The sequence below is a fragment of the Peromyscus leucopus genome, chromosome 1 (genome assembly GCF_004664715.2).
Source record: "Peromyscus leucopus breed LL Stock chromosome 1, UCI_PerLeu_2.1, whole genome shotgun sequence".
NCBI lineage: Eukaryota > Metazoa > Chordata > Mammalia > Rodentia > Cricetidae > Peromyscus > Peromyscus leucopus.
Genome location: NC_051063.1, coordinates 144,521,402 through 144,593,490, shown reverse-complemented (window position 1 = coordinate 144,593,490; position 72,089 = coordinate 144,521,402). Strand labels below are relative to the sequence as shown.

The following is a 72,089-nucleotide window of genomic DNA, read 5'->3' as shown; positions in this document are numbered from 1 at the left end:
AAAATTTCCGGTATTAAGAACTGTGTTATCTCAATGTTCACCTGTTAGGAGGAGAGAGAGCTTGGGTTAAATGTCTTTATCAGTTAGTGAGCTTGGCTAGATGCTCAAGGTCCAAGTGGAACTGTGACTGAAGGATTAGAGACATAAACAGCCTCTAGGGGGCCTGTGGATGGTCCTAGGAGAAGGGGCCCAGGTATGGTTACATTTGCATCCACATGAATTTGCTTAATGGCTTCTCTACCACAGAAAGAAGATGTCAGCTAGGAGGGGACAAGGACTCTCCTACACCTAGTGGATGTAAACCAGTGTTTCCTAGCCAAGCCAACGTTTGCTCAGTGATTACCTCGAGTCGCTGCAGCAGACAAGACAGAGGCTAGGCCTGGACTCAACAAGCTTTCCTTTCTCGTCAGATTGCTTGGTTATTGTCAGCCTTGCTCAGTATACACTTGGAAGGAACAACAAAGCCCAACTCTTCCTCTGGTTCTACACCAGGGAAGAATGAGTTGGCTACGTGCTGATGGCTACATTAAGCTCAGTTTATGCCTGGATCCAGGACAGGGAGTAGAAGCGTCTCTCACTGGGAAACGCAGTTGTATAATTGCTGCTTTCTGCTCTGCAGGCTGAGGATCCTGCTGGCCTGAGCACCTGCAATGGTTAGTGTTAATTATCGAGTTGACAGAATCTAGAATTGCCTGAGAGACAGGTCTCTGGGCATGCCTGTTGGGGATGATCTTGATTTCCTTAATTGAGAGGGAAGACCCATCCAGTGTGGGTAGTGCCATCATTCCATGCCTGGGGTGGAGAAAGGGAGCCAAGCACAAGCATTCACCCCTCTCTGCTTCCTGATTGTGGTCAGCTGCCTCAAGACCCTACCACCTGGACTTCCCCGCCATGATGGACTGTTCCCTTGAATAGTGAGCTAAAATAATAATTTGTTCCTGAAGTTTCTTTCACCAAAGCAACAGGAAAAGAAGCCAAGACAACATCCAAGGGATCTGTGCCTCTGCCAGGGAGCACAAGAATGGACATTGACTAAAAGATTAACTTCAGTCCTTTGAAGAAACAGGTGGAGGAAGGAGGTATAGTGTTTCCTGGGGTGCTTGACCCCTTGGTTTCCTCTATCCCTGTGGAATCTTTATTCTGACATCACTCCTGACATCATGTGTTTGGATTTTCTACAATTCTCCAATTTACCACCAGTGGAGTTTCCAACAATTCAATGATATTCTGGCACCATCTAGAGTTATTGGAGACTCCAGATGTGGTCTCAGTCTTTCCCATCTGAATATCCCTACCTCTGATGCCAGTCACACATTCCATGCTTAGGTTCAAAGGTTCTCACACCTCCTGTGAGTCCCCATACTTCTCTTGAATAAGTCCTAAAGCCCAGGTTCTGTGTTCAGATTTGGGCTGTCTCTTGGAAAGTTGGCTTTATTCATGACGAGGTGGTTTTGAACTTAGGACTTTCAAGTTTGGTAAGAAGAGTATGTGTTGAGGGAGGGACACTGATGTTGAACTCCAGGAGACAAATGCTAGAATTTCTGTCCACCCAACATCTGCGTATTCTTTCCATGTGACTCAAGAGGTAACAAACCAGCCACCTGCAGAAACCAAAGACAGCTTCCCTGGCTGTCTTTCCAGAATGGTGATCCCTGGTATGTGACCCTGGGTCTGCCCATTTGATCCAGGGTGGAAGAGATTCTGGAATGAGACCTGTAAGAGAGAGGAGGACTTCTTAGAATTTAATCTAGTAAGAATAGTAACTGCTGCAGTAGCTGAAACAGCTTCCAGAAGCCACAAAACCCCACATTCGCCTCTGAAGTGTCCTCAGAGGCAGGGTATCCAGTTCTGAAGGAGAGCTGCTCTATGCTTCTACATTACTTCTTGCTGTGTAGACCCTTATCATGGCTCCTGAGCCACTTACAATCTTTTGTTAGACTTTCCTATATGTTGCTTAAAGCAGAATATGAGTTTTGATACTCATGCCCCAAATTTTCTCCACTCCCCAAAGTCCACGGACTACCTGACAACGAAGTGTCTTCCTGTGGGAACACCTGGACCTCTGCTTCCTTGATGTCCCCTTGACCTCTTCTACACAGGAAACACTAGATGTCTGTGCTGGGTAGGCAGGAGGGCTGGTGGCCATTAACTGAGCCAGGGGAACAGCTCCTGATCTATGTAAGCTCTTTCTTTTCCAGTCCCCAGAGGTTGGATGGGTCTAATCAAAAGCCTGAGCTGAGCCTGTGACCTCAGCTCAAGAGTGTCTCCAACATATGTTTGTCCATGGGCAGAGATATTTAACATTAAGAGCACGAGTGAGCACTTCGAGCCCCTTAGCACTGTCAGGAAATTCTGAGCTTAGCATGACATCCTGCCTATATAAAGGGGATCTGAAGGAAGAATAATCTAAAGGATGAGAGCCCCCAAGAAAGAACAAGTATGCCAGAGACAGTTCGTCGGGTGGGTTGCTTCAAGATGAGGGTCTAGGGGAAACATTCCCAGGAATTCAATGGGCAGCACAGTATTTTGGCCATTGATGACATTGGTGACAGAGACATGATTTCTCCTCATTTCCATCTTTACATTGCTGACAACGCCCTTCATTGTCTTAAGCATGAATTGCCAGAGTCAATTAAGTATGTGAAGGGAACAGTGTATATTTTGGAGAAAGGTAATGATTGTTACACCTTAGAGTAGCTTAATGAATACATTAATAAGTGATCCTTTGCTATGGTTTTCTCTTAATAGCCATCAAAATCTTTATAAACCTACAGCATAATATATAACATCTCGTTATGAGATTTGCTATTTTTTAAAAAATCAATGCATACCTAAGTTATTTGTGTCAAAACTCATTTATTTCCACAATAACATGGACTGTCAGACCTGACATCCTGCTAATAACATCCAGCGCATTTGCATATTATTCAAATATTTCCTTTTATGAAACAGGGGATTTTACTCACACCGCTCTGCTTGCCCATGCAGCATGCATTTGCACATTAGCTCAGTTCACACCGCCAGAGAAGGGTTACCTGTGGCAACTAATTATGCCATCCTTTATGCATATTAATGAGCCTTGTGAGCAGCCATCCTCTGTTCTGCAGTGAGGAAAAACAATTCTAGCCTAAATGGGAAACCGATTGCTAGCAATGCCAGAGTTGGAGAGCAATTTTTGATAATTTCCCATTTTTAACATCCCTAGGTGTATTCATTTTTCTATTGCCTCTCTAACAAATTACTTCACACTTAGTGCCTTAAAAGAACAGACTTACTATCTTACTGTTTTGGAGGTCAAAAGTCCTGACTGAGTCTCCCTGAGTTAAAAGGAAGGTGTTGACTGAGCTGTGCTCTTTCCCCAAAACTCAAAGGAAGACCTTCTCCTCCTCCTCCTCCCCCTCCTCCTCCTCCTCCTCCTTCTCCTCCTTCTTCCCCTTCCCCTTCCTCTCCTCCTCCTCCTCCTTCTTCTCCCTCTCCCCCTCCCCCTCCCTCTCCCCCTCCTCCTCCTTTTGGTCTGGAAATTAGCTTCCTTTAGTTCCCACCCCTCCAAGCCAGGGAGGGATAATGAAGCCTTCTCCGACTGCCATGATTCACAGGTTACAGACCATAACAGTGTGCACTGTTAGGGTAACAGGGAATTAGATTAGACCTCATCTGGATAATTCCAACACCTTCCTCACTTTATGCCCCTTGGCTTTAGCCACATCTGCAGTGTTGATTTTTGCCAGCTCACATTGCCTGGATTCGGAAGGAGATGCCGGAGGAGGGGCATTATCTGACTATCACTGTAGGTCTTTTGTATCCAATTCTGCTTGAGGGGCCAGAGAAAATGTAGAGTGGGATCGTGAATTTCCTCCTGGTGCCTGCTCATCCTCTCTACTTCCTTTCATTGATCATTTGTCTGCTTTTTTTGCTACAGATTGTCTTCTTCATTCTCTTTGCTCTCCCCCACTTCTTCTTTTCCAATTTCTTTCTCTTTTTTTGTTTTGCTTTTCCTCTCCTTTTGTAGTGTGAATGTGCACCTGCAGAGGAAAACCTTGGATGTTATTTTCACCTCACACCTTATTTGAGGCAGTTTCTTTACTGGTTTGCTGGTGTAAATGCTGGGCTAGCTGGCTTTGAGAATCCCATCTCTTAGTAGGAGCTTTGGCATTACAGAGATTTGAGCTACAAATCTGGTTTTATGTTGATGCTGGAGATTCAAATTCAGGTCTGCAGGCTTGCATCGACTGAGCCATCTCCTCAGCCCCTTTTCAGTTTATTCTTATCATCTCACAACAACAACAATGATGACAACTGAGATAACAATACCTTATTTGAGCAACACCCCTCCTTGGGTGACCTCTCTGTCCCAGTTTTGTTACATGTTACTGATCGCTCCTTTATGTTTTCCTTAGGACTATCAATGGCCTAGTTTTATTTCACCCCAGCTATATTGGTTATCTTTATTTGTCCCAACAAAAGCAAAGCAAGAGGATAACCAAGAAATGGGGTAGATGCTTGGTTGTCATACTCATCTGCCTATGAAACACCCCAGTCATCTGCAGAACCTTCCATACAGTCCATGACGGCTTTGTGCACTTATTACCTTAAGAGTATCCCTGACATTGATGGAGGAGGAGTCCTTACCACTAATGAGTGTGCTAAAGGCAACCTACAGCCTACAAGGGACAAAAGTTTGTGAATGGCTTACTGACCTCAGTTTCCCTACAGCTCATTGAGAAACAGTTCAGGCATCCATCTACACTGACTAGATGGAGTAGTCTGAGCGCTAGTTGCCTGCTGAGGTCATCTACTCTTCTAGATTCCATGCCCTACTCCTCAGATCCTTCATAGAGTTTCTAGGCTCAGTTGCTAAAAGAGCATTTGCTCCCTCTCTCAGGGTCTAGATAATAATAGTTAATTTCGTGTGCCAACTTGCCTGGGTTGGGATGCTCAGACAGCTGGAGAATATTATTTCTGCATGTGTCTGGGAGAATGTTTCTGGAAAAGATTCGTAGTATCTGAATCAGACCAAATGGAAATATAGCCTGTAGGAGTTGGGGAGATATCTCCGTGGAGAAAGTGCTTGATGTGCAAGCATAGAACCTGAGTTCGGATCCCCAGCACCTCTGTGAGAGCTCAGTGCATGAATGTGCATCTGTAACTGCTGAGGAGTGGAGATGGGCAGATCTTGGGGGCCCACTGGCCAGACAACCTAGTCAAAACATTGAGGTCCAGGTCCCAGTGAAAGACCTCATCTCAACAATAAACTAAAGAATGATGGCAGATAACAGCTGCCAACCTCCAGTTCTACACTCATGAATAGATCTGTAACTCATGGGTGTACACAGGCATAACCCCTCCCTAAATCATATGAAGAGGGGAAAAAAGGGACAATACGTGAATAAATACAAATCCACCCTGTGTTATGTTTGAGCTAGACATTCACCTTCTCCCTCTCTTGGATGCTGACCTTCTGAGTCTCTTCGGACTCTGGGATTTATACCAGTGGCATTTGGCCTTGGTTTAAATTACATGTCCGGCTTTACTATGTCTCCAGCTTGCAAATGGGTTTATAGCTCTTCTTGGTCTCTATAATTACATGGTGTAGCTCTCAATGCACCGCCAACCATGGTCTTTTCTATCCTACTGGTGAACCAGAGTGATACAGTCTGCACTGGAGAGAACACCAAATCCAGAAGAAGCCCCGATTCCTGTACTGGAAAGATCCATGGACAAGAGGATGGGGTGGTATGCCCAGCATTGCAGGACCTGATCAGGGAAGGCTCTAATCAAATCTAATCAAAAGCTCTTTCCTGGCTCCTCTATCCCCTTTAGCAAAGCCTTTGTTATTTTATTTTAAACTGCATTTTAAAATTACTTGTATAGAAATGGCTGTCCTGCATGCAAAAGCCAGAAGCCCCTGCTTCCTGTCTCAAGAGGAGAGAAGAGGTGAGGAGGGCTTGGTAATAACAGGTCTAATTCTCATAGCAGAAGGAAGAGATGGACTGGCAGGAAGGACTCAGCATGCTTATTGGAAAACCAGGGACAAGTATCCATGGTCAAAATTCTTTACCCACGCATCTGTAACATTCAGCCCATTTTCTCTTGGGGCTAGTTTCAGTGGCCTTGCCCCAGGTACAGATTCTAGCCATGACACTGACTCCCTGACCCAGTGGAAGAAATCCAAACTCCTTTTCATCCCCTGGAGATATAGTCCTGAGCTCTGTTGTGCAAGCCCAAGAGACATATACTTACAGAAAGGAGCCTTCACTGTAGGGAACCACAGCTGCCTGTGAAGTAACCATTGTTACAGCAAATTGGAAAGCTAATCTGATTTTTAAAGTGTGGACAAATATCTGCTTAAACATTTCTCAAACTTGTCAGGGACTGGAATCTACAATTATTTCAAACCAAGGAAGCAATAAGTACCCATTCTCCATTCTCATCGGCCCACCTAAGTTGACTGGATTACAGGAGTGGTCATCTTGCTTTACAGGGAGACACAGGTAGGTCACTGTAGATAGGTCACTGAGAGGAGTTGAAGATTAGAGGAAGAGACGAAAAATGAGCCCATTCAAGTAGAATGAAACCTGTTCAGCCCACTGCTGCTGTCTGAATTCTCTCTTGGTTTCTGGGACCAGACAAAAGCTAGACAGTGTCTTTAAATAGTCACAGGCAGGAAGATTGGCACAGGTATTCTCCACAGTGGTGGTGGTATGTGGGAGCACGTATGTGGGAGTACAGTGTGGGAAATAAGTTCAGAATTAGGTTATTTGAAACATCAATGCAAATTTGAGTGTCTCAGTTGGTGGGCTATGTAGGGCAGTTCAGGCTCTTGGGCTTGGGGTACTGAAATTTTCTGTTTATTACAAGCGACAAGGATTTAAGAAAGAGATTGTAGACACCATTGGGGATGGGGAAAAAGGGAAGGTCATTATGTTGTCATATAAGTTCCGAAGTTAGAAATGAGAAGTGAGTGGAAAGGAGATGCTTTTAGGAAAAGCAGACAGTGGAATGAGCCTGGGCAAGCTGAGAATGAAACCCTTGAAGACTTGGCATAGGAAAGAGTCCCACCACCTGCTACTCTACTCCTGAGGACTTGTGAGAAGGGGTTCTGTGCTTAGGGTTAGGCTACAGATGGGGTGTGGAAGCCGTTTTATTCATAAGTATTTAGCTATCATAAATTCATTCAACCAATCCATAGAGGCGAATCTAGTGACCCAGACATTGTACTTGGCCCAGGGACTATGCTGATCAACTCACCCATTCACTGACAGTAGAAACACCACGCTCTAGGGAATCATAAAGCTGGAGAAGGTGGTGGGCAAACTGAAGCTTGGTAGAAGGTATAAAGTGGCGAGAGGGATTTCATGCCAAGTGAAGATCTTGTAAAAGTTTAGGCAAGAAGGAACATGGAACACTGAGCAATCACAGTGTGGCTTTGGCTAATAGTGTGACTTTGGCTCAGAACAAGGACAGCAGCAGGAGGTGGGCTGGGAGATAAGCAGAGCCTCATAGGCTGTGCTTAGCACTGTAAGCTTGCTTTTTTTAAGGCAGCAAGAGCCCCCAGGCAGAGAAGTGATGTGCTAACAACCACTAACATACGCTGAGTGCTTGCTACCTGCCAAGTTCATTGTGCTACTCATATTATGATCTGACCTGTCCTTAAAGCTACACAGTTGGGACAGGCAGTTTGGAGGACAGAAGATTCATTTCCTTTGGGTTGTAACAGTTATTATTTATGTTTTACAGATAATGAAACTGGACTGAAGGAAGTCACATGATTTGCTCACGCACATATAGTAGAGACAAACTTGGTCACAGCTTTGTTTGTCTGGCTGGGAAAGCTCTCATTTCTGTGCTTCCTGGACTATCATCCTCTTTGAAAGGATTACACCTCAGAGAAATGGAACAAATGGGAAGCAAAGAGAGCCAGTGAGGGTTTGCACATCAGTCCTTCAAAAAATATTGGCCATGGCCAGCCAGATCAGCAGGCAAGGAAGAAATGTCTATTGGAATCAGAAAGAATAAGAGAGTGAAGTATTTGGGGAATATAGGTGCTTACTGACACTTTCACATCTTGCTTCCTCTGTGTCTGGCTGGTGACTCCTGACTCAGACTTCCTCTCCCCAGAATTCCCCTCTCTGCTTGTCCCACCTATACTTTCTGCCTGGTTACTGGCCAATCAGCACTTTATTTATTAATCAATCAGAGCAACACATTCATAGCATACAGAGTGATATCCAGAGCAATACAGCTGTACCCATATGCATATACATTGTTCTGCTGATGGGCAGCTAACTTGTTTGGTATCTTGTTTTTGGTTGTGAGTCTAGCCTTTAATAGCTGAGCCATCTCTTCAACCCTTGTTTTGGTATTTTAAAGTATTCTCACCGGGTAGTGGTGGCACACACCTTTAATCCCAGCACTTGGGATGCAGAGCCAGGTGGATCTCTGTGAGTTCAAGGCCAGCCTGGTCTACAGAGCGAGATCCAGGACAGGCACCAAAACTACACAGAGAAACCCTGCCTTGAAAAATCAAAATAAGTAAATAAATAAAGTATACTCTATGGATAACAAAAATAGGCCCCCAATCTACATTTTTCTTCATTTTCATCATAGAATTATGCTCACTTATGTAGATTTTAATGTCTAAAGATAAGAGGTTACTTATCACTAATCTTATAGATTACTCTGTTTTGAGATTTGCTAATTGTTAAGTATCTTTTCTTATAGAACCACTTCTCCATTGGTAAAATTGAGTTTTTACCCCATTGAAGTTTCCATTTGTGATTATAGGAATGCATAGATGATGGAAATACATGGTCAAAACTATTTTAATAACTCATTGAAGAAAAGGTATGAAATTTGGAGTTGCGAAAAGTCCAGGCAAAGGAAACAGACTAACAACAACTTCCCGGACAGACAAGAGATACCCATCTTCAGGTTTTTGGTCAGGGCTTTCCAAGGGACCCCCAACTCCAAACAATGTAGGTAATAGCAATTGCTCTTTGCTACCTGCCAGGACTTGAAGGTGAAGCCTTATTGTTAAAGACACCACATATTTTAGTCACAGGACTTGGAGACGTCAACTTGGTACTGACGTAGAAGCCTACTCTGTCAGCCCTGGGTCTTCATAGTATTGGAAGGTGTTATTCAAACTGCCAAGGGAGACAAGTTAGCAACAGTCTGACCCTGATGTGAAGCCTATTCATCACAAAGATGACCAACCCAACTGATATCCCCGGTGATGCAATAGTGGTTATCATGGGGGTAGCCAACAGCTGTATAACGAGACTTAAAGCCAACTTAGTAGGAGGGAACTCATGCCTGGTACTGTAGACCGAGCCAAGCACCTGTGGCTAGAGAGGACATAAATCCTAGAAGAGGACCAATCACTACCATCTTATAAAATCATGGAGCTTCCAACTGCCTTCTGAATACTTACCTTTATACCCATAGATAAGTGTAGCTCTCATCCTTTATCAAAGAAATTTCTTTTTGCAGCAGCAGGAGACTATAGAGAGATGCACAACTAGTCAAACTGCAAGAGAGTAACTGACCATAGGGTTCTCAGCTCCAAATAGGACATGTGTGATGCCACCTCTTACATGTAAGGCTCAGGTACATCATGAAAGGTGTAGAATGGTTACAGCCAGAAGACTGGGGCAGCTGTCACAAGGTAGTGTCTTCTGGATATGACAGGGATTTTGTGTTCTTGAGATCTCAACAATATGGTTGCCTGCATAACTCCTGCATAAGACCAAACCAGTCACCATGGTAACATAGATGGGGGAAAGTTCACAAGGTCCTACCCCTAGATGAAGAGCTATAGGCAGTCAGTTGTTGTCCAGGGAGATTTTCTTCAGGCATGAGTCCCCCATGAAAGGTTGCCCAATCTGAAGGGGTCAGCACTAAACACATGTACGTAAGGCAACACTAATTGCACTCAGTAGGTTACATATATACATACATACACACATGTGTATGTACATATGTGGTGTGTGTGTGTGTGTGTTTAAAATTATAGAAGAGTATATGAATTCTAAACAAGACTTTGGTGGGACATGGGAGGAGTTGGAAGGGCAAAGGGAGGAATGAAAAGGGTATTCATGTGTGAAATTCTAAACAATCAAAATTTAAAAACAGCCAATGCTGTGCTCTAGAACCTACATTTCTTTATTCAAATTATTTTATTTTATTTTATTTTGGATTCTGTACCTGAGCACTGCGTTTTAACTGTTTTCTGTTCCTGCCTCTCTCTTTCTTCAAACCCTCTTAAGTACTCCACCTCCAAAATCATGACCCCTTCTTTATTATTATCACACATACATGTACACACACACACACACACACACACACACACACACACACACACACGAGTTTGGACACATCTATAACCCACTGAGTCCATTTAGCTTTGTTTTATATATACATCTTGGGAATGGGCAACCTATGTGGGAGCTTGTTCCTGGAGGTGAATATTATCTTAAGGTGTGTTACTTTTGTTTATGCCGCATTTGTTTAACTCCGTGAAGCTGTGTTACTGTGCCTGTCTAAAACACCTAATAGGCTAATCAAGAACTGAATGGCCAATAGTGAGGCAAGAGAGAGAGAGAGATAGGTGAGGCTGGCAGGCAGAGAGAATATATAGAAGGAGAAAAGAGAGAAAAGAGGAAGAGAAAAAGATCTAGCAGCCAGAGAAGGAGCAGGACTCCAGGGACCAGCCACTCAGCTACACAGCAAGCTACAGAGTAAGAGTAAGATTTACAGAAGTAAGAGAATGAGAAAAGCCCAGAGGCAAAAGGTAGATGGGGTAATTAAAGTTAAGTAAAGCTGGCAAGAAAGTAAGCTAAGTTAAGGCTGTGTGTTTATAATTAAGAATAAGCCTCTGTGTATGATTTATTTCGGAGCTGGGTGGTGCCCCCCCAAGAGCAAAAGAGTGAAAACAACAACAACAACAACAACAACAGAGACTGATACTCTTTCTGTGATGGCTAATCTTATGTAAACTTGGCACAAGCAAGAGTTACCTGAAGGAAGGAACCTCAACTGAGAAAAAGCCTCCATAAGATCCAGCTGTAAGACATTTTTTTTTAACTGATTGATGGGGGAGGGCCCATCCCATTGTGTGTGGTGCCATCCCTGGACTGGTAGTCCTGGGTTCTATAAGAAAGCAGGTTGAACGAGTAATGAAGCGTTTGTCTAATTATTCTTTATCAATAAAAACTCAGGAGTCAGATATTGGGGTAAGAACCTGACTGATCAGAAGGAGTAGAGAAGTGATTCTCTCTCTCTCTCTCTCTCTCTCTCTCTCTCTCTCTCTCTCTCTCTCTCTCTCTCTCTCTCTCATTCTTAGATCCCAAAGGGTCAAGACCCTCTCTACAACTCTCCTTACAACTTCCTGTGTCTATCTGTCCTCGGTCCTCCAAAACCTCTATGGTTAATTATGGTCAGCTAGTAGCTAGCTCTGCCCTCTGATTCAAAACAAACTTTACTGTCAGTCTCGGGAGCCTCAGAATGTGATCAAAATATTGCACAACAGAGCAAGCCATGAGCAGCATGCCTTCAAGGCCTCTGCATCAACTTCTGTCTCCGTATTCCTTCCCTGTTTGAGTTTCTGTCCTGGGCTTCTTTCAGTGGTGGACTACAGTGTGGAAGTGTAAGCCCAACAAACGCTTTCCTCCTCAACTTGGTTTTCGGTCATGGTGTTTTATCACAGCAACAGAAACCCCAACTAGGACACTCTCATCATCTAGGAATTGACTGCCACTCGCTCGCTCGCTCTTCATCTAGGGGTGGGAGCATGTAGAATGTCCCCTGTCCACGTTGGTGTACCCACTGGTGTCATTATGCTCATCTTGTTCAGGCAACTCTATTGCTGAGAGTTCATGGATGCAGCTTCCCTGACATGTATGGAACTATCTCACAACAGATGTCCTGCTCTTCTGGCTCTTACAGTCTTTCTCCCCCACCTTCCATGATTTTCCCTGAGCCTTAAGTGTAGGGTTGCTTCGAAGACGTATCCTTTGGGGTCTTGCACCCCACAGCCAGTTATTTTCTGCATTTTGATCGGTTGTCGATCTCCATAATAGTCTGCATCTGTTGCAAAAAGAAGCTTCTTTGATGAGGAATGAGAGCTTCACTTATCTGTATTATAAGGATAAGTATTTAGAATACAGTTAGAAATGATATTGGCTTAGGAAGGTGGCAGTAGTGGGTTCTTCTCTAGGGTCTATGACCTCAACAGACGTGTAGTTGACTAGGTTTGCAGTACCAGGCATGACTCCTCTCCCATTGAGCAGGCTTTAGTTCAATTAGACAGCTGTTGGTTGCCTCAAAGACAAAAGTGCCACAACTACATTCTTGCTAGTCCAGTCATTGTTGTGGTTCATAGGCTTTATAGCTATGTAGGATTACGTATCGATTCCTCCTCTCTCTGGGCAGCTTGCACAGCATCTTCTGATACTATCATAGCCAGTTTTCAGTAAGAGGTGTCCAGGTCAGTTCCAGCTTGATTCTTTGAAGTCTTGTGTCTACTTCAGATTGGACCTTGAAGTCCTTGTGTCTTCAGCAATCGGGTTACCTTCAAATTCCCCACCAAGATTCTTAAACTTTGGACCATAACCTCACATGGGATCCCTGCAACTAAATATGGAGTTTGCAAAAAAAAAAAAAAAATGCAGACAGTAAAAGGTTTCCGAGTCCACAATGAACAAAAATGGATCCAATCCCAACACATAATGTATTCTAGTCACACTTGCCTGTGTTGTACCTGCACTCTCACTGTAGCCTAGGTTCTGAAAACACAACGTGTGCACTTTGCACTGTGAATGTCACCATGCTGTGCAACACCAAAAAAACTCCAAAACCAAAAACCACCTGAAACACTGTTGCTTAGACTCAAGACTATTGTATTTTATGAATTACAGTGCTTTTATTGTATTGTATTACTATGGTTTAATTATGGAAAACAAAAATTTTTAATGTTACCCTGCAGTTACTCCTCAGCATGTATCAAATTAGTACATGTGATTGTGTTGTGTTAGGCAAACAAGCATATCTATCTCACTAGTGTGCCAATTTCCTTTAATATTCTATAAATAGTAAATGTATACACACACCAAAAAGTTTATTTTTTTGGTTTATTATCAGTAAATACTTACTATGTATATCTATTTTACATACCTCTATTCTTTTTTTTTGTGATTCACTTTGGGTTTTTTTTAATTAAGAAATTTTTTTCATTTTACGTACCAATCAGAGATCCCCCTCTTCCCTCCTCCCGCCCCCCAGCCTTCCCCCACAACCCACCCCCCAACCCCCTCCCCGCCCCCAACAAGAAGGCAAGGCCTCCCAGAGGGAGCCACATCCAGTAGAGGCAAGTCCAAGTCCTTCCCCCGCCTCAAGGCTGCAGGAGGTGGTCCCATCATAGGTAGTGAGCTCTAAAAAGCCCGCTCATGCACCAGGGATGGATTCTGATCCTACTGCCAGGAGGCACCCCTAAGCAAATCAAGCTACACAACTGTCTTACCATGCAGAGGGCCTAGTCTAGTCCCATGTAGGCTCCACAGCCATTGATCCATCTTTCATGAGTTTCCACTAGTTTGGTTTGGTCGTCCCTGTATGTTTCCACATCATGATCCTGATGCACTTGCTCATAGAATCCCTCTTTTCTCTCCTACTGGACTCCTAGAGCTCTGCCTGGTGTTTGGCTGTGGATCTCTGCATCTGCTTTCATCAGTTATTGGAGAAAAGCTCTGTGATGACAGGGTATTCATCGATCTGATCACTGGGGCAAGCCAGTTCAGTTCAGGCACCCTCTCCACTATTTCTAGTAGTCCAGGCTGGGGTCATCCTTGGGGATTCCTGGCAACTTCCCTAGCACTGGGCTTCTCTTTATCCCCATGATATCTTCCTCCATCATGGTATCTTTCTCATTGCTTTCCCACTCCATCCCTGTTCCTGCTTGACCATCCCATTCCCTTATGTTCTCATCCCCCATGCCTTACTCTCCATTGCTCACCCCTCACCCCCATTTTTTTTTTCATGGAGATCTCATCTATTTCCCCTTCCCAGGGCGATTCATGTATCCCTCTTTGGGTCTTCCTTGTTAGCTAGCTTCTCTGGAATTGTGGGTTGTTGTCTGGTTATCCTTTGCTTTACTTCTAGTATCCACTTATGATTGGGTACATACCATGTTTGTCCTTCTGAATCTAGGTTACCTCACTCAGGATGATATTTTCTAGTTCCACCCATCTGCCTGCAAATTTCATGGTGTCATTGTTTTTCTCTGTTGAGTATTACTCTATTGTGTATATGTACCACATTTCTTTATCCATTCTTCAGTTGAGGGGCATTTAGGTTGTTTCCAGGTTCTGGCTATACAAATAATGCTGCTATGAACATAGTTGAGCATGTGTCCCTGTGGTATGATTGAGCATTCCTTGGGTATATGCCCAAGAGTGGTATGGCTGGATCTTGATGTAGATTGATTCCCAATTTTCTGAGAAACCGCCACACTGATTTCCAAAGTGGCTGTACAAGTTTGCACTCCCACCAATAGTGGAGGAGTGTTCCTCTTGCTCCACATCCTTTCCAACATAAGCTGTCTTCAGTGCTTTTGATCTTTGCCATTCTGGCAGGTGTAAGATGTTATCTCAGAGTCATTTTGAATTACATTTCCCTGATGACTGAGCAATTCCTTAAATGTCTTTCGGCCATTTGAAATTCTTCCTTTGAGAAACCTGTTAGCTATATAGCCCATTTTTAAAAAACTGGATTGTTTATTATTTTGATATCTAGTTTCTTGAGTTCTTTATATATTTTAGATATCAGCCCTCGGTCAGATGTGGGGTTGGTGAAAATATTTTCCCATTCTGTAGGCTGTCATTTTGTCTTATTTACTGTGTCCTTACCTCTCTTCTTAATGTTTGTAAAAAAAAAATTTCAGGCCCAAAGGGGTCATAAGTAAGAAAAATTTAAGAAAGGCTTTTTAAGAGACCCGTAACTCCTAGTTGTCTCATCTTTTGTGACATATACAGCTACTGATATGTAATGTCTAGGTTTATTACCTAAGAGAAGACTGCAAAATAGTGATATTCTAAGTTTGTGACTTCTTTAACAGTTTTTAATTGGATTTCTTTGACTTGTTACTCAGTTATTAGTTAAGAAAAGTTAGAATGAATAGCAAATTCTTTCTTCGCATCTATTTTAAGATCATAAACTAATTCCTGTCAATCCCTAAAGATAATCTATCTTCAGGAATTGAAGTCATTGTAACTAATGGATATATATATATATATATATATATATATATATAACATATATATATATATATATATATATATTCTCTTTACCTCTGTCTCTTTCTGCCTCTCTGTGTCTCTTTCTCTCCAATTGTGCATGCATGTGGAGGCCAGAGGACACCCTGGGGTGTTTCTTCCAGCACATTGTAACCCCAGTCTTCCATTTAATCACTTGGTGAGGTGACTAGAGTGTTCTTATAACTTTACTTGTGCTTCGTTGATTATTCATGAGGTTCAGTACATTTTTATTTGTTTATTGTCCATTTGGGGTTGCCTGTTGTTGTACCTCTGTTTATCTACTGGCCTGACTATCTTTCTTTAGTTAGATTGGTTTATTGTACATTGTGGACACAGGCTCTCTGAATTGTAAATTTCTTTCCTTGCTTTTTATCTTCACTATGTAATGATGTCTCTTGTTGAAAAGAAGTTCTTGATTTTTATGCAGGTGAATAATAACCTTATCCTTAATGACTAGTGCCTTTTATGTATTTTAAGAAACATTTCTCTATCAAGAAGTCATTAAGATTAATTACTGTGCTGTTTTTCATATTTAAATCCATATTACATTTAGAGTATTTTGTATACGTGGTAAAGTAGGGGTCACATTACTCTCCCCTACCCATTAATATCCAATTTTCAACTTCTTAATCTAAAGAAAATTAGTAGATACCTTCTTGCTTACCTCCTTGGATCCAAGGACAAAAAAATGTAGTTCTAGATGTCGACCTACTTCTCTGGGTTTGACCCACTTCTCTGGGTTTCTATCTTGTCCCATTCCTCACTACTTTTAGCTGTCTGCTGTCTTTAAGAAGACATCTTGTATTTATCTGTTGTTCAGACATTTCTGTTTCTTCTCAGAGACAAAACAGATAAAAGTTCCATAGTCCATTACCATAAAAAGATCAAAGTTCAATGGTTTACCGGGATAAAAGTCACGCCACTTCTCACGTTTCCTAGTTGTTGCCAATAATGTCTAAAGTAAAATAATAATGCATTGGATCATCCCTTTGAGACAAACATTTCAGTCTCTGCAGAACACAGTGTACATTCTTTGCCATTTTACATGGCTACCAGGAAAAGATAAGTTGTCTGGGATCAGATGTTCTTCTACCCGAGGTTCAGGTAGTACAAATATGAACAGTGTCATATGTACATGAAGAGAGAGGGGCAGAGAATGAGAATGTTCACATTTAATTGGTTTATCATAATAATTCATTGAGAGATTTGACTCCTTTTTCTTCAAAATTGGTTGGCCCAGGAGGAGTATTATGTCAAGGAAAAATTTCAGATTATAGCTTTCCCAAGGTCAGTTTTCTTCTACTTTTACTTCTTCATTAGTCCTCATCAGTGAAGTCTTGACATCCTGTCCCTTTGCCCCCTGTTGAGAAACATTTGCCTTGTGATGTCCCTTCAAATATCATGCATGGCAGCATTCTAGCATCTTGGAGCTGAACATTTGGAGCTGAATCCTGCCCCAGGTTTAACAGCAGAAGATTAAAGAAATGCTCGGCATCGCATAAACCTACATGTACACCCAGAGACAGGCAAAGCTTAGGACAGCAGCAGCAGAGAAGGCTAGCTTGTTCCTGTGGCTGTTTGTAGATAATTACCAGTGGGATCATGAAAAAGCATCAGTAGGGAAAACAAGGGCTCAACAGAGGCCAACTAACTATAAACCTCTGCATTTGAATACAAAGGTTGAATTTGGAGGATGTGGGGGCCAGTTCAATGTGACCTTTTAAGCCAGGCAAGGGAGGCTTAAAGTCTTCCCATCATCAATGAGAAAAATTTAGAAAGATTAAACCAGTGAAATGTCAATATTTAAAAGCTCCAGCAATAGATGGAGTAGGTAAGGGTTAAAGTATCCACTGGGGAGGAGAGGTAGATAAGCTAGGGATTTATGTCTGTCACTGTGGGAAAGGACATGGTCCTGAAATCAGAAACAGTAGGTTACTAAAGAAGAATATCTTAAGGATATTGAGAAGGCAAAGATTTGAGGGTACAAGGTGATCTAAAGTCTACAGAACGTTCTTTATGAATTCTACTCTTTATTTTTGGGTGAAAATTGTTTAATTGGGAAGAGAGCTCAGAAAGTAAAAACCGTAGGTGCTCATAATAAGAATCACTGGACACACCAAGCAGTGAGTGCCAATGGTAAGCAGGTAGATGCACAGCATATGCTACAGTTCCCTTGATTTTTTTTCTTCCAGGAGGACATCCAGCTTATATCTCAGAGCAGCAAGGTCACCCACAATAACAAGCAAATGGGTGCCCCTCCCATTGTGGAGTCATCTACGACTGGTTGGGGGTCCTGCGAAGGTAAGTCTAGAGCATTGTCCCTTGGTTAGTACTCTCCCTATCTATATCAGTGGGCCTCGAACTTCAGTGCTCACTGCCTTTAATACACAGAATGTCTTTGTTAGCATGGGTGTTTGTTGCTATTAGTAGAAATTATGTGAAATGACAAGAATGAGCTGTGTCTTACAGAAAGTGACTAAAGAGTGATGCAAGTAGGCTGATGGACTTAAATCAACCCAGTAATACCCAACAGGTAAGGAACGTGAGGTTGCTGGCTATAATGAATGCTAATAAGGAGGAACTTCTTCCTTCGATCTTGATCTTTCAGTACCACTACGTCAGTTACCTAACTAAAATGTATCTTGTATCTCTGGGTTGAGAAATGGATGACTAATAAAATGCCTCATATAGGCAAACAATGACTAGGTAAGACAAACTAAAAACTAGAGAAGAAAGTTGGTTATACTATAACCCTCAAAGGACATATCAGTTTCTTTTGCAGGTGGGAGAATGAAAGTTAACATATGAGCCAGTCATGGTAATGTAAGCCTGTGGTTTCAGCATTGGGAAGGCTGAGGAAGAAGGATTACAAGTTTGAGGCTAGCCTGGGCTACAAAAAGAGACTGTCTCAAATAATGAAAGGAAAATAAATTAAGAATGAAGACAACATGTTTTGTAAAGGTTGAGCTGAATAAATGACTAAAGATTTTAATGCTTTTGACACTCATATTCATGCCGATGACGACTTCTCCAGAGGATGTACCATTAAGTCACGATTGACATCATAGCGAGAGACCCACATTTCACTTCCTGCCATCACTACCTCCTAATTACAAGTGGCTGTAAGATCTTCCTTGCCCTTCTGTTCATGTCCTTTGCCACTGTCCTGGTTCAGACTTTTTACCTGGCTATCTCAACACCTCCCTTCATCTGCCTTCTCTTCCTTTAACCCCATCTTATTCTGCTTCTGCCTTAGAAACCTTTGCCAGAGTGGACCTCCTGGAACCCAGATGAGACCACACTAGTCCACTGTATGAAATATCTTCAGCGTGTCTCATTACCCAAACTGGTGCCCTGAAGTTAGACTCTGACCTGTGGACATTTTTTATCTTCTCAGGTCAATATTCACTTGTAATATGGATCCTGGAAGATTTTATTCAGGGCAGCAACCCTAAGTTGGTTATTGTCAGCCCACTTTCTCACTCATTATTTGACTGATCCATACTAGCTCCTGAGATTGCATCCCTCACCTACTGGGAGAGAGCTCACAGTGGCTGCCTCTTCTTGCATCATTCCCTCCAGCTCCATCTGCCTACCACACTACAGAAAGCTTTTAGTTTGAGAACAGGCTGAGCTTCGGGGGCCTCCACACCTTTCCACATGATATTCACACTAAGTGAAGTGGTTTTGTTTTCACAGGGTTTCACTAGGTATCCTTGTCTGGAACTCACTGTGTAAACTAGGATGGCCTCAAAAAGCCCAGGGATCACATCCTGGGATTAAAGATGAGTGCCTCACGCTCATCTTGAAGTGTTTTTATAGCAGTGCTTACTGACTAATACAAATGTCCCATACTTCACAAAGATTTCTCTGGTCTCCCAGATTAAATGGGCTACTCTTGTCTTTAGGTCCATTAACTCAGCAGTCCACCCATCCGTTCAACAATATACTCTGCACCATTTGGGGATATCAGGTACAGAACAGGGTATTATGAACATAAAAACACCAAGACATAGATTTGTCCCAAGTTTCACCTCTCACACTCACACTCATGGTCAGGCACACTCTAGCAGAGCAGCCTGTCTGGAGTGAAGGGCATGTACATTATCATGGAGGAGGCACAACTGGAAAAATGAGTAGGCTGGAACATCTCTTCTCTGGAAACACGAAGTAGATCGGCTAGGAATCTGTGGCTGAGATTTTGGCAGCACATAGACTGAAGAGCTGAATCAAGGCAGCTGCAGTGAGGAGGGTGAGCAGAAATGGATTACAGGACTCTGCTGGGGGAGAAATGGTTGCCACACTCAGTAACTGACTGCTAGAAGTGCAGACAAGAGGAAAGCACCAGTTTTCTGGGTTGCTGACTGGAAATGCAAGTGTGGCCATGAGAAATACAAGCTGGAAGAAAGAGCCAATGGAAGAGTGATTTCTTGAATGGTTGATGTACCCTGGGGCATTCAAGTGTATTACAGGGCTGCCCTGTGGAGGGCATGCCCATCTGGGCAGTAGCTAAACTCATTTTGTAAGTATGGTAGAAAGGAAGAGGAATCCAGCTCACTCTAGGACTTTGGAGAACAGCAATAAAGGTCAAGAGAGACAAAAGAGAAACTAGAAAGCAGTAGAGTATCTCAGACCCAGATTCCATATGTGACCATAGGAAAAGCTAGTTCTGCTGACAACCCCCAACATGGCAATAATTTGTGATTTCTGTCTGCCAATATTGAACTATTTAGTTGTGTCTATCCTATAAGTTATTGGTCATAGGCTGCTAATAAGATACCACTTCCCCTCTAATACTTCTGTAATTATTTCCCCGGAGCAGGAGTCCCTAAGAGTGCTGAATTTCCTCACGAAGCCGATGTTGTTGTTTTAGCTTATAGATAGCTGTGGGAAGCTTTGAGATCATCTTCAGTCATTCATTTACATGAAGAGCATATGTTGCAACCAAAAAATTTACAAATGAAAATTTAAACTCCCCAGAAGTCCCACAGTAGCCCACCAGTGAACCCCCTGATGTATCATAGGCCAGTTTGTAGCTGAAGTTATCCTGTTCCTGTCCAGCTCCAGTGGCCCTCAGACACAAGCAAACACAGAAACTCATATCATTTACAAACTGTATGGCCTAATGGCTCAGGCTTCTTGCTAACTGTTCTTATATCTTAAATTAACCCATTTCTAGTAATCTATAAGTTGCCATGTGGCTCGTGGCTTACCTGTATCTTTACATGTTGCTTCTCATCATGGTGGCTGGCCGCCTCTCCCTCCCTCAGCCTTCCACTCCCCAGCATTTTCCTCTCTCTTTGTCCTGCCTATCCTATACTTCCTGTCTGGCTACTGGCCAATCAGCATTTAATCAATCAATCAATCAATCAATCAATCAATCAATCAGAGCAAACATTCACAGCACAGAGAACACCCCACAGCACTGGGCCATTTTTGTTTTGTTATGGAATTCTGTTTCCTTTCTTTTTTAGTCTGTACTTTCTTCAATGCACATTCAAGGAAGCTGAGCAGCCTTGCCTAGCTGCTGCTCTGTTCTTGGTGTCTGCTGTAGTGCCTAGAACACGGTATGTACTCTCCAGGCTTTGCAGAGTTCATGAGGGAGCTAAAGGCTCTTTCTGCGCTATCTCCCTCTCCAACAAGCTCTGTTCACTTCTTGTTGTATCTGGCTTGTGGTGTTATAAGGACAAAATGGTGATCTTCCATAATTTTCCTATTAAACAAGAAAATGGCAAGGGAAGGTCTCTAGGGGGTCTCTAAATGCCCACTACCGTGGGAGGAAACTTGAAGCCAGAGAGTTGTTCATGAGCACACACATTTCATCTATAAACGACACAAGTCCTGCCTGGAGCTGGATATCCATGGGGACTAATAAGTCTAAAATATATAGCCTGGAGACTTAGGGAAGAGTTGATGTTCCAGCCAATTCCTCCTACTTAGGTGAGGTTTGCCCATGGTGTAGTACCCACTCATACTTTGGAAGGTAATCCACTATACTCATAGTTCATCTCTTTGAGCATTAGTCTCATCTAAAATCTACACAGAAACACCTAGATTAATATTTGGACAAATATTGGAAAAACTAGCCCAGAAAAACTAACAAAATTAACTATCACAGTATCCAATGGTGTGGGATTCAAAGTCATAGATGTTGCCAGTTTTTGTGGGTGCTCTTATCCTCCCTACCTTGAATGTCTCCACAGTTATCGGCACTGACCTCGAGTCACACAGATGATCCCACTTTTAGCAGGGACAACTTTTAAAATTGAGTGAAGATTCTGGTGAATCTCACCCAGGCTTGTGCTCAGCAACGCAGTAGATAGTCATGGATAATCCTTTTTGGCTTCAGAATTCTTACTAGGAACATAGAATCCTTATCAGCAACTTTCAGCAGTTCTTAAGTTACCTTCCTCCTGCTTCAGCAGGAGAATAACACATAACTGTCTAGAATAAGTTTATTATTAGCAGGTAGGTCCCTACTACTCTGTATTAAGCATTGGGCTCTTTTCTGAGGGCCATTTGAAATAAGTTATGGCAGTAACAAGGATACAATCCTTGGTCCCTTTGTATTTAAGGAAATGAATGTCCCAAAGTGATGAGGATTTCCCCAATGTTCCTTGGCCTACTTATCCACTGCAGCAAAATTCATACCCAAAGCTTAGCTGTGGATGACATGTGCTGTTCTGTCAGCTCAGGAGTTTGTGGGTCAGGAATTCAGTTATTCTCTGTGCCACAACTACTGAATTCTAGCTAAGTTGGTTCACATGACTAGGGGTTGCTGAGATCAGTTGTGTAGTGGCTTAGTGCTGGCTATCTTTCGGATCCCTTGCATGTTTTTCAAGTCATGTTTACTAGGATGGGATTTCCAAGTTCACTTTCTGCACCTGCCCTTGGTTGGACCTGACATCCTCCTTTCTATCGCTTGGGCTTCCTTACAGTATGGAAGTCCAGGGTAATTGGACTTCGTCATGGAGATGGCCTCCCCCAGGATAGAGATTGCAAAAATTGACAAGACTCCTTGGGACTTGTCTTTCCAAATCGCCATGTCTGTCATGATCTATTGGTCAAGCAAATCATTTAAACCAGCCTACATTTAAAAGAAGAGAATGGATTCCATTTCTATAAAAGAGTGATAGCAAAAACTTTCAGCCATCTGTAATATGTAAGAGTCAAGACTGAGACATAGAGCTCAGACTTTTCCTTGCCTTCAAAAGCTTTGCCTTTTCTCTCTGTTCCTTGGTGTCTGGCAGTACCCGTATGCAGTGGCCACAGGGTTCATCATTATGAGCAAGGACCCTGGGTCACAATGTAAATAGATAGCCAGCTGTAAGAGGGCCATGGCTTGACAATCTGTGACATGTCTGGGCGGAACAATGAGAAGGGCCAGCACCAATATCCTTCTTGGAGGGGAATGGACATCAATGCCATTCCTCACCCTGTGGGTGGGCTAGGGCTGGAGAGAAGAACAGTATTTCAGCAATGAAGGGGAAATGCCAATGACCAGTGCTAATGAGGGACAGGAACAGGAGAGGGAGGGAATTCATTGCCAGAGAGTGGAGGATTAAGGCGAATGGGGAAGAAGTGGGGAGACCCAGCCTTCCACTGTATCCACCTCCCAGAAGGAATGAAGCCAATCTACTGTCCTCCAAACACAGGAAGCAAGAACTTCATTCTCTGGAGTCTTTCTTTGCCAATCAGACTAGCAGAAGTCAGTGAAGTCTCGGGAGAATTGAGCAAGCCTACAGCAAGGATTGTATAGGAAGAGTCAGCTTGGCAACACTGCCCTTTCTCTCTCTGGGAACAGCTTTGTGGCAGTGAGGAGAATGGAAACCAAATTTGTGCTAATCTGTCTCAAAATCCTCCTCCTCTTCTACTCCTTTATCTTTTGGATCACTGGGGTGATCTTGTTGGTTATTGGAGTCTGGGCAAAGCTTACTCTGGGCATCTACTTATCTCTTATTGCCAGGAACTCCATAGATGTCCCCACACTACTCATCGGAACTGGCACTATGATTGTTAGCTTTGGTCTATTTGGATGCTTTGCTGCATGCCGAGGAATCCTGTGGATGCTGAAGCTGTACTCCCTGCTACTGTCGCTGGTGTTCCTGGCTGAGCTTGCTGCTAGCATTTCAGCACCTCTATTTCACCGTGAGATCAAGGACAGCTTCTTGAAGATTTACACCAATGCTGTGCAGAATTATAATGGCAAAGATGAGAAGAGCAAGGCGGTGGACCAGGTGCAGCATAGTCTGATCTGCTGTGGGGTGAAGAACTACACCGACTGGAAAACAAGCCCTTACTTCCTAGACCATGGCATCCCCCACAGTTGCTGTAAGGATCAAAGTGATTGTAACCCTCAGGATCTACACAACCTGACCATAGCTGCAACCAAAGTTAACCAGAGGGGCTGCTATAATCTGATGAGGAGTTTCTTAGAGAGAAACATGGGGGTCGTTATTGGACTGCTCTTTGCAGCCACATTCTACCAGTTGATTGGCATAAGGCTGTCCTGTTGTCTGTCCCGGTACATCATAGCCCATCAGTATGAGATGATGTGAAAAGTTTTCCAATGGCGATAGAGTAAGAAGCCTGTTTCAGAGAAGAACTACTCCATCCTCTGAAAGACTTGCAAAGAACATGAGCACACAGAGCTCATCTGCCCTGCTCTTGCTGCCCTCTTCCTCAGGTCCCACACCATACAAGTTGCTGACTCTCCTACCTGATCTCTGCTCCAACTCTGAGCTCACATGAAGTGGACTGTTCATCTCGTGAAGCCCTGTTCTGTTATACAGTGTACCTGCTGGCAGCTAGTCATGGTGAACCCCACCCAGTGGCCCTGTGCATGCAAGCTCCTCCTCATGTGTTAGGTCCAAATGCAACTTATTCCGGGAGGCTGGTTATCACATCGTCACTGGCCTCCTGTGGCCCTGCATGCAGTATGAGTGACTGTGAGCCCTTCATCATGATCCATAAATGCCATGCACCTTTATAGAGATAACCAGATGGTCATTATCAGCTCTTTGGGTTTAATCTTGTTTGCTTTGGTTTTCATTTTGCTGGGGTTTTCCCTACTTTCTTTAGGCTGCCTAGGAGAGCTGAAGAGACACATTAGTAGGTATTCATGGGGAGAAGATAGCATGTGTTATGGTGGAAACTGTTGAGTGTACAAGTGGATAGATATAGGATATTAAGGTATATTATTGCATATATTAGTAAACTAATCTAGTAAAATATCAGCCTTAGATAAATTGCATTGTCATGGATTCTTGTATATTGATGCAAATGTAAACTATTTTTATATTCTTATTCCAGATAATTTGTATATTGATACAAATATAGAACCATATTTGTTGCAATGTACATATATTTCTACTCTTATTTGAAATGTTTGTATATTGATACAAATATAAAATTATACTTGTCATATTGTATGCATGTTCTGCCTCTGTTTAGGATATTTGGTATATTGATACATATTTATGATTACTGTCATATTGCATATTATACTATACATTCCTACCTCTGCTTTAGCTTTATTGTGTACTGTCACAATTTTGAAGCCATTGTCCTTTTACTGTACATTTGCTTACAGACTGTTTACCCTGTTTATGTGAAGTTTAAGTCCTTAGATAAGACTTACAGATTCATAGTCACCTATGCTTGTCATCTCTATAGTTATGTTAGTTAGGTTGTGCAGACTTACAGAAACATATGTCAGATGGATAGGTAATCTTCAAACACTTCATAGACCCAGAGGATATGGCATTTAAATGTTTTGATAACTTGCAATGTTGTTGACATGATATATGATTGCTCCTGGCAGCACCGATCTGATCCTGAGAGAATGTTGGGCTTCTGAGATATTTCCATTTGGAAGTTTGTCTTCACCTTGGCACAAAATGGCCTACTGGGCAAAGAACTGCCCTTGCCTAGACTGCTGACAGTAAAATGGTCTGACAGATACTCAAGACCTGTAGCCAATTTGAATTCACCAATGATGCTGAGAAACCTTAGGTGACTGTCCAGGCTGCCAGCTGTCTCCGTCTACTCTCTCTCAAGACTCCCGAAAGTTGTTTGCATCCTTCTCCTGTTTCTCAGGTATTATTATATTCCTTCTCAGGTCTTTGATGGGATTGAAGACTAACAGTTATAGTTACAATCTTCTTGTATCTTAGCTAGAACATATTACATATTAGAGTTAGGTTCTATAGGATAGGACACCTTTTCGAATAATCTTTGCAACATGCCATTTACCTATGTTCCAGACTTCTCTGGATTTTAGTATTTCACTGTGTGTCTCTTGTTTGATATTGTTCATGTTGGTTGTAGTTCCATCTTGTCTAGGCCATTATCCCTTATTCCTCCTGGACAATATTTGATAATCATTTCTATTGTATACAGTTTTGTATTAGGTTAGAACTTTATTTAGACAAAAGGGGCATGTAGTGGGTAGCTGAATCAGCTTTGACCTAGAACTAGTACGCCTAATGAGGCTTCCGGTAACTGCCATGCCTACCTATGACCTGCCCCTGAGGTGGGGCCAAGATAGGAGCCCTTAAGACCCAAGATCCAGATGTGCCGGCTCTCTTGGTTCCTGGTGATCCTGGATGCTGGATGGTAGACCGAGTGGAGTTCTCCAGAGAACCCAGCTGGACTGCACCTCACTTCTGAATCCTGTAACCAACCAACCCCTTTACTGACTGTAAGTTATCCCCAAATAGACCTTTTTAACTACGTGGAGTTGCCTTAATAATTCCCCCAATATGCAAGTTCTAGCTACCTAGTTCCACACTTGGGTATGTAGAGACAGCTTACTGGATGTTAGCCATGCAGTAGAAGCCTGCACAACCCTGTTCCAAGGCTGTGTTGTTTCTTCCTTTGAAGGTAATGATGCCAACTCTGGTGTTTTTTCCACCAACTAATTGCTGTTGTTTCTTTACTTTTCATTCTCTGTATTTTTTTTATTGATTGACATTATAGACTTTGAGGTCCTCAGATCAACTTGAAAATGTGTGTGAAAGGGAAATAAAAGTCAATGTTTTGAAAAGATCTTTAAAAACAATGCTTCTGGGGCCTCAGGGTTGACTCAGTTGGTAGTGTTAGCTGTGCAAACATAAGGATCCGAATTGTAGCCTCAGAACCTGGGTGAAAGCTGGCTGCAATGGCTTTCACTTACTATTCTGGTGCTGGGGAGGTAGACACAGGTGGATCTCTCACACTTACTAGCTGGCCCACACAGCCTAGTTTTTGAGTTACAGGCCAGTGAGAAACCCACCCTCAACAAACAAGATGGATAGTGTGAGGAATAACAGCCTAGCTTGACTTCTGGCCTCCACACCTCCATACATGTACACCCCCATACACATGTATACTCACTTCAAAACAACCTCCTCTGTCTAGCACTTCAACACAATGCACTGATATTATAAGCATTTGTGATGTATGCATTAATAAATAGAGCAATTATGAGTAGTCAAAACACCAGAGGTGCCTCAGGAGCTCCTGTGTAGACTGTTCTTTTCCACTTCTCTGTCTCACTGGCAATTACTGGAAGTTACCAGAGATTTGATAGTGACTTTTTTAGGTTATTGATAAAGGCTCTCAGGGAATAACCCTTCTTTGGACTGCTCTTTGTGACCTGTTAGGTCCTCCAGTGGGGCACTTAGAAATGCTTCTTTTCCAACACTAGTTTTTCATGCAGTTAGTTGCTTTGCATTTGGAATGTGACCTTTGCTTCCCATATCAAATTTTCTCCTAACACGATGATAGCCTAGAGACGAGAGAATGAAGTTTGCTGAGTATTGCACTCTGTTTACTGCCTCTTATCAGCCAATCATTCTTACTAATAGACACACATGAGTCACTGTGCCAAAGTCCAGGCATGAGTCACGGTCACTCCAGTTGTGACAATGGTGCCACATTCTTGTCCAGAGATAGGGCTGAACGTGATCCTTCCCAGCAATAGGTGATGTCATGAAAACTCAGTGAGATTCTGGGAAGAGATCTTCTTCTAAACAAATGACAACGAAAGGTTTTATTTTCCTATCTTTTTTGAGCAACATGTACTCCAGTCTCTTGTAACCGTGAGGGGAAAGGAAAAAACAAAACAAAACAAAACAAAAACCCTAAGCCATACTAAACCTAACCAAATACCCCAGGTACTTGGATTTGCAAATCAGAACGGCCCCACAGCCTGTCCTCTGTGTTTTATGTCATTCTCCAATTTTATGTTTGTTTGGGCTCCAACCACCCAGCTCTTGGAGCCTGATCTACATTTCAAATAAAGACGTGGCTTGGGAGTCTCTTGAATATGGCCTAGAGAAATCAGATACCCAAACTCCCAGCTCAGAATTCCATTCCTGGTTTATTTGAAACATGGAGGAGGTGGTGCAGAAAAGAAAGAGACAGAGACAGAGAGACATATAGGAACTGGAATAGAGAGAGGTGATGTTAGAGAAAACTCAGATTTCTAGTTTTTTCTCTTCAACTCCATGCACAGAACATAGACTTCTACATTTGGTAGAGCCATTGAAGAACTTGTGTTAAGTCAAGCACTCCTTGAAGAGACATTGACTATGATATCACACCCCCCCCCCACCATAGACTGACTATATTTGGACTGTGAGGCTCTATGGCTTTAGCAGGGGGCAGAAGGGACAGATGGTGGTAATTTCATATCCTATATTGTAATGACACTCTTGTACCCTGTTTTGGAAAAGGAATCTGTGCGTGTCTGTTATTGCCAGGTTAGCATGGACACAGGATTATTGATCTGTTTGTTCTGAGTGGATTTCCCTTTACAGCCTGGATACCCCTGGAGGGATATCAACAAGGGTGACGCCAGCAGAAATAAACTTGAATTTGGATTTCATGGACTACCCAAAGCCAGACAGCTACTGAACGAGTAAAGGAGGAGGAGGGTGACAACAAGGGACTCACAGATGTCACATGTCTCAAAAGCATGGCTGACCACTTGACCAGAGGGGGAAAGACTGAGCTTTGAACTGATTGACTCTTTTCCCGGCCCCCTCCTCCTTAGACAATCTGCAGCCTGGGGAGAGATGGAAGAGAGTTTCAGGGTGTTAATCCCCTGTCCCAGAAATGTGAAAGATCTGATTTGTGTCTCTGCTCGTGGATGTTTCTAAGTGACAGGCAGCAACTAAACTCCAGTATTCGCTTAGTTTCATGATGGAAAACCTGGCATGTTAGAGTGGTCAGCTCTAAAATACTGTTACCTGAATCCTCTCAGTTTCCTGACTATGGTGTTCTTAGGCTTATATTAACTTAACTGTGGATGTGGATGACCACCTTTTATAGTGAGCTCCATGTTCATTATAGGGCCCTGGAAGTTCTTGAAACTGCTGGGTCATCTCTTTCTGGCTCTATCACCACATTTATACTATCCCACCCCTCCCAACCCCCGGCTCCTGCATTAGTCAGAATGTGAGTGTGAGTGTGTGTGTGTGTGTGTGTGTGTGTGTGTGTGTGTGTGTGTTTTGGGTATTTGGTGATTGGTGGCCTAGCCCTGTGTCCAGAGGGCCAGATACTATTGCAACTTCCCAGCCTAGGCAGGCCCACTGACCTGGATCAGACATACCCATTTCCCAGCAGGCTTTGCGTAGCCTCCCTGTGAGGGTCCCAGACATTCTCGGCTCTTGTGTGCTCACTGGTCAGCCTGCCTGCATCCCAGAGTAATGCTTGTGCTCACCCAGTTTTTGTAGCTCCAGCTTGGGCACCCGGATGAATTTTTCCATCATCCAGGCAGTTTCCACGGCGTCTTGAATTTGGACTTTAGCCCTTCCTTGGTTCCCTGTTACACATTTACAGTTGCTCCCACGTCACTGCCTCACAGTTCTTTCTAGAAACGGTTTCCTCCTGTGCTGAAGCTATCCACCCTCTCACCGTCTTCTGATCTGTCCTGAAATCCCTGTCTCCTGACTGGAGTGATAGGTTGAGTTTCAGGGCTAAGTATCATAATGGTTTTGGTAATTGTTTTGGTTATTTTTCTCATTTCTGTTATCAAATGCCAGACCAAAAGCAACTTAACAGAGGAAAGCTTTGTTTTGGCTTACAGTTTGACAGGTTGTAAGTCTGCCCATCATGGAGGAGAGGCCATGGCAGCAGGAACAGGGGACTACATTGCATCCACAGTCAGGTCACAGAGGGTGATGAATGCTTATGCTCAGCTCACTTCAGGCTTTTTATTAGTCTTCAACTCCAGATCATGGGGTTATGATGGATTTCCCCCCTCAGTCAGTCTACTTAAGAAATCCCCTTATAGATATGCCAGAGATTTGTCCCTGGGTAATTCTAGATCCGGTTGGGTTGACAATATTTATCATCATAGGTGATGAAACTGCCAGTGTGGTCAGTCATGTGATGGGGAAGTGAAGTCCCTCTAGGGTAGGTGGAGGGTGTCCATGAGCATGTTGACTGAGATGGAGGAAGGGGCAAGAAGAACAGCTTATTGCTGCCTTGTCCAAGAGCCAATAAAGGGACTTCACAGGGTGACCCACATGGAGATCCCCATAATTCTCCTTGTCTCTTTATCCTGCCTCAAAACACAAATCCAAGGAGAACTGACTGAGAAAATGTGCCAGCAACACCTGGCCCTTCAGGAGCACTATCTAGTGCTGTCCTGATGCCCCAGGCAGATACTGTCTAAGGCACCTGTGATTAGTGCTGATAGTGACCTGCCATTTCCCACAAAGAGCCACCAAGTCTCCAGGTTCCTCCCTGTGAATGTCTTGTTGGCCACTTTCATGGATGAGTCAAGACACGGGGAAAGCCAGTGATCTACAAGCCTGGGTAAAAGACATGGGAAGACACCAGCCATACTGATACCTCAGATACATCTGCACCCCCAGAACTGTGAGACAGTAAAGTTTGGGAATAAACTATACAGTCTGTTGTGCTTCCTTTTGGCAACCATAGCCAATGAGTACTGATTCCCCTCCAAATAAAATACCTGTGCTTGTATGGTTGTCTCCTGGCCTGCTAAAATGGGAACCAAACCAAGAAGACAGCATTTCATTTGTCCTTTCAACGTCTTGGAAGGGAAGTCATTGTTGTCTGTTTCAACAGCCTAGAAAGACGAATTCCATGAAGACAACTTGAATTTGACTTTGTGACAATACCCTCATTCCTCTGGCCTCCCACTTCCTCCCCCTAGAAAGCTTGCTGGTGACCCTTGGGCTGTCTCATTTAACACTGCTTTCTGCCTCATCTGGCTCTAGAAGACCGTCGGCTGGAGGGCGACACTTTGGCTGACTTAATAAGCAAGTGGGCCTTGGTGCTGCCTCTCAGAGAGTGCATACTGACCCGAGCAGTGTCTCAGCTGGTCCCCAGGGATGTTCACGTAATGCCACATTAGGGAAGGCAGATGAGCAGAACGCATTTTAAATCCCACCATTTTATCCTTCCACTCCTGAGGGAGGCCAGAGTCCTTCAAAAGGGAACGAAGTATGTGAACTTGAAGATCTGAAAAAGATGGGGAAGAATAATGCTGGAGGAGAAGGAACTTGACCTCCCCACTTTGAAGGGATTCTGGGTACGTTGACATCCCGAGGGAAGAACTACAGTAAGCAGGTGAGGCCAAGAGGAACAGAAACAGAACACAGGGTTTGTGGGATGCTGGGGGCCTGCTGAGTATCCAACCAAGTAATGGGAATGAGTTCTTTGGGGAGCAGGCTCAGAATCCTGGCATGCTAATGTCTCTGAGCTGGGAAGATTTATTGTGGCTAAGTGGCTTGCGGTGCTTGCAGACAGATGCAGCCCTCTCTCAGCAATGCGGCCAGATCATCTGTTTTGCTTTCTTCATAAATATGTCTCCCTGAATGTCAAGAGGGAGAGATTTGGAAATAAAACAAAAAGGCATTTTCTATGGGGCACGAGAAATCTCAATTTATCACCAGCTTTTTTACCAAAGGAAAACGATTTGCTTTTTGTCTTCAAAGACTGTTGAACAAATGTTTCAAAACTGCAGTAGGTTATTGCAATTAGTGGGCCCACTTTTTAAAACCTTCCCCGCAGATAGACAGGTGCTCTGAAAATGTTTTCATACATTTGTCTCTGTGAGGTGGAAGGAAGAAGATGAGGTTGCCTGGGAAGTGTCTGTAGGCAGTTGGTCTTTTGTGTTTCCTATGCTGTTGGTTTTTTGTACATAGAGGTGTGGACTGTTCTTCAGCTGATGTAGTTGCTGGGCCTGGGGCAAGCTTCAAGGTGAGCTCTGAGAGGCTGCTGAGAAGTGCACACATTCACGGTGACCGTGTGTGATGGTGATGCTGTTGTCTACCTCATGAAGCAAAGCCCACACATTCTGTCAGGCTGCAGGGGGAAGACACTTGGCTCGGTACTGTGTATGGGGCACAGAGGGAGGGGTGAGAGAGGGCAGAGGGGAGGGGCGGAGAAGGAGAGAGTGAGAGACAGATGCAGAAACACAGAAGAGGAGACAGAGAGACAAAGAGAGAGAGACGGAGAGGAGACTTATGAATTCCATAACTCTTGCTAAACATTATGTTTCCCTTCTTTCTCTAAAAGCCTGAGTCAAGTCTGAGACTTACACTTAATGGATGTCTAACAGTTTGGGGCAAATTTTGGGTGCTAAATGTGGTTTGGGTTATTTCCTCATCTCTCTGACTTTGATTTCAAGTGAAATTTTGTCTTATGATGTGTAATCATGTACAAATTCTTTGCCTAACATGCTGGAGCAGATGCTGTGATCTGTTACCTGAATGTCTCCTCAAGATCAAGGTATTCATGGCCCAGGGTCCAGGGATGCTGCCCACTGACCATTCTAGAATGTGACTCTCCAAGAACAGTTCTGTCCTTGGGTCTTAAGGGAGTATCTCATCCATTCCAGGTCTTACGTTCTCCCTAGTGGCAGTCTGCACCTAGAGAATGTTGGATAGAGAGGTGCAAGGGTCTGGCAACCATGTCTCTAGGATAGTGGTTCTCAGCTTCCTAAGACTGTGGCTCTCTAATAGAGTTCCTCATGTTGTGGTGACCCCCACCATAAAATTATTTTGTTGCTACTTTGTAACTGTAATTATGCTGTTATGAATCGTAATATAAATAGCTGGTATGTAGGATATCTGATATATGGCCCCTGTGAAAAGGTCATTTGACCCCTAAAGGGGTGGTGACCTAAAGGCTGAGAACCACTGCTCTAGGACATGTCTTTCAGGACAGCTCAGCCTCTGAGCTCCCAGTGAGGCATCCTGAGAACGCTCACAACTCTCCCGTGACCTCTCAAAGCCCCTTCACTCTCTGTCTCCAAGTCTTTTTCTTGTCAAACTTGACCAGTAGCCATTGGTGCCAGCAGTGGGATGCCAAAGCGGATTCTGAAACAGGAATTAAAAGGGGAGGCCCACCAGTCAGCTAGTAGTTAAGCTCCCATCTCATGGCAGATGGAGCCCTGATTGCCCCAGGCATGGACAAAATGTCACAGATGGGAACTAGGCTAGCATTTCAGAGGAAGAGAGTGCTTGAAAAGAAGAGGAGAAAAGGTTGCTGGTTAGTAAACTCCAACTTAAAGCTAAGAGTAGAAACGACAGGGTTTCCCTGGCAGTTTTGAAGGGGAATTATCTGCTGCAGCCCAAAGGCAGAAAAACCCCAGGATTGCATCAGGGCCTTCATTGTGAGGGCACAGGGAGCCCTGAATGGTTTTCAGGCTTGGGCCAGCTATTTGACCAGAACCCAAGAGATTCCTGGAGGAGCTGGGTTTCCAGGAAGAAAGTCATTGAACTTGGTGATGAGTATTTCCAGTGTTACACAAGAGGGCCTATGAGTGTGTGCTCAAGAATGAAGCACTCAGGGCAGGGAAATACCTTCCTCTTTACCTAAGCACCGAGGTTCTGTGTTGCAGTCTGAAACACCTGAGACTGGGTAATGTAGATTTTAAAAAGCTCACGTAGTTTTTCGTTTTGGAGGCTGAATGTCCAAGATGGGGTAGCCTTGCCTGTTCTGTTGCTGATGAGGGTTCTCCAACTTTGTCACACAGAACTGTGAACATCTTCATGGTAAGCGTGCATGTAGGAGGGAGAGAGAATCGCATGGTGAGAGGAAGTTGGAGACTCAGGGGAAAGGGGCTACTCTTTTTATAACATGTTACCTGTAGGGGAACTAATTCCTGTGGGAACTCTGGAGACAGTGTAATGGTCCTAAATTGAGCAGTGTTCCTAAATCAACTTCCAAATGGGAGGATTTCTTTCTGGATAAAAGTAGATCACATTTAACACCTAAGAGCAGAAAGGTTGCGGCTTGATCACCTGCAAAAGGGCAGTGGCGTTGCATTCCTGACTCGTGCCTAGAGTAGCAGGCATGATGTCTGTCCAAAGCAAGAACTCCCGTGGGAGGGAGATGACAGCTAGGCAGGCACCATGAGCTGCTCTATGGGAGAGAGGTGCCAGGGAGGAGGCACCATGAGCTGCTCTAGGAACAGACCAGAACTGTTTTGCAGGAAAGGCTTTCTCTCCTTATCTGTTGTTTCCAAACTTGTTGACTCCATTTCCAATCAACACTGCTTTTCTCCCGTGTCTCATTAGTGTGATGGTAATATGCCTTAATAGCCATGATTGCATTGCTGGATTCTTATATCTTGAGCAGTCACAGTAAGTCATGTGCATGGAGGTCAGGGCCTTATCACTTCCATATCTGTTTCTATTGTAGCTGTGGTGGCTATTCTAGGTTGTCAGCTTGACTACATCGGTAGTTATCTAGACCCCAAGAAATGTGGAAGAAGGAAGCTTTTCCTTTTTTTGCCTGCTTGCCTCTTGCTCTCACTGGCCATTCCTTCAGTGGGATTATTTGGGATTCAGGCTTATCCTGAAGAACAGCTGAGACATGCAGCCTCATGGGTTGAACAACTCCTGGATTTTTGGACTTCCCATTGGTAGACAGACATTGTTGCATGAGCTGAAGTACTGCTTATAAGCCACTCTAATAGATTTCCATATATATATATATATATATATATATATATATATATGGGGAATATGTATAAAATATATAAAATCTACATATATAGATATATAATATGCATGTATGTGCATACACTTATATAGTGTATATATACATAATATACATGTATGTGCACACATTTTCACACACACACACACACACACACACACACACACACACACACACACACTTTATTCCTTTAGAGAACCCTGACTAATATAATAGCTATCACTCTAAAGGCACATATTGATGCTCTTATTGACCCTCATGCATTTGGGATATGGGGAAAGGTAGTCAAAAGTGAGCCTATCCTGCCTCTTTCTTACCTATAGTCTTATCATCTCACTGTAATGCTTTCTCTTCTCATTCCACGTTTCTACTTTCTCCAGAGCTCCTTGCTTTTCATTTAGAAGCCTTCCTCCCTTAGCTCATGTCTAGCTCCCTGACTGGATTCCTGCCATCTGGTGCTTTGTACGCTGGCTAATGCAGCAGTCTCTAGACTTGGAATCAAAGGAACACTATTCGAACCTACGGCTGCTCTGCTATGACCAAGTCATTTGGCTTCTCTGGGTCACGGGTGGAAATCAGAATGGAAGAGAAGATGTGGACTCTCTGAGATACCTCAGAATATCCCTATCTATTCATAACTATCCACAGATGCTTCTTCTTGGGGGAGTCTCTATTGCCTGCAGTCAGAAGCATTAACACAGTCTCCATGCAGCTGGCCACGTGGAAGTGCTCATTGAGTGATTACTATGACTTCGGTCCCCTCTTGTGCAGCTAAGAGCGAGTGGTACTTTCAATGGACAACACCTGGGGTTTTAAGGGGTTTTAAGGATGACCTCAGTTTTTCTCCTAGTTGTGCTGCTATGGCATACTGTAGTTCTAGGGTTAGCATCTCACTTCCTATGCTGACTATGCAATCCAGGTCATGGAACTGAACCGCAGATCACTTGGGTGGAGAGGCAAATATCTGACTGTACTGAACAAGAGACTCCTTGCCCTTGTAACTCATGATCCTTATGCTTATTTTCTTGGTACCATGCCTGACTGCAACCTGACAATTCCACGCTGTTCAACTCACCTGTGATGCACTGGATGGGCCACGTGCCACTTATCTTACCAAACAAATTCTTTGAGATAATCAACTTGTAAATCAAACAGCTTATCTGGGCTCATGGTTTCAGAGGTTCCCTCCTCTGGTTAGTTAGTTGTTCCTGTTGCTTTAGACCGGTCTGGAAGCAGCACATCACAGCAGGCACAGATAATGAGGGAACACTGTTTGCCTCGTGGCCAGAAAGCAAAGTGAAAATGAGGAAGCCAGGAGTATACAAACCCTCAAGGGTGTATCAATGACCTAAAGATCCCCAAGTGCCCTACTTGTCAAAAGTACCACCCCCTCCCAATAATACCACTCTGGGGGGACATTCTAGATCAAGCTAATAGCAAGAACCATGCCTCCTTTCCCATTGTGGTCCTCCATAACTGCTTGGGTTAGAAGCTAATAACTATAAAACACCCAGTGTCTAATTTTGGCCCCTTCTTTCCCCTGTGTACCCCTCTGAGCCTATTCTCTAACCATTTTGGGATTCAGGTGTCCCTTTCAACTCTCTTTATCCAAAATTTTAGACTCTGTGAATCTCAGTGTTAGTCCCAGTGAAATCTAAAACCACAGTAAGGCTGCTATTTCCAGAGGCAAATGTCTGCTTGATTTAAACTCTGGCTGGGTTAACATACCACCAGCTGGATGGAAATGAAAAAATAAGCTCCAAGAGGCACTGTTTCAAAATACCTACCCTTTAGATTCATTGGATGCAGCCGGCATGTGGGGTGAGTCTTCCAGATTCTGGACACTTCTGACCTTTCATTCAGGCAAAAGTCATGGTTAGGTCCCTTGTGACCCTGTCTTCTCCAGTCTCTAATTCTCTACTCACATTTTCTCAGCCCCCCATTCTCTGCCCTTTTATCACTTTTATTGCTTTTCTCTGGACCATCTCCAGGTCTTGACATCTTTCTTAGAACACAGAAGCCATAGACTGGTAAAGAATGCTAACAAGGAAAGAAACAATGTGGAGCCCATTAGGAGGATTGATTTCTAGCCCTTGCATGCGCTGCTAATTCATTCCAGCTTTTAAAGGCACAGCCAGGGGCCTCCCTGGCACTGAGAGCATGGTCTTTGGTGACCCAGGGTGACTTCACCACTGGGTTGCTCATGGGCCCATCACTCCTCAGCTTAGACCTCCTTGGTTTGGTTTTGCTTCTGGTCAGGCTGTCTTGTATTCATCTTGTTTGAGGAAGGCTCTTCTATTAACAAAGATGCTCCCAGAATTTATTATCTCTTAATCTGCAAATTTTTTTTTTTGTTTTTGTTTTTGTTTTTTTTCTGGTCAGGCTTGGCCATGGTGATACTGTAGAGAGCTGTGTGTGGTGTAGCAGTCTGAGAGGCAGTGTGTGTGTGTGTGTGTGTGTGTGTGTGTGTGTGTGTGTGTGTGTGTAGGGGGGGGGACCAGGACCGGCCTCCTCTTGTACTGTGTGGGGTGTGCTGCTATGTGGATGACCTGGTGTTGCTCCAGTGAACAGCTTCAACGGAAACATTGCTGGGTGCCTGATGTTCAATCCTGGCACCAGACCCCAGGAAGCAGCAGACCCCAGTGGTCTCCATGACCCAGTAGGGAAGTTGCTACTGAAAGGTGGCAAGGGTCACAGTTGGCTATTTCACATTCTAACAGTCAGCAAAAGCAGAAGGCATGCCTCTAAACTATGATTTAGGAGGATGAGGCAGAGGGAGAGAGAGATTGCTTTATCCAATGTGGTAAAGAGCTCTCAGCTAAGTAAACCTAAAGATACAGCCAGAGGATCCAGACAATGCTTGAGGTGAAGGATGACCTGAGTGGTTGTCTCGGGGTTGAGGAAACACTGGATGAAAGGCCCATGTTACTCACTTAAGGCTTTGAAATGGCAATATGGAGCACATAGTGTTGGAAGAAATTCTGGTCTGAGCAAATCTCCCTGTTCTTACGCTAGCTTTGGGTCTTATAGCTTTTGTGTGAGCTGGCCCAGGATTCTGTATGTGAATTTCTCAAAGATGTTGTGAGACTCAGTCATGATAGTGGATATTGTGTGGCGTTGTAACTAATGCAGAGTCTGCTGGAGGCAAAGCCCAGATACTGTTGCAAATGGGGTTTGGTAGCATGTAGGAGAACCAGACTCTAAACCAGTGGAGTTTAAACACAATGTAGACATTTCTCCCACATCCAAAAGGGCTCTGAGGCAGAAGCAGCATGTCTGTGAAGTCATCTGCTTCTCAAGTTCCTTCCAGTGCTGGTGCAAGTACCTTCCTTTTCCTGGCCCAAGGTAGCTCCCAGGGCTCCTGCCGTCATATCTGCATGTCCACTGACAGCAGGATGAAAGAGGAGTCCAGGGCAGAGGGGCTGTATGCCTTGCTGGTGAGGTAACTTCCTAGAATTTGTATAAATCACTGTTTTCAATTTGCTAACGAGGACTTAGTCACGCCGGTTTAGGGTGCCTGGAACATAATGTGTTTTCTTTCCCACTGCATTGTATCCAGCCACTCATCCGTGGCCAGTAGCTGCACAGAAAGAGGGGAGTGGGGTAGGCATTGTGAGGAAATATGGTAGTGTCCCCTCACATCATAGCCTGTCAATAAAAGTAAAAACCTAATTCGTGCCAGGTCTAGACCTTAGAGGGTGGTCTCTGCTCCATGGATCAATAGACGAGGACCCATGCTCACCGGGTTTTCTTATCTCTAAGGCAACAGTGTGCTGCTTCAAAAATATACCCTCCTCCTCTTTTGCTCATTGTTCACCTCTTCATGTGGTCATCCACATGGTGGTCTCCACCACTATGGTGCAAATCCCTCCCTACTGCCAGGGTTTGCATGACACCAGCATGATCAACTGATCACGTCAACCCATTCTTCTCCAGCTAACATTGATTTACCATAAAGATCTTGATGGTCGACTGGGTGGGATTTAGACTTGCTGCGGAAATAAATCTTTGGGCATGTCTGTTGAGGGTTTGTCTAGGTTAGTGTAGCTGAGGTAGGAAAACCCATCCTAAGCGTAGGCAGCACCATTTCATGGGCTGGACCGAACAGAGGTGAGAAGTGGAGGCTGAGCAGAGCATTCGCCTCCCTCTTTCCTGACTGTGGTGTGACGTGACCAGCCGACTCAAGCTCCTGTCTCCTGCCTTCCTTTATACATTGGACTGTGACCCTGAACACTGAGCCAGAAGGAACATTTCCTTCCTTAAATCACTTTTGCCACAACAGGCATTTTGTCACATCACAGAACACAAGGAACTAATAGGACGTCTCTCACTGGATAACTGCATATTTGTAAATTAGTTAAAGGTATTCTGTAATAATTTTGCACATGTATATGATGCCTACTGACCACTCTCCCCCCACCCTCTCGCATCATGTTCTCATCCCGGCCTATGCGCCTCCTTCCCTACAAATCTCGTTCTCATTTTGTTTAGTAACGCACTGAGTTTAACCAAGGATGTCTGTGTCACCATGGATTTAGAGCTATCTGTTGGAGCTCTGTGGGCTCAACAGTGTGTACACAACTAAAGACAATGATTCCAACCTTCTCCCAGAATCCATCAGACGCCAATACTTTGGCATAAGGGGTAAGGTTCTGTGAAGCCCTTCCCTAAAATTGTATTTATTTATTTTTTTTTGCCATGAAGATAAGGTAAAAAGATTATAAAGTACTTATGTATACAAATAAGAAAACAAAACTGTATTATTAAACTATGCCCAGATATAGCCCCAAAGCGCCATTGTAATTATTAAATGGGGAAGATTAGTGGGTAGTGCAGCGGTATCAGAAACAGTATTGTCAAACTAGAAATTTCTTCTTACCCTAAGATGCAAGATTAAAAACTTCCTCACTGTGAAATTTAATCTGCTCTGTTCTTATAAAATTGTCAGCTGAGGTCATCTTCCTTTGCACAGTGATCTGGATTCCACCATTTAGGAGTCAATCACACACTTCCTAAGTTTTGGACTTGCACCGAGAGTTAGTGAGTTTGAATGGCTTTTCTTCCAGGATGAGTCCTTGAGAGACTTGGGGCCAAGCACTACTGTGGAGCTTCAGGCCTGTGGGGTCTTAAGGCCTGGTGATGCCTGGAAGTTGCCTTAATGAATATTCAGTGGGGGCAGGAAGTCAGGTGACAGCAGAGCTCAGACCCCTGGAAGAAGCCGCCTAGTGTGAGAAGGGCCATGCCAGGAGGATGCTCTGTGTCCATCAGAGTTTCTGGTTAGACTGAAGGTCCAAGTTCCAAGGTGAGAGGAACCTTCCTGAAGGTCAAAGACACACTGGGCTGCTGTTGCTGCAACAAGCCTCCCGGCAGCACCTGTAGACCTTCCCCTGACCTCCTGCACGCTCCTGGAAGATTCCTCAGGATGTCTTGTAACAAAGATGAGTTCTGAGTAAGGATGGCAGATTTTTCTGAGACCAAAGAAAAGGAGCTTGTCTTTTGGTGCATTTAAGGAGATAAAGACAGTGTCTAAGGAGGAGTCTGGGCGGCTGTCCTCTCATTGCTTCTCAGGCTCTATGGCGTATTTTTCTGAATTGTGCAAAGGAAGGACTAAATGGATTCTGGCTAGTCATTGGAAGCAGCTGTTCATTTTCCTATTCAGTTTAGGAAAGGAAATAAGCTGTGTAGTCTGGAGGTAAGATTTCTCTGACATGCCCGTGCCATCCACTAATCGCTTCTTTGTCAATTAAGCAGGGCCTCAGGCCACAATCTAATGCTATTTTTTCCCTGTACTTATTTTACTAAAAAATGAAAATCCACTATTGTGTTAAAACATAAGCTAGCAACCATGATACAAATTCCTAGTCGTTTTAGGTCTAGGGATGGTGGTTTTGGCTTTATTGGCCCAATGGTGATTGACAGGGTCTAACAGGAAAATCTATCTGGGACTGTACCTCCAAGTGTGCGAGGAAGGATTTGGGGAGGAGTGTTGGGGACCGGTGATGTGTCTAGTGGGAAGCATAGGATGGAGTTTGCATGTGAGAACTGTTGCAATTGTTTGGAGGCGGGAGTGAATGAAGTAGTTTAGGTAGCAGAAGGAGAGATAAAATGAGAGGTAGAATTTCATAGCTTGTTGTTCGAATCTAGATGGTCTTTTAATAAGAAACCCAGAGCCAGATATTGGGGTGAAAGCTGAAAGACCAGAGAAGCAGAGCAAGTCACAACCAACCGCACCTCAACAACTCCTCAGGCAATCCTGTTTCCTCAGACTGAAAGCCTCGGAGTCCTCACCAGAAAGGATCTCAGCTGAACTGCTTTAGTTCCTGTTTCCTCGCGCCTTATATACCTTTCTCCGCCCAGCTATGTTACCTCCTGGGATTAAAGGCTTGTGTGCTTCCCAGTACTGGGATTAAAGGTGTGTGCCACCAGTGCCTGGCTCTCTTTCCGGTGTGGCCTTGAACTCACAGAGAGATCTGGATCTCTGCCTCCCCGAGTGATAGATTAAGGGTGTGTGCTATCACTGTCTGGCCTCTATGTCTAATCTAGTGGTCGACTCTGTCCTCAGATCCCCAGGCAAGTTTATTAGGGGACACAATATATCACTACAATAGCTGTTGACACTGATACACAGAGCCTGGGAAGTGACTGACATTCTCATGCAGCAAGGCAGGCTTGGATTTGGTGGCATTCCTGTACTTCAATATAGAAAGTATGAAGGCAATGGATGATGGAACACTGTTTCCACATGCTGGCTATTGTGGACAGCTAGGAAAATGAGACAGAGGCCAGGGACAGCCTGTCCCATGTCAGCGGAAAACACTACACTAATGTACTTTCAATGAGCACAGGTCAGCTACATGCCATTTGATCTGCACAGCTCCTATCCTTTGGAGCCACATACTGAAAACAATGTGGCTCTTTTCAGGTGTCACTTGCTATGTGCTTCCTGGGTCTCCAGGATCTGGTCTTTTTCTGAGTTACCGAGCAACCAAAGACAATTGGTAGAATATTGGTTCACATATGAAATATCAAAGCCCCCTTTGTCGCTTTTACTCATTGATTTAAACATCTTCAGAGCACCATCAGGGTATCAGTGGGGGATAAAACCAAGAGAAATGATTCCTCAGAAAACTAGAAATAGACCTACCATATGACACAAGTATCCCACTCCCATGCATATGCCAAAGGACTCTATTTACTTCTGTGGTAGGGACATTCTCATCCATGTTCATAACTGCTCTATGCACAATAACTAGGACATGGAAACAGTCTAGACATCCATCAGCTGATGAATAGATGGTAAAATTGCAGCATCTACACTCAATAGAATTTTCTTCATCTCTAAAGGCACATTACATTTGTAGATAAATGGAAGTAATTGTAAAGCATTACACTGCTTGAGATACTATAGCTCAAGAAAGACAAACGCGAGACTAATGATTACTTCTCTTGTCGGATGTATAGCACCTTCCAGCATTACCAAAGCTTCCTGTTGAGAACCAGCTTGATTTCTTGAAGTTCTCTGCCCTAGTATATGGTGTTTTCAGAAATAGGGTCTTACCTTCAGGTGGTGGAGAGCAGTAACTAGCATTGGCAATAGTCTGTAGTGTTTGGAGGACCCTTTGACCAATGACTCAAAAATACATAACCCTTTCCCGGCACTGATGGTTTTATTTGGTGGTATATGATGTCTAGTTGGGGTATTGCTTCCCTCATCATACGGTATCTTCACTTAAACTCTCTCTATATGTGTATATTTACTAAGCTTCTATAGTCACAGGTTTCTATTAAAAGTAACCATCAATCTCACCCATTTATGAACACTGTATGTGACAACCGTGACCTGCTGTAAGATGTTCTCAATGGGAGTAACCAACCACTTTTTACATTGTATTTCAGGCCCACTCCATGAGATAGAATCTGTACTCAGCACTGTTAATGAGGTCAAGCACCTGAGGTCTGATAGGTTATGGGCCCTTGAGAAAAACCTACTGCTATCATTCTGCTAAGTGAACATAGCAATAAAATGACTCCTAATAGCATATTGCTACACTTACAGATCAATGCATTTTTTATCCTTCATCAGAGAAGCGTCTTCTTGCAGTAGATGGTAATTAATATGGAGACCCACAACTGGACAATGTGCAGAGAGTGAGAGACTTTGGAGCACTTAGTCCTAAATGGGATATCTTTATCACACTCTTCTCCTCACATCTCAGGACTGTGAGGAGAAGGAAGACTTAGGGAACATTTTAAGAGCCAGAGGTGGTAGACACCTCCAAGGAAACTGTTTTCTATATACAACAAGCTGATGCACATATAAACTTTCAAGAATATGACAGCATGCTCAAGCCAGACAATCCCAGCGTGGAGAAGGAGAAGTGGGCACAAAGTCCAAGCCCTAGCCAAGAAGCTATTTGCAGTTAGTAGATGCTGGAAGTGGGAAAATCAGTTTTCTGCAATGGAGTGACACTGGATATGTCAATCACACTTCAGGGCAGACGCTATGCTCAGGAGTAGTTGACCTACACAAAATGGACCCTATTTGTGATTGTGTATGTATGATTTTGTTTTGTTTTTAAGAGACGGAAATAACACAGAGTTGGGTGGGTAGAGAAGTAGGGGGTGGATCTGAGAGGAAATGGGGGAAGGGAAAGGGTATGATCGAAATATAGTGTATAAAATTCTCAAAAATAAAGAATTGAGAAAGGAAAGTCAAATTGTTACATGTTCTCAGTCACATGTGAATATTAAGGTTGAATATATAGATTTATGTGTTTAATTTGGAGCACCTGTAGAACCAAGAAAACTAGAACGGGGCCATTGGTGGGCAGGGAAAACCTTGCATAGGGGATTTTGCTCATCCTAGAAGCCAGAGGTTGCCAAATACACATCCCAGGGGCTTGAGCTGGTGACCAGAGGTGTTCCAGGGACACCCTAGACAGTTCAGGTTACCATCTTTGCTCTTAGTTGCCCCCAAGAACTTGATTATAAGACTTGATTGCTGAAGACACCCACATGTTGGTTATGGGGAAATCAAATTGGAACTGATCAGGAAGCACCTACCTGCTGACAGGCTCTCAGTTCTGGAAGGTGCTATGCAGGCTGCTGGAGGCAAATAGTCATCAGCAGTCTCACCCAGCTGTGAAGTCTATGAAAGACAGTAATGACCATGGGTGGAATAGCGGACTGAGGCCTCGATTTATAGGAGGAAACACTCACCTGCTATTTGAAAGCTGGCCAAGTATTCACAGTTAAGTGTGCTCACAGGAGCCAGGAGTGAACACACCTACTATTATTCTGCTAAATAGCTGTGAGGGCTTCAAGGGGAGGGAGAGTCAGTTTTCTTTGAGGGTGTGGCTCCTGGTTGGTCAGCCATGCTCCAGCAAATGGCCCCACTCCCAGGGAGTATAAGGGTATTACAAATGGGAGTCAATGGGTCATTTAACAAAAAAAGGAAGACATGAAGTTTGGGGAGTTGGGAAGATAGAGTGGATCTGGGAAGATTTAATTGGGGTGGAATATGATTCAACTACATTGCATGAAATTCTTAAGGAAATAAAAATATTTATTAAATAATAAAAATACTATTACAAGGAAACAAAATGCAAAAGCAAAAGTTGTCATCTTTTCCCCAGAAGCCTCCCTCTCCGCCCCCCAACTACTAGTTGAGTATTATAGATTTTAAATTAAATAAATTCTTTGACAATTTCATAAGAATAATACATTCTGACTACTGTCAACGTAAGCTTTTCTTATATTTCTAGTCAATCCCCTGTTCTTACCTACTAGTCTTGCTCCCATATTCATGACATCTTGTTTTGTTAAGCATGGCTATCCATATGACTGCTGGAACTTGGTTGGCTCAGTGGTGGGTACATGACTAAAGACAATGACTCCCCTTATCATCCATCAGAATCCATGAGTTTCTCTCCCATCAATGACTGAGTGTTGACAGACCCTGTCTTGTGCAGGACCAGTGTAAGCAACTGTAGTTACCATGAGTTTATTACTGTAGTAGCTATGGCATACCAAGAAGACACCATTTCAAAATCCTTCCCTTTATCATTTGGCTCTCACATTCTTCCCACACTCTCTTTGATAATGTTGTCTGAGCCTCAGAGGGGGTTGTACAAAAGTCCTGTTCAGGACCGAACACAACACGGAACCGTTACTTATTCTCAGTACCTTGAGCAGCCACAGGTTTCTGCCCTTTTCACAGTTCACTCGGTTAGAGAAGCTTTTCTAATCAAGACTGAGAGCATTTATCTTTGAGTATAAACTTGAAAGGCAGTTTGAGACCATGTTGTTAACCAATAATAGTAATAGTAACAAATAATAATTCTCCTTGGGGCCTAAGACCTCCCTGGTCATGTTTTTGTTTCTAGTTTTTCTCTCTCCAGAATTACACTATGAGGCACGAATTCTCTCGTGTCAGTGATTCTCCAGTCTTAGAGAGTAGTTGGCTGGCCTCATGACAGTCAAGCCACTGTGGCACCAGTGGGCATATCTTGCCTGGCAGGTTGGTCTTTAGAATGGAAGCGCTACAACTCGCTCATTTGTCCTAATACTGATTAATTATGGGTTTAAAAATATATAAGTGCGGGGTTTGAGAGATAGTTCAGCTGTTAGGAGTATGTACTGCTCTCTAAGCTTGCCTGAGTTCAGTTCCCGGCACTGAGACTGCTGCCTACGACAGGGTCTGATGCCTCTGACCTCCTCAGGTGGCTGTACTCAGGTACGCATACCTAGACACAGGCACGCACTCACAATTAAAAGTAAAACAAATCTGTTTAAAAAGCATGCAGATATACAGATTTCTACATTTCAGCTATGCGGACCTTATTGGATATTTAATTTGCAAATAGTTCTTCCTTTACTCTGAGTTGATTTGTCATTCTTGATAACACAATGGACTCAAAAAGTTTGAAGTTTTGACAAAGTTGAATTTATGTGTTACAAAAAAATCACACATATGTTCTCTTCTAAGATATTTCTAGCTTTAGCAGTTGTGTGTAGAGCTTTGCTTACTTGATTTATACTTTTATATATATGATGTGAGGTTGAGGCCAGGGTGAGTCTTTCTAATATAGCTATCCACCTGTCTAAACACCACTTGTTGAAAAAACTATTCTTTTATTAGTTATTGGACTTGACATTCTTGCAAAAAAAAACTGATTGAGCATTGGTTTATTCCTTTTTTTCAATAATTGTTGTTTGAGATTGTAATATAATTACATTATTTCCCCATTTCCTTTTTTCCTTCCAACCGTGCCCCCCATTGTACCCACACCCACTCTTTCAAATTCATAGCTTCTTTTTCTTCAATTGCTGTGTGTACCTTTAATCCAGCTGCATTGACAAATAGGTAGAGCTTTAGAATAATCCCACACTCTCTTCATTTTTATACTTTGTAACATACAAGAAAGCATGGGTCTGCCAGTTTTATTGTTCATTTTCAGGAGTTTTTGGACTATCCTTACATTTTTATTTTACAATTATTTTGTCAATTTCTTCAGGTAGGGCAGTTGCAATTTAATAGAGGTTACATTTAATGTATAGATTATTTTGGGGAGCAAACCCCATCTGAACCACAATGTCTCTTCCAGTCACTGCATTAGATTTGTGAAGATCTTTCCATCATTTATGTCTTTGATTTGTTTACTTTACTGATGTTTTACATTTTTCAGTGTCCTGGTCTTTCATCTCCTTCCTTAAAATTGTTCCTACACACACCTTTTATTATAGAATTATTTCCTTAGTTGTATTTGAAATTATCTATTTTTTGCTTTTAACTAATTAATTTTTATTTCTATACAATAGATTTTAATCATATTCCTTCACCTCCTCCTTTTATAACATATAGGTATTTGCTTTTGGATTTTAATATTGTATTTTAAAAAAAACTTAGAGAATATGCTTATTAGGTAAAACACTATTTTTATTTTGTTTAGTATTTTCAGTATTTAAAACTTGTGCATGTAGTTGTACTTAAATCATTTCAATGGAAAGTGTCTTAGTGATTGGAACTTCTAGTGTAGTTTGGAGTTCTTCCATTTGAAAAATGTGATATTTGCATGGGATTGTTTGAATCTTGTTTTCTAGTCCCTCCCCATCACCACCCTCATAGTCTGAAGGTAGATTTTTCTCTTGATAAAGGAACAAAAAAGGTGAACATCTTGTTTGTAAATAGGTATCTAGTAACTAGTGGTAAACTTGAAATGGTAGAATTCTTTAAAGCCTAATTCTAGATAGCCTTAAGAAAATGTATCTTAATTACTTTTGAACCTGTATTCACCTTGTTTTTTTCAAATATCTTAAGTTATATTTTCTTTTTCAGAGCTGCTTCTTATTTGGGGCTACTTTTTTTTTTTAATTGAGGCGTAATTCATAAAAGGGTATATTGTTTTGATGAGACTTTTCACAACTGTGGCTGGATGTCTTTCTTTAGTCTTCCAAGAAGGGCCATTTTACTTTTTTAGAGTTACTTTTAAAAGTCATGAGGTCAACAACTTGGACTACTATGCATGTAAGTGCTAATGCAAATTAAAGCCCAAGTTGACCTCCAGCAGCAGTTCATTCTATGTTGACAGTGAGAGAACACTTTGCCTGTTAGGATACTGTTACTCGTGGACTGAAATGCTGAAGAAACCCCTCCCCCTATTTTGTTTTTTTGCAAAAATCAAGGTATATTCTAGGGTTTCCTGGTTGACCTCAACAGATAAACTGAGATGATAGTCTTAGTTCAGAAATGATCTGAATGTAGATTTACAGTCTACGTGTACAGCTGGCTAAGTGAGATCGCTTTCACAGTTCTGCATGTATCCCATCGGCTCCCCATTAGTCACTGAACTCTTAAAACTGGTATTGTAACATTATCACAATGTTTTGCGCCAATTTTATAAACTTTACAGTGCAGTATGTGTTCCTTTTCCGAGGCAAACCAAAGGTATATTTCTCAAGGTTCTGCTGCTATCAGCAGCGTTGATGGAGGACTTTTTATACATTTGTAATAGATAGAAATAAACCAGAAAAAAAGAAGAAAAAAAAAGTGGTGGAGGAAAAGGTGAACACTGCAAGAATACTCAAAAGGGCTGAGAGTTGCAAATGCCAAGAATGGCTTTGCATAGTAAATGGAATAGAACAGCTCTGAACTATAGCTTACTTTTTCTGGTTTGGTCTGACAGAATGATTGAATGCTTTTGTACAAAAATCAGAGCCTTAAAAACAAGGATTTGGTGAGAATGTAAAATGGTGTGCCACTTTGGCAAAACAGTTTGGTGGTTGGTCAAAATGCAAAACATTGTTACTCTGTTACTCAACAATTCTACCCTTAGGAATATAACCTCAAACTACTGAAAATGTGCACCTATGAAACATGTACATGAAGGTTTACAGCAGTGTGTTGCTAATAGTAAAAAAGTTAAAACAACTCAAATAGCTATCAAATACTGGAGAGAAATAAAATGTGGCTTATTCATACAATAGAATATTATTAAGACATAAAAATGAATGAGAAACTGACAGATTAAATGACTTTGGTGAACCTTCATAATTTCATTTGTAGATCTTTCCATTTTTAATTTATAAATACATTTGGGGTTATAAATTATAAATGTACTGCCTCCTGTCAACATTGTATACTTCTATTTGATGATTTCTGTGTCAAACATTATATGGAAATGTTTCCAAGTTAAAAAAAAAAAACTTGTGTCAGCTGAGGGAAAGTCAGTTTTCTTTAGGCAATCTGCCCTTGAGGGGCTGGCTGCCCACGGTCCAGTAGATGTTTTATACCCATGCATAGATAGGCAGTACTAAGTCTACTCAGTGGGTTTTGAAAGAGAGCACTTAAAATTGAGATGGAAAAGCGGTAGAAGGGTACAGGAGAGGAAGTGGAGGGTGGGGAACTGGGCAGTGGCTTTGATCAAAACACATTGTATGCATGCATGGAATTCTCAAACAAGTGAACAATAACTAAATAAAAGTCATGGCATTTGTTAGCAGTGGTAGTTGTAATTTTTCTTTTCCAACCTGGAATCCCATTATTGTTACTTCTTTTTCTTTCTGACATAGACCTAGCTTTTTTTGGAAAGTAGTAAGAATAGATAACCTTGCCTGGTTCCTTGTCTGGGGGTGAGGTTGTCCAGTCTTTCATCAGCATGTAATGCTGGTATGCTTCATCATACACCTGCTCCAGGAAGTTAGTCCTAGTTTGTGGAATCTTTTCTCTGTGAAAAACTTGTGGCATTTTCTCAGTGCATCCACCCAGGTAGCTGTTGAGACAAGCATGTGGTATGTGTTCCTTACTCCATGACTGTAGTGCAGTACTTGGAGAGATTTCCACCTGCTGCAGTACCCTTGCGTTACCATGATAGACCTCGCTTGTAGACAATGCGTAATGACTTTTGTTCATTGCTGGGTTTGGCTTCCTCTGTGTTAAACGTTTTTGTCTCTGTTTTCATACAGCTTGTGATTTTCTTTCCTCCCCACGACTTTGACTCAATTTTGTATTAGGGGGATGAAAATGATCTTGTAGAGTAAGTTAGAGAAGGTTCTTTTCTTTGTTGATGTAGCTATTTAGATATTGGGTAAGACTAATGAACTGAATTGCCTTCTCCTATACTTTCTTTGTAGGAAGTTGTCTGGCTAGGAATTTAGTCTCTTTCTTCCTCTTGAGGCAGTTCTCAGTTTCCAAAATTTTTCACCTATAAATTAGACTATTATTGGCATACGCTTTTTTTCAGCACACTTTCTGCGTTTCTGCAAAGTTGGGACACCTTTTTTTTCTCCACATATTGTAATTTCTGTCTCCTTTCTCATTTCCCTGTTCATTGGTCTAACTAAATTTTTGCCAATTTTGCAGATAATTAAAGAGCCAACTTGGGGTTTTATTGATTTTTCTTACTGCTTTTTCCATTGTCTATTCCTACTTTAATGTTTATTATTTTCTTCTTTCTTTGGATGTAATTTGCTCTTTAGTGAGTTTTTTGTTTGCAATGTAACAGCTTAGATTGTGGATTTAGATGATGCATTCTTTCAATTAACATCTCTGCCTTTACTTGAAGACTTTTTTTCCATTTGTACCCGATGTTTAAGATCTACGCCTGCCATTTTGTATCTGCCTTTGATGCAGATTATATCTTTTTGTTGTTATCACAGGCTTCTTTTGTGTTCAACAGATACTTTTTAATGTTTTACATTAATTCCCTGGATGTTTCTTTTACTATATTTATTTTTGGTATATTTTCCCAGTGATTGCCCTGGGGGTCCAATTAACCTATTAATTTACTGCAATCTAGTTTTCATTAATGTCAACTTAATTACAATATTATATAAAAACCTTCCCACTGTGCTGCCCCAATCCCTCCTTCATATCTTGTTCTGTTATTATCATAGAAATTATGCTTTATGCCCATCAACATATTTGTAATTATTTCCTAATATGACTTACTTTTAAAAGACACAGGAGAAACAAAGAGCTATGCAGAAAATACATTTATCCCCCACTTTTATTTACCAATGTGATTCTCTTCTGGCGCTCTTTATTTCACCATCTGAATTTTCTTATTGACCTCTTGTTTCTCTCTGAAGGACTTATGGCAGGGATTATCTTGCAATGGATTTTTTTCCTGTTTTTATTTTCAACAAAATTGTGATTTCTCCTTTATTTTTACATATAGTATTGTTGGGTAGAAATGTTTTTGTTATACTGTAGGGTAGAGAATTCTTTGTTGACAATCATTGTCCTTTCACTGTTAGCACTCTGAATGTCTTCTCTGTATGGTTTGTGATGAGAAGTCTACTGTTGATCTTATTATAGGTCTTTATCTGGTACTTGCTTGCTCGTGGGCTTTCATGATTTTCTTTATCATTAAAATGCTTGATTATGATGCATTTGGATGTATAACTTTGAGATTAGGTTTTGTTGAGCTTCTTGGATATTCAGCTAACATTTTCCATCCATTTTAAGATGTTTCTGGTCATCTTTTCTTCAAACATTCTAATTTTTCTCCCTCCTCTCACAGATCCTCCTGGCACACATTGCTTCCTTTGATATTACCTCTCAAAGTTCTGAGAGCTCCTCTTTGTTCTCTTGCTTTTCAGGCTACACACCACTTTTTTAAAGTAATGTTTTTATTAATTCTTTAAGAATTCAATACATGTATTTTGAGCATATTCACTCCTATAATTCTTCCCACTAGTACCCTCTCCCCCCTCCCATCCCTTCTCATTCAACTTTGAGATTCCTTCTCATTCAACTTTGAGATTCCTTCTTCTTCTTCTTCTTCTTCTTCTTCTTCTTCTTCTTCTTCTTCTTCTTCTTCTTCTTCTTCTTCTCCTTCTTCTTTCTCCTCCTCCTCCTCCTTCTCCTCTTCCTCCTCCTCCTTCCTTTTTTGCCTTTTCCATCAAGTCCAGCTAGTCTTGGGAGTGGAGCCTGCCCTGCCATGTGTTCGACATACCAGGGGTCACCTTATTAAAGGAAACCGACCTCCTCTCCCAGAAGTTATCAAACGCTAACGGTTCTTTGGCTGCTGGTGGGATTTCATGTCTACATCTCTCAGCTATGTGCTGGGATCTTGCCTGTTTGGAGCTTATGCAGGTCTTGTGCCTGCGGGCACAATTGTTGTAAGTGCGCATGTGCAGTTGCCCTGCTTTGGCCGGAGAACGCCGTTTCCTTGATGCTATCTGCCACCTCTGGCTCTTACAACTTTTCTGCCCCCAGAATGGCACAACATTAATGACTTATTTCCAAGCTTGCTAGTATGTTTCTCTGCTTATGAAATTTTGCTAAGAGTCTATGCTGAATTTTTTATTTTTATTGGACTTTGCACTATAGAATTTCTATTAGTTTATACTGTGTTTGTGTGTACCATCCCTAGCCCTTTATGAATCTTCTGTATTTGATGAGGCATTGTATTCACTTTCCTTTAGTTCTTAGAGCAAGCACATTTAAAGGTCTTTTTCTAGTAAGTCCAATCCCTGTCCTTCCTCAGAGATTAGGGTTTTTTTTTCTCAATGACAAGTCTGCACTAGAAATGTGAACTATTATTATTTTTTTACTTCCAACCTAGACCCAAAGAGTGAGGGTAAATTAAAATGCCACAAATAATTGCTTTTCCTAATGTTTCTGTGTTTTTCTTAAACACATAGCTCTAGAGTGGTGGCAAGCCTTTGGCTAATTTCAAGAGTTGTAGGAAAAGTTGATTCTGACAATTGACAAATAAAAAGCCCAGTGCCAGGAATGGTTACCTCTTTTGGAGTTGTTGGCCAGTGAATTCTCACAGGCCCCGAATATTGCAGGCTACTGCCAACATCCTTGGTTACCCTCCAGAATTTGATAGATTGATGAAGACACCACATAATCGAGTCATAGAATGCGGTCAAATATTAAGCTTTCTGGGAACCACCCTTCTCTACATAGTCCTCCACACATACTTCATCATGGGTTGGTTGTGACTAAAAGGATGAGTTAATACGTGGCTAACTCTCATGGAGATGTTTAGCTCAAAACAAGAATTTGGTGGACTATTCCTGTCATTAGGGTTACTTTGAATTCTCCCAATAATCCTGAACAGTTGCTAGGTCAAGTTCTTGTCAGAGTCCATAGGATTGTTTATTGAAGATGGTAACAGATGCCCTCATCCAAGCTCATGGTTCTGTAGGCTGTAGGGATAACAGGTACAAACATCCCAGCTTATACTGAATAGATATGCTCATTAAATAGGAACTATTTCTACAAACCATGGCTCTCCTATCTTCTTCATGCTGCTTGTGCATGCATGTGCTGGAATATTATATTTAAAATGTTTAGAGAAATGTGTGTGAGGGTTTGGTGTATCTTGCAGCTACAGAAGACTCCCTGGCAAACTTCTTCTGATATGTAGGCTTCATAAGAGTTCAGAGATGAAGATGCAAGAACTGGCCATGTTGGTCATGGCCATGACTTCACGAATATGCTGGGTTGGTCTGACATGGGAGGCCAGCATGGTCTGAAACTTGTCTTGGAACGGGCAACCTTTACAGGAGGAGACAGGTGGCAGGTCTTTCCAAACACAGCAGATGGACTAAGAGCAGTTGCTCAGAGCAGCTACAAATGGGACCGGTGGCTTGTACGACACCAGCTGTGCGTGACGGCTTGTTTTATCGCTCTTTGGAATGTTGTCTGTGGCCAGTTTACAATGGGTTTTATTCTTGCCCTGGCTGTAAATCTTGCTGTAAATTTGCTCCAATGCAAGGGAAAGGCTGTGAAGTGAGACACGGAACCTCAAGCATCAGCTGATTATAGAGGGAAGGGAAGCACACTAAAGATGCCCAGAGAGAAAGTGAAGGAGAGCCAGGGGGAGAATTAGTCGACGGAATGGTCATTACATGCTCAGATTTGTCCCTCTCCAAACCAATTTAATTGAGAGAGATGATGACACTTTCAGATGCGTCCACCAGGTGGCACTACCAAAAGCGTTTCTTGGCTTCTCCCTTTTAATTTCTTAGAGTTAATTTAGTAAGCTCACTATTTTGTTTTTAGAAATGAGAACAACAGCTTCAGTTTTGGAAGGAGAGTGCATGGATGCCCATCCTATTATTCTCTCTACCTGCCCCGTGTCTATGTACACACATGTTGGTGCAATTTTCCATACAAAAAAGACACTTTTCTCAAGAGAGACAATATGTTCTTGGTTAGATCTTTTTTCAAGGACAATTTTGAGCTAATTGTCCTTGATTTAGGGTTATGTGGTTATATCTTCTGATTAATATTAATGTAGTTGGTGTTTTTCTTTTTTTACTCTGGGCCTATAAAAAAGCCCTTATATGAGCTCCTTAATAAACTCTTAAACAATCCTCGCCAAGATTGAGGGAGAATACTAAATTGTTCCCCATACCAAAATAGTTAGCTGTTCTTCCAAGTCTGATTCTGAGATATGGAGCCCTTGGGAAGGCTATTGCGGGAGGTCAGCACGATCTTGAAATCAAAAGCAGAGCTCATGGTTAGGATATACTCTGGTTAAAGAGACTAAGAACTGATTTTAAAAACTTACCCTTCTTTAACTCATATCTTTTCAGGGAACTCCTCAAAACTCCCCATTTGCATGAGCGTGGTTCTCTCTTGTTTTACTAAGAACCAGCAGGAATGGCGCTGGTATTTTTGACATTGTGTTTTAAAAACAATGTGTGGCATCCTTTGAGGTAAGAGAGAAAGTGTGCACGTGAAAGGATCCCTCAGTAAGAAGGGCAGGCCTAGTTCCTGTTTCTCACAGAGAAGGACCAGAGCAAGCTGAAGACTGGCATAGGAAGGCAGAATTCCTACTGCTCTGTTCAAGTAAAACTGAATTAGAGCTGCCTGGACACTTGAAATGCTCGCTGCTCTCTTATCTACAGTCAAGTCTACAGTCTATGGTGAAGATGAATAGATGCAGGGGTTGAGGGTGGACCCGAGGAAGGCACCTCTGAATAGTGAGCTATGTACAGAAACTGGTATTTCATCAGATGGAAATCTTGAGTTGTTTCAAACACTTATTCACGGTGTATGATGCGCGTGCCCACACATGCACCATGGCATACTTGTCCTGTGAAGGACAATTTTAATGTCCCTCTCCTTCTAGCTTGTGGTCTTCAGGGGTTGAATTCAAGTTGCCAGGCTTGGTGGCAACCACCTTTGCCCATTCAGCCATCTTGCTAGCCCAGGAAGCTCTTAGTGGATGCTTTCCTGGCAAGCTGGAGCTGACAGACAACATTTAATCTTTACCAACTAAAGTTATACCCCCTGCCAGGTACCAGCAGAGCATGAGAGGCTTAATGAGCTTGAGGACCTACCTGGTCCTTGCTTGACCAGTTCCAGTGTGTGTGTGTGTGTGTGTGTGTGTGTGTGTGTGTGTGTGTGTGTGTATGTGTGTGTGTGTGTGTCCGTGTCCTTGGTGATTTGCAGCAGGGGCTGATGAGTGGTATTTAGAAATGTACAGGCAAAGAGCTCCTTGCTTGGCCTCCAGTTCAACTTCCACACGGCTGGCAGAACAGAGGGTCTTAGGACAAGACAAACGGTCTGAGCATGAGAGGTGGGTAGAGGGCACAGTCTTGATGCCTTCTCTGGCTGAAGCACACTAAATGACCCATTTGCAATTTCAAGTTCAGTCATGTGTCACTGACTCACAGGGACATGTTCTCAAAAGGGCATTCTTAGGCAATTTCTAATGTTAGGGAACATCATAGAGTGTTCAGGTCTTAATGGTCCAGGTCAGTCAAGGTCTAGGCCATGTGGTCTCCTGATGAAACAATCTAGAGAGGTGGGAATTAAGAGATATATGAGGCCCCTGCCACCACCATGAGGCATGCTACTCAAATAGCAAACTATTTGAGTAAGTCCGTTAAAAACACAATAATAATCCCTGTGTGGGAAATACATAAAGTGGCATTGTAGCTGTTTATTACCTTTGTGAAGTATCATTTCCTGTCTGTGGTTCTGCGAGCTTTCCTTTTCTATGGCTGGCAGCACAGAAAGATTATTCACACCAGGGTCCCCGCATACATTGTGTTGTGATGTGAGGGTAACTCTGATGTTAAGGGAAGTTTTCTACTCCCTTACGACCTTATAGACTCACCTTTGGAGACGCAGTTCCTTGATGACTGATAGAGCACTACATGGTGCCAGATAGAATTTTCTGAGCCCTGGCTGGTAATGCTTCAAGTGGCCCAAGGTCAGGGGTACAGAGTAGTGACCACTGTGGAGTTTGACCAAATGAAAACCGTACTGATCAGACAGCACCCACGACAGGCCCCATCTGTAGGGCCTTCATCTCTGCCTGTTGCATGTGTTCACAAGCATGAGGCACAGTATTCTGCAAGCGTTGATCGGTCTAATCTCTTCTGACCTGTTTTTTAATTATGGAGGCTGGCAGGGTGGTCTGTGCCCTGTTTCGCTTGAAGAACTCCTTTCTACAGAAAGTGGATGGAAGTCCCAGACTCTTCTTGACTGGCAAAGGACAGTGATCTGAAGTTTCAGGACTCCCTACAACTGGCTACGAGGGAACAGGAAAGGAAACAGGAGGGCTGTCTGCATGACCTCTTCTTCTTTTTCCTTTTACTGAAAATAGATTCTTTTCTCACTAATATAGTCTGATTATGGCTTTCTATTTCTCTACTCTTCTCAGCTCCTCCATACCTCCCCTCTTATCTGGATCCACCCCCTTCCCATCTTTCATTGGAAAACAAACAGGCTTCTAAGGGAATGTAACATAACATAACATAACATAACATAACATAACATAACATAACATAACATAACATCAAAAACTAACATGTTGGAATTGGACAAAACAAAGAAATAGAAGAAAAAGAGCCCAAGACAAGGCTAAAGAGTCAGAGACCCAATTGTTTACACACTCTTGAATCCCAAAACAACACTAAACCGAAAGCCTTAATATATTTGCAAAGGACCTATAGGGCAAAAACAGAGAAGAAAAAAATATAAATAAAGTAAAATAAAAATAAAAAATAATAAGGTATTTTTTTTCTTTAAAAAAGAAAAGGAAAGCCCTGACAGGACATTATGAGAAAAGGAACCTCCAAAGATGGCCTTGAGTTCATTTTCTGTTGACCATCTGCAATAGTTATTTCCCCATTGAGACTTCCTTGGAGGAAACTAAAATTTCATTTGCAAATGGTTATCAGTTGGAGACAGCTTCTGGGTTGGGGACAGGGACATACATTCACTTCTCTGTTTAGCTCTAGAACTTCCATCTGGTGCAGACCCATACAGGCCCTGTGCATGCTGCTTCAGTCTATGTGAGTTCATATATGCATCTATCCTGTTGATTTAGAGGGCTTTGTTTTCTTGGTGTCCTCCATCCCCTTGGTTCTTCCTTTTCTGTGGGGTTCCTCAACCCCTGAGCAAAGGGATTTGATGGAGACATCTCCTTAGGGGATGAGGGTTCCAAGATTTCTCACTCTAAGTAGTCTGGCTATAGATTTGTGTATTTGTTCCCATCTGCTGCAGAAAGAAGCTCCTTCTCTGATAATGGCTGAGCAAGGCACTAATCTATGACTATAGCAGAATGTCATTAGGAGTCATTTTATTGAAATATATATATATATATGTATATATACACACACACATACATATATATATGTATATATATATATATATATATATATATATATAGAGAGAGAGAGAGAGAGAGAGAAAGAACAGTAATATTTAGATTTACCCTAGGTCCTTGGGCTATCTAGTCTTAGGTTCTTGGTCACCCAGGTGGTGGTGTGTATCTTAAGGAGTGGGCTTAGGTCCAATCAGATATTGGTTGGTTACTCCCACAAGCTTTGTACAACTATTGCACTTGCAGGCAGGACACCATTGCAGACCAAAGGTTAGTGACTGGGTTGGTGTTTATGTTTCTCTTTTGGTATTACACAGAGTAACTTCCTGTGCCAAAGATGCTAGCTCATAGGGGTGAAGGCCCTAGGTAGGCACCAGCTTGACTTCTCTATGTCCAATGACATGTGTAGATGTTGTTTTCAACAATGGGGCCTTGCTGTCAGTTTTGTAGAGAGCATCCTATAGTCTTGGCAACATCCTGGGTTATTTGGGCATTTTCACTGGCCTCCTTTGGCCAACAACTCAATTGGATATAACCCAGTTCCAGAACTATAAGCTTCATTTGGTGAGAAGAGATGGCCAGTTGGGGCTCTGTATCCCCAATTATTTGGGAGATTTCGTCTAGATAGCCTTCATATATGTCTATATTTTAGGAAGCTTCTACTATATTAAGTTTTCATACTACCCCTAAAATGGCCCTTAATTTTAGCTGTCTCCTCCCATATTCTGTCCCTCATTCCCCCTCACCACTTGACCTCCCATTCCATTCCTCCCATTTCCATCCATCCATCCGCCCATCCACCTATCCATCCATCCATCCATCCATCCATCCATCCATCCATCCATCCATCCATCCATCTATCCAATCCATCCATCCATAACTATTCTTTTCCCATTCCTAGGGAAATCTATCTGTTCCCCCTTAATCCCTTACTGTATACCTAACCTTTGTTGTAGCTGGAGTTATCTCCAGTCCTGCCGAGGCCAACCACCACTCAGACTCAAACACACAGATGCTTATATTACTTATAAACTGTATGGTGTGGCATGGCAGGCTTCTTGCTATTTGTTCTTATATCTTAAATTAACCCAGTTCCATAAATCTATATCTTGCCATGTGACTCGTGGCTTACCAGTGTCTTACATCATGCTTCTCCTCATGGTGGGTGGCTGGCTGTGTCTCCCTACCTCAGTCTTCCATTTCCCAGAATTCTCCTCTCTCTTTGCCCCACCTATGCTTCCTGCCTGACTACTGGCCAATCAGCATTTTATTTATCAATCAGTCAATCAATCAATCACCCACAGCACTTTGTGGTCCTATGGATTGTAGGCTGGTTATCATTGACTTAACATTTAATATCCATGTATATGTGAATATGTACCAAGTTTGTTTTTTCTGTGCCTGGGTCACCTCACTCAGGATGATTTTTTTTTCTAGTTCCATCCATTTATTTGCAAATTCCATGAATTCATTTTTTTAAACATCATATGTGTAAATGTACCATATTTTATTTACTCTTCCATTGAGGGACATCTAGACTGTTTTCAATTTTTGGCTATTGTGAATAGAGCAGCAATGAATATGGTTGAGCAAGTATCTCTGTGGTAGGATGCAGCCTGGTATAACTGGATCTTGAGGTAGATTGATTCCCATCTTCCTGAGGAAACTCTACATGATTTCCACAGTGACTATACAAGTTTGTACTCCCACGAGCAATGGAAGAGTGTTCTCTTTGGTCATTCTCACCAGCATGAGCTATTACTTGTTTAATTAATCTTAGCCATTTTCTGTTGGGTATAAGATGAAATCTCAAAGTAGTTTTGATTTGCACTTCCCTGATGATTAAGGATGTTGAATATTTCTTTAAGTGTTTTTCAGCCACTTGAGTTTCATTTTTTGAATTCTCTATTTAGATCTGTACCCCACTTTTAAACTGAGTTATTTGTTTTCTTCATATCTAGTTTCTTGAGTTCTTTCTATATTTTGGATATTAGCGTTCTATCAGATGTAGAGCTGGTAAGGATTTCTTCCCATTCTGTAGGCTGCTGCTTTGTCTGATGATGGTGCCCTTGGATCTACAGAAGCTTTTCAGTTTCATGAGGTCCCATGTACTAATTGTTGATCTTAGTACCTGTGCTATTGGTGTTCTGTTTAGAAAGTCTTTTTCTCTGCCAGTGAGTTCAAGGCTATTCCCCACTTTCTCTTCTATCAGATTCAGTGATTCTTGTCTCATGTTGAGGTCTTTGATCCACTTGGAGTTGACTTTTGTGTAGGTTGATAAATATTGATCCATTTGGATTCTTCTACATGCAACTGTCCAATTTGTCCAGCACCATTTGTTGAAAAAAATACATATCCCCTTATGGGTGCTGCTGGCCTAGGGGGAGGGTCTTCTAGATATATTATTTGTTACATATGAGGCAAGAGGCCAATGACAAGGTGTCATCTGTCCTCATAAGAAGTGGCCAGGTCAGGCCTCCCCTACCCCGTACTTAGTTTGTTTTTATCTGCTTGCATTGACTGTGTGGGGAGCCAGACCTTTGAAGTCCCCTGGACCCCTCTGTGGCCTCCTCCAAAAGGATCTCTGTGGTCCCACAGCAATTTAAGAAACAAGATTCTTACATTGAGGTAGAGGCAGAAATCAGATCTCAGTGTTGTGGGTCTGACCTTTGTGGATAAAAATACAAAATGACAATGAATGTTTAGATATAAGCCTATCAGGTGAGGTGGTACACACACACTCAATCCAGGCACTTGGGAGGTGGAGGCAGAAGGATGAGGAGTTTAAGGCCACCAATTAAAACTATTAGATATGAAGAAGGTATGAAGAGAAGAAAAAGTAATCACAAGCTACACAATCAAAAGGGAACAAACACTTCAAGCTCTTCAAGACAGAGAATACTAAAATAATTTCATATTTTATTGTCCCCATTAGTTAAACTTTTCTTGGTAATTGGAGAAAATTCTTTCAGTTTTCTAAGCTGCTACATTGAGGACACAGATGGGTCATGAGGGCTGTGGGTTAGAAGACTGGGCAGGTTGGCGGAACAATCATAGGGCGCCCTGGCCAGGAAGGGGACCCATTACTGCCAGGCATTCTGAAAGGGCATCCAAAGCTAGGCTGAAGAGCATATCCACCCTGAAGAGCAAGGCTCAGATCTTAATAGGAACCACAGGCTTCATGGTTACAGGGTCCTGCAGAACAGAGGGTTTGTGGAGGTTAAATCAAGTTGAAGGTGTTGTGAATCCACAGCACCCATGGCAACTGTCCCATGGGGCAGAGCTGTCTACAACAAGAAAGACAGGCAGCTGGTGTACAGCTGGTGTCTGTTTTTAATTCTGCACCCCCATGCACCTTGAGAGTGTGAGTTTCTGTCCAAAGTCCTGGCTGCCCTGTGAGGTAGGCCAGTAGGTACCCCCTCCACCAACCTATCTGGATTCCAACTGTCCACTAATCCCACTGCTCCATAATTATTCTCTCTCCTGCTGTGGGTATCACTCTATATAAATAAAACACTGATGGCCAGTGACCAGGCAGGAAGTATAGGCAGGACAAAGAGAGAGGAGAATTGGGGAAACAGGAAGAAGGAGGAGAGACACTGCAGCCACCGCCAGGAGAAGCAGCATGTAAAGATGCCGGTAAGCCACCAGCCACGAGGCAAGGTATAGATTTATAGAAATGGGTTAATTTAAGATATAAAAACAGTTAGCAAGAAGCCTGCCACGGCCATACAGTTTGTATGCAATATAAGTCTCTGTGTTTACTTGGTTGGGTCTGAGCGGCTGTGGGACTGGCGGGTGACAAAGATTTGTCCTGACTGTGGGCAAGGCAGGAAAACTCCAGCTACACTCTCCTTTCTCTGTCCTTGTCATGTTTTCCTTAGAAATCCAATTTCTGTCATTTCAACACTAGTTTAGGAAGTGAAATGGTTCAATTCATTTCATATGACAACTACAGGGGAACTTGCTTTATTGAAATATGCCCTTAAAAAATAAGAGAGATAAAGAAAAGATGTGCCGATGGCCTGGATCATCTAGAAGACTGAGTTTCGTTTGTAATCGTTTAGGAAGAATACACCTCAAGACTCTTGTCCTGATGTGCTTTATAGTCAGGCAGGCACAGTGGTCCCACTGCTGTCCTGGGGACACTGGACTAAGAGGGTTTTTATGAACCAGTGGAGGCATCTTGATATTTGCTACTGCTTTTTGTTCATTTTTAAAAATAAACTTTAAACTGTTCGCCATGGTGGTATACTCCTTCAGTCCCAGAACTCGGGAGGCAGAGGTAGATGGAGCTCTGTGAGTTCCAGGCCAGCAAAGGGCTACATAGTAAGACCCTGTATAGACAACAAAACAAGGCAAAAACCGACCAAACAAACTTTCAACTTTCATATTGTACATAAGGTACTCAGATTCGCCTGGCTCTCTGTTCTCAGTCACCATGCAGATACAGCATGCTGATAAAGAGTCTCCTTTGTAGTGCATACACCCATTTATGAGTAATGAGTATCTATATTTCATAGATTCATTTTAGTGTAGAATTGACCTATTAAATATATCTGAAGTGGTTACTTTCTCCTTTACATCACAAGGATGACACCTGGCTTCTCATGACATGGCTACCTGGTCAAATGGAACTTTGAGCTTATACCTTCCTGCTACTCAGGTATTGTGTATGTGCTTGGACATGCAGACAGAGCTCACGTTAATTTAGAAAATACTGACGGTACATAACCTGACAATCCTTTTCCTCGCCCCAGACATTCAAGGCAGAGCAAGCCATGAGCATGCTGGTTCAGCTGTCACAGTAATGAAACCAAAGCTGATAGGGGCTAGCAGTTTGGGACTGTGGGAGACGAAGAGCTCAGCATGGTGCCGGAATAGGTTTGTGCATGTTTTCAGGCTCGTATTTTCCAATTGGACATCAAATGGATTGTTTTCCTAATATATCGTGAACACACCGAAGAGTCAAAATAGAAACTCCCATTAAGAGCATAATTGTCAATGCCGTGGGTGAGGAGATTGGAGCCTGTCATGTCCTTTTCAGGTTCCACATCTACACTAATGGTATTTTCCTGGTGACTGACTTTAATCAAATTCTCCCATCTTCTTGTGACCTCAGCGCAAGCATCTTCATAACTGGGTTGGAAGGAGGAGCATCTAATTAAGATCACATTCATACTTGAAATCTCTCTGCCCAGTGGGGATAGAAAACATTGTCACTCAGTGTTGGGAGTGGATAATGATATTAAATGCTTTCCCCACAGGCAACACAGTGCAACCAGGGCTCGAGCTTCTGGACTTCTGACTCCTTGAAAGAAGGTGGCCAGGCATGGTTTTAGGGAGTCAGTAGCAAAGTTGACCTAAGGAATTTGGTATTCTTTGCCTCTTCTCTGGCAGGCATGGAGTTTTCTAACCCGGGGTCCACAGTGACCTTGAGATGCCCGATTTATTGAGGTGTAATTTACAAACAGTAAAATATTCTGGGTTTTGGTGTTTGAGTTTCAGGATTTTGACTAAGTATACAGTAGTGTGTTAACTGTGACAGCTCCCAAAAAAGTAGAGAGCCATAGAGAACTTCAGAGTACATTTCCTTGGACAGAAAGAGACTCTTAGAGAGTTGTTTATGGAGAAGCAGCCACTTCCTGTGAGTACTTTCCACTTCCTTTCCATCACTTCCCATTACCCAGGTCATGTCTTTCCTGGGCTTGGTTCAAGTTGGACCTCAGACTCTGCACATGGTCAGAATCTCTTGAAATCCACTGTGCTTTGCCAGCTGACACTTTGAGGTCCGTGCCCTTGACAGTGACAAAAACCATGCTCCTGTTTGCTTAGGTTTTTCCTTACCACCAAACACAGAAGTTCTACATACTAGGTAGGCACTTACTTCATTGCTGTGGCAAAATGCCCAAGGGAAACAACCCAAGGCAAAAAGGGTTTGTTTAGGATTATAGTTCTAAGGGAAGCAGCCCAGCACAAGAAGGAGCAAATAGTGACAGGAGCAGGAAGTGCCTGGTCACCAGGGTGACAGGAGCAGGAAGTGCCTGGTCACCTGGGTGACAGGAGCAGGAAGTGCCTGGTCACCTGGGTGACAGGAGCAGGAAGTGGCTGGTCACCAGGATGCAGGAGCAGAGAGTGCCTGGTCACCTGGGTGACAGAAGCAGGAAGTGGCTGGTCACCTGGGTGACAGGAGCAGGAAGTAGCTGGTCACCTGGGTGACAGGAGCAGAGAGTGCCTGGTCACCTGGGTGACAGGAGCAGGAAGTAGCTGGTCACTAGGGTGCAGGAGCAGGAAGTGACTGGTCACCTTGCATTCATAGTCAAGAAGCAGAGGAGTCCACACCTGTGCTCAGCTTGCTTTCATCTTTTCACTGCATTTCAGGTGGGTCTTTGCACTTCAGTAAACCTAATCTAGGCAGTCCCTCAAACACAAGCCCAGAGATCTGTGTCCATGGTGATTCTAAGTCCCACCTAGTGACAGTCCAGATGAGGCATCCTAGTGGGTTCAACAGCTGCAGGAGATAGAAAGCTAGACTGTGGGGACCACGGCTCATGGAGCAACTCCAAGAAGGTTTGTGAAACCGTGTTAAGGCATGTACTGAAAGACAAGGGAAGGTTTCCTTTCCTCTGCCTCAAACTATTAGCAAAGGAGGGAACTGCCCCAAATTCAAACCCATACACCTTATCTTTATGAAGAAGTAATGTCTTATTTATTCTGAACAAAAAATAATGTATAGGAGAAACAGCTTTTACTCATCTCAGCTAATTCTAGGCTTGAAAGCTGCAGTAGAAAGAAATATTTTATTAATAAACCAGGAAAAGTCTTTTCCTGATATGCCACCACTGTGGAGTGCGAAAAACATTTTGGAGTGTTCCTATTGTTTATAACTTTAAAAAGAGATATCTCGAGCAAATTAAACAGCAGAGATCGATGTCTCTGGTGAATGTCTTTGGTGATGTTAAAACTACTTTCCAGGGATGCTAGAAAGGAACATGAGCAGTATACACAGAGGTCTGCTGTGAGATATTTAGAGGGGGCAGGAAGTCTTTGAATCTTAGTTCTAGGAGTGTGGGTTAGTGATAGAACATCTACTTAGCATGCTTGAGAGCCTGAGTTTTATTCCTAGCAACCTGGCCTAAACTATTTGTACTATGTTTTAAAACTGTTTGAGTATTTAATCTAAAATATTACAGTTTCTTAGTATTAGTTGAGAATTTTTTTATTAAAGGGATGGAGAGATATCTTAGTGGTTAGGAATACTTGCTACTCTTACAGAGGACCTGGGTTTGGTTCCCAGCACCCAAATCAGGTGGTCCTAACTGCCCTTTAACTTTACTTTCTGGGAATTTAATGCCCTCTTCTGACCACTGAGGGCATCATGGTGCCCATCCACCCACTCAGGCAACCACATATATGCATAAAATTAAAAAAAAAACTATTAAAGAAAGGATGAAATTTTCAGATTGGGAAAATAGAGGGGTCCGCATATATTTAGAGATTCATGGTAAGAGGAGTTGGGGACAAACTTCATGCATGTGTGGTGTCTGGAGGACTTAGGGCCAGGGCCAGGACCAGAATGGGTATCTGACTGTATTTTCTTTTTCTTTTTTTTTTTTTTGGTTTTTCGAGACAGGGTTTCTCTGTATAGCTTTGCGCCTTTCCTGGGACTCACTTGGTAGCCCAGGCTGACCTCGAACTCACAGAGATCCGCCTGGCTCTGCCTCCCGAGTGCTGGGATTAAAGGCGTGCGCCACCACCGCCCGGCTTGTATTTTCTTTTTTTTTTTCTTTTTTTTTAATCTTTAATATTTTTTAATTTAATTTAATTTTACAATATAATTTAATTCTATATATCAGCATCCCCTTGTTCTCCCCCTCTCGCCCCCCTCCCCTCCCCCCCAGCCCACCCCCATTCCCATCTCCTCCAGGGCAAAGACTCCCCCGAGGACTGAGATCAACCTGGTAGACTCAGTCCAGGTAGGTCCAGTCCCCTCCTCCCAGGCTGAGCCAAGTGTCCCTGCATAAGCCCCAGGTTTCAAACAGCCAACTCATGCACTGAGCACAGGACCTGGTCCTACTACCTGGGTGCCTCCCAGACAGATCAAGCCAATCAACTGTCTCACCTATTCAGAGGGCCTGATCCAGTTGGGGGCCCCTCAGCCTTTGGTTCATAGTTCATGTGTTTCCATTCGTTTGGCTATTTGTCCCTGTGCTATTTTCTCTATGTAACTGGCAAAGGGAAGCAAACACACCTCACTGAGAGAGACTATTTGGATTTTCTCGCTTGAAAGACACTTGGTACTTGGTTCAGGTGCATAGACTATAATCATTATTTTTCTCCCGTGGGCTTAGCTGTGATGTTTCAAGTTCAATAATACTTCATGATGATAAAAACAATACTGTTGATTCTCATTGTTTGTGGACTCTGTATTCAGAATTCACCTACGTGTTAAATTTCATGTGTAACCTGGAATCAATATTTGTGGTATTTCATGGCCATTGACAGGGATGGCAAGTGAGAAAAAGACTTGAAAGGGCCTTTTCAAGGTCTGTTTGGTGCCACGTGTTTTCATGGCACAAACCAAAAGTGCTAGTTCATGGCCTTAAGCACAAGAAGACTGTGATGAGGAAATGTGTGTGTTGGTTACATAAGCCTCAGCTTCCAGGTACAGGGATGCTGGCGAGCTCAATGTGAAGGCATCAAAAATTACAGTAAGTGGAGTTTCTTTAGGCAGAAACATGAATAAAACAAGGCTGTATATTGATCAGGAGTGAGACGATGCTCATGACAGTAGTGTTGTGTCCAGGGGCTGGCAGGGGCCTCACCTCTGCTCTCCCTTGAACAAGCAGTGGTCTCAGCATTCACTGATTCTCCTAGTGCAGTCATTTTTCTGGAACATGCTACGCACGTAATGAGATTGGAGAGGAGGGGCAGACATTCTGCCTGATGACCTTCAGTTCTACTTCTCAACAGATCATAACCCTTTTTTATAAGTTGTTAAACAACACCAAGATTATCTTCTAAAACTGAGACGTGGGGTCATTGAATGGGCGTAGTTGTCTACACATCCACACCCAGCCCACCTAAGGCAGATGATGCAGCTTCTAGAAGATACTCATTCACCTAGTTCAATGATCCCAGTCCAGCTCTGTGGCTTCCATCCCAGGGTTAGCTGTGCCTCTTCTCCCCTGCTTCCCGGAGCAGAGGTTTGCACCAGGCCCTAATCTACAAACTGAATTGCAAATAGATTAACGTTATCCTTGAGGAATTCCAAGAGCCTTCTGCCTACGTGTTTACTTCAATGACTTCACAGGCTGGTGGGGGCGGGTGGATTTACAGTCACCAAGTAGAGAACAGAGAATCCTGGTACCCCCACTTTATATTCAGCAGCTTTTTTTTTTTTCATGGATTACTGTGCCCCAGACATGAGAAGACATGTAATTTTCATTGTTTGAAGACTAGGACCCTAGCACTTCCTCTCTGCTGCATATGTCTCGACCAGCAATTCCCCTTTATCTCCTTTGGTGCCACAGGAAGTGGGGGTTTCACAGCACTTCCTGCACGCATCCTCCAAAGGCTTTAAGAGGGTTACTGATGCATGCTCTACCTACAGATTGTGCTGAAGATAAAAATCTACTCCAGAAGTCCTTGTCTGTGCAACAGAGCTTTGCAAACACTGGGCAGAGAAAAAAAAAATCAACTCAGAGGAAAGTCTAACCTTCGCCTTTGCAGTCCAGGGTGTTGTTCATCATTGAAATTCCCTGCTGTGGGCCCTGAATATAGTTACCAGGAGGAAGCTTTTCCAAACTAACATCCAGATAGGCAATTTCCTTCTTTGAAATACCCCAGTTAGCATATTTGTCTGTATGTTATTCTGTGAGTGTGGCAAATGTACAAAGAACATGCTTGTATTAGTGACCATCTAGTGGTCTCCAGGAGGCCTGCCATGTGTTCTCAGTGTATGGGTGAGTATTGGCTAGCTCTGGACCTGGTGCCAGAAACCCTGAGTGTGGGACCCAATCCTGCCAATGTCTGGAGTAATGACCTTGAGCACATCACATGACTTATCTGGAATCTAATCTTTTCATTTTTAGTGACCACAGTGGTACTACTGTGAGGGTCAGAAGCTTATTCAGGAAACAGACACAGAGTAGTATGGTTGCCCTGATGGGTCATGAGGAGTGGAATCATTCTCCCTATGGATGTTGTCTCCAAGCATATTTATTTCATGGGTTACAAGCAGCAGAGTTGGGTAATTAGACCAGTATCCCCACAGTGCTGGCTAGGTTTTGCATCAACGTGACACAAGCTAGAGCCATTTGGGAGGAGGGAGTCTCAACTGAGAAAATGCCACCAGACTGGCCTGTGGGCAAGGCTAGAGTGCATCTTCTTGGTTGATGGTTGATGTAGGAGGGCCCAGATCACTGTGGGTGGTGCCATCCCTGGGCAGGTGGTCCTGGGTGCTATAAAAAAGCAAGATGAGCAAGCCAAGAGGAGCAAGCCAGTAACCAAGCAACACCCTCCATGGCCTCTGCCTCAGTTCTTGCTTTGAGGTTCTTGCCCTGTTTGAGTTGCTGCCCTGACTTCCCCCAGTGAGGGACTGTTAATCTGGAAATGTAAAAGGAAATAAAACCTATCCTTCCCAAGTCGCTTTTGGTCATAGTCACGGTGTTTCATCATAGCCGTAGAAATTCCAACTAAGACACCCACAGACACTTGATAATGTTTAGTACTACCGACGGCTACAGCATTTATATCATTCAGCTCTGTTACTATCTCACGGGGCTGCGGTTGTGGTCCCCGGTTAACTGAAACCGCATCGACACACAGTGCATGACTGTATTTAATATAGCTGAGGGGGAGGGGCTGTTGGCTACATATTCTGGATTCTCTGAGCTTTGTTCCCTATGAAGGCCCTTCTGGGTGTGGCTCCCCAGTCTGTTCCTTTTGAGTCAGTACAAAGCAGGGGCGGCAGGGACTCTCCACAGTGTCACATGGACTGCCCCTGCTTAGCAGCAGTGCAGCCTGGCTGGCAGAAGGGATTGTTGTCGCTCTCTCTGATGGCCTAGGACTTTCAGAGGGTCACACAGAACCTTCAGCATCCCTGTACCTACAGCAGAAAGTGTGGGCTGAAGTGCGAACGCGTGAGCATCCCCACACAGACTCCAGGGACACCATCCTCAGAGAGTTTGCCAAGACGGTGCCTTCATACCATGCCTGCTACGAGTCTGGAGAAAACACTCCCTGAATCTGCACTTTTCATATTTCAAATGGGGATGGCCATATCTACTAACTCTTGGGTTTTTGATAAGATTAATCTGAAGATAGGCACCGATGAAGTAGAAAGATGCTCTGAGAAGGGAGATCATGTGACGGGGTTCATCACTCCTATTATCCTCACCACAGGCAGGCTGTGAAAGTGAGTCAGCCCCCACCTTCCTGCTTACCTGGGTGAAGCTGGGTAGATATCAGAGAGGAAACTCAACCTTTAGGATGTTGCTGAAGCAACATGTAGACCCCTGCTTTCGCGGAGGCAGAGGGTGAGACTGAGCGCTGCCAGGAAGGAGCCTTCGGTACCGGTGTAAGTCAGCAGACCTGCGTTACTAACTCCAGCCAAGTTGTCCTGTTCACTGGACTTAGAGATATTCTTGTATGCATACAAAGAGAGGGACCCCCGCCCCCAGTACCTGCAAAATGGATCCGTACACTGGGAAGTCAAATTACAGCACTTATCAGAAAGTGACACAGACACAAAAACAGGACAAATCAAGTTGCAGGGTCCAGGTTTTAGCGTAGTAAATCAGAGGTAAGCGATGCCTGCTTGTCTCAGGCTTAAAATACAACGGGTGCTTGCTGGGGTGTGTGGTTTCTTGTCGGCACACTCTGACGTGTGAGGTGCAAGAGGTCACAGGGCAAAGATCAGAATGGAAACAATAATTATTTTTCATAGCAATGTCTTCTCAAGCTTCAAAGAAAGGCGTCTCTCTCCTTGCACAGGCAAACATCAATTCCGGATCTAGGAAAAGGTAATTTTCACATGCAAATGCCTATGAGTTGAAATGAGCAGAGGCGAGGAGCAGACTGTTAAAGAGACACTGTCTCCTCCCCCCCAACCCCCACCTCCATAGGTGGCAGGGAGGGCTGGAAAGACGCAGCTACTTTTGAAGGAGGAGAGGTAGTGACCTAGTGAGTCTCTTTCCTCTTGTTCCTTCAGCAAGTCTCTGCTTTCATAGAACTGTTTCGTCAGTGACTGGCCTGGACAGAAAATAGGGAGAGTCGGGACTTTTGGAGTCAGAACTTTTGGAGTCAGATTCGGCTGCAGCCCCGGCTCTGCTGTGGGACCCGGCTCAAGTCACGCAGATTCTGAGAACTCGGCTTTCCTCATTAAAAAGGATGTTGTCGGGTCAGCAAGTGTACACCGCCGCCGTGAAGTCCCTTTTATGAGCCACTGACCACAAACCCGGGGGAAAGCAGCATATATTAACACTTTCTAAACTAGCGCTCTCTCCACTAATTCCTCATCCAGCCGTCTCTTTTAAGAATATCCCTTCTAAAACCAGACAAGGCTCAATGGGAGATGCAGAGCCGGGTCACACAGCTTGTTTTTATGCTGTGTGACCCGGCTCTGCATCTGGGAGCCCGCTCTTCCCAGCCATCCTTGGAATAAGGGTTTTTCCTAAGGCGTCTGCAACACTGTGTGCCTGGACTAACGCTCAGGTGTCCTTTCACATGCCAGGCCCTGCTTAGAGAGCGCAGGCTCCGTGTGCCCACCACCTCCTGCTCCCATCCCCCGCTACAGAACTCTTTTTTGTGTGTGTTTCAGGACAGCCTGGCCACTTCTGAGGCTCTCTCCCGTACCTGGAGGAACCAATTTCAGAAGGGTCCACAGGAGGGCGCTGCCTTTGCTCTGCTGACTTCCTGGATGTTGTGAGCTAGACCAATTACCCACTGGACAGTGACAGGAAGTAAAGGCTAGAAAAAAATGAATCCCTCAGCATGAGCCCGTGAGGAGTCGATGTGCATATAAGAAAGGCACTCTTGCTCTTTTCCCTCCCCCAAACTGGGAATTAAAATCCTTGCTCTGATCTTCTCAGCTCAGCGATTCTCTGAGGCTGAGAAGGATCAAGTTATCTAAGCATCTTGCCTTTGGCTCTTTGAAAGCCTGTCTTTGAGAGGAAGCAACTTTGTGTCTTCAAAGGTTTGGCTTACCTTCTTGTTTGAACTGATGCAGAAAGGGTTTTAAATGCTCACTGGAAGCAGACGTCACAGTAGGTTGGGAAAGGGCTGTTGAGAAATACCCCCTTGCAACATCCCTCACATCAGGTAATCTGTGAGAGTGCACTCTTAGGTGAGTGTGATTAGTTAGACATTGTTACCCGCATGAGCGAGTATGTATAGCTCATTTACTATAAAGCCGCCGGACTGAAACACTACGTGATCTAAAAGATTCGAGATACGCTAGCTAATCATCAACATGTTCTTGCTCTTTCCTGATCTGGCAGCCACGTCCTCTCATCTTATTCGCCTTGGCTTCTAGTGAACTTAAGTGAACACTCCCCAAACTGGCCCAGTACTAGGGATTACACTTAGTAGTGTGAAACAGAAGCAAGCCAGGCAATTGTTCTTTCACAGTTCTTCCGTAAATAACAGAAAACGATATGTGTATGTCATATTTCTGTCTATGCCCACCTCGCCCACCGCTCCCCCCTATGGTTACAGTTGCCCAAAAATTAAAAAAATTAAAAAAATGATATAAAGAATAAAAAATTCTGCCTAGTGTCAGCTTAAGCCCTTTGTAGTGCAGATGTTTGCTACTTTTGGTTTTGCCTGCTGATAATAGTTGTTTTTGGCTTCCTCTATTCCAGGGTCCTCTAGAATCTTATGGGTTTGAGTGATAGGAATCCTGTAGAATTGCTCGGACATATTGAAGAGCTCTACCTCTAAGAACATGCATACATGACACATCATGGATCCACACGTACCACCAAGGAACCGTCATAGCAGCTTTAACACCATTTAGCGCTGAGCGTGCAAAGGTTCGTAATGGGTGCGTCCGAGAACAATCACATTACTACTGTATTATTTTTTAATTTTTGATTTCTACAATTCAAACAATTGTATGTTGGTTATAAAGTGTTATTACTTTCCATTTTTGTAACATATTATGCATCACAAGACAAAGGATAAATAGGGCAGTTGATATTGTGGGCGAATAGGTTGACCGTGTTCCTGTACTGTGGTCTTGTTATCTGTTGGTGCTCTATATGTCATCGCTGCCCTACCGCATGAGTGTTTCCACAGGCTCCGCTCCGCCGGTTCTCATTCTTTAATGACCCCGTTTCTATAATCTCGATCACTTGCTATCATGTTATGCGTGTTTTGTTAGCCTGTCATTGTTTCTGTGTCAACACTCCCTTTAGAACTCTCTGATTCACTTCTTTTTCCTCTCCCTTCCCCTTCTACCTTTCTATGTCCTCACAAATAAGCGCCTCTGTGTGATAATGATGTGTATAACGAATAAAATCAACACAGTCTATGGCTGATTTAAAGGAAAGGGTAAATGTCATAGAGAAGAACAATTACTCAGTAGTTGATGGCTGAATTTAGCATATCTCTGCTTACATCAAAAAATGAACCTTATCCGTTCTATCCAATAATCTAACCCGAAACGCCAAGCCTCATTCTGCGACAGCTCAGAATAGACTGGGACTACCTGATTATAAATTGTATCGCCTCCAAGATGTCTGCGCATTGCCAAACTATGTACAAAGGTCGTCTATTACACAACTAATAGAGCCATCGCTCGTCGATAACGTTTAGTCACAAGTTTACGACTGAGCACGTACCTAGAGTCCAAACTTCTACAGACAACAAACGCAAAGGGAAACTTACCAAATTCAGATGATAATTAGGCCTGTGGCAGAATGCGATCTGATAAGTGATGCATATCTTGTCTAAATATGTAATGAATTTATGGAGGCACGGCTCCAGGCACGACTTCTAGCTTCTGTCTTATTGGGAGGCTGGATCTTGTCAATCCTGGGCCAAATCCAAGTTATTTCTGCAGGGGTTGGCATGAACAAAGTGCAGGATTGGAAAGCCAAAGCCAAACAGATGTTACCACATTGTGTGTATTTCTTCGTGTATATTTCAGCACTTTCCTGGCCTCACAAACAGGCACACATGCAATGTTTTGCCGCAACAAAAACTATCTGACGAGTTCCCTGCCTTCCTTCTGGTGTTCTTCTCCAGTTGGCTGTGCTTATTGCCGTGACCCGTGATGTAAGGACAAATGAATTTGATGCGCAAAATATGGAGACCGCTAAATGTCCTTCCACTCTTTTGTGTTCAGGTACTTAGTGTTGTTCTTACTACTCAGAGCCAAGCGATTGAATACTGACATGAACTAAGACATACTGACATTTGGCCTAATAGGACTTCCAAGAGTATTTTGCATAGGGATCTAATTCACATCAATGTCTTGATTGGATAGCTATTAGAAATTTTGTGAGTTAAAGAATTTGAAGTACATAACTAATAAGAATGATATGCATGCATACTGCGATGGAACAATGAAAATTTTGAAACCTTCCTAAAATGTCCGACGGACTCAACATCATGATGAGAATTCTAAGTCTGAGTGAAGAGTGTCTATATATTTGAACCCTGTAATATCTACCCTTTCTGCAGAACTTGGTTTGTTTGGTACTAAGACAGGTGTAGAGAT

The 72,089-nt window shown here is 43.0% G+C and overlaps 1 protein-coding gene across 1 annotated transcript; it reads left to right on the top strand.

Annotated features, from left to right (window-relative positions):
* The first annotated feature begins 22,688 nt into the window (after window positions 1-22,688).
* Window positions 22,689-24,341, top strand: LOC114695507 (tetraspanin-7-like). The gene has a single exon (XM_037204301.1). The coding sequence runs from the start codon at window positions 23,135-23,137 to the stop codon at window positions 23,867-23,869; it is 735 nt and encodes a 244-aa protein (XP_037060196.1). The 5' UTR covers window positions 22,689-23,134; the 3' UTR covers window positions 23,870-24,341.
* The last annotated feature ends 47,748 nt before the right edge of the window (window positions 24,342-72,089 follow it).

Excerpts from the sequence above, each read along its gene's own strand:
- LOC114695507 (XM_037204301.1), top strand. The coding sequence starts at position 23,135 with ATGGAAACCAAATTTGTGCTAATCTGTCTCAAAATCCTCCTCCTCTTC.